Source organism: Mytilus galloprovincialis, chromosome 4 (genome assembly GCF_965363235.1).
Source record: "Mytilus galloprovincialis chromosome 4, xbMytGall1.hap1.1, whole genome shotgun sequence".
NCBI lineage: Eukaryota > Metazoa > Mollusca > Bivalvia > Mytilida > Mytilidae > Mytilus > Mytilus galloprovincialis.
The window spans coordinates 39,503,152-39,564,414 of record NC_134841.1 but is presented as its reverse complement, the minus strand read 5'-3'; the positions used below and the strand labels follow the sequence as shown (position 1 = coordinate 39,564,414).

Sequence of the window (61,263 nt, the reverse complement as noted above, 5' to 3'; positions counted from 1 at the left end):
AGGAGTGGATCCAGGTTTTCCAGTTAGGGGGGCGCAAAGTTTTATTTTCGAGGAGAAACCGCCTTAATCCACACCTGACAACAATCACCGTATTTAACAAGAAATATGTACCGGTAAGCTTCTATTCATTGAGACTACCCCCATATATTTCCCGCTAAACGGGACTGAAGACAATAAGGATAGAGACAGACCTCAATTCAGAGTACACAAGTTGACCCTCCATATATACAAATAATCTAGCAAATGTTATGTCAATGGTTGCTTGGAAAACTGGTGTTGCATTCATATTAGTCAATCGAATACCTTCCGGGGGAATTCAATAATGACGTACAAGTAATAGGTTTGTATGCTTTCTAGTGGATCCTCTGGACAAAATATCAAGTGACTGACTGACGGATGGACGGACAGAGGTAAAACAATATGTCCCTGTTCCACGGAGAACCGCCGAGTTAGGATGGCAAAGCAGTCTCCTATAAATCTACAACTATCTCCTAACTTACACACTAAGGGATTCATATTGCATATATGAGTGAGTTTATAAAGCTACAGTAATAAAGCTGCAGCCTCACAAACAGAAGCTGCAGATCATGCGAACATTTTATTTTAATTCTGTGTTCCTGTGCAAACCAATCTACAATCAAGACACCTTCCTTTGAAATAATTTATAGACCTTTAATAAATCGTAGGTCAGTTGATAAGTAATCATGTTGATTCTGATAAACTGACTGTTTTTTTTAATATTTTGACTGTTAGTTTAGTTTAAACATATTTATTTATAGTGGATTGGGAAACACGTTTTGCAATTTATATTAATTCCTTTCCACTTTGCGGGTGCGAGTGCTGCCTTGTAGCGGCATTGGCCTGCTCTTTTTCGAAATCTACAAAGGTATCTTTCACGTGCAAGAGATATTGCTCTCTCTTAACATGGGTCAGCCATTTATCGTCCCCTTCCGACAGACTATCATCTTTTCCTTAAGACCATAGTCGCAAATGGTGTAAAGGGAGAGCTGAAAATTCAGTCCCTGAAATTTTCATCCCGTAACGGGAATAGAACCAGGAACATTTGTGTTAGTAGTCCGATGCACTAACCACTACACCACGTCTCACAAAAAAGATGAATTGATCTCTTCTGATACTTAAATAAGTTGAAGACAACCCATGCTTTGCAAATTTATGGGGGGGGGGGGGGCGCACGCCCGCCACGCCCCCGCCGAAATCCTCCCCTGAGGTTGACTTGTGCTCCCCCTGACAATCTTCCAACATGGCCGTCATGGTTAGAAACAGAACTTTTAAAAGGTTAAAATTCATTAATTGCCTTATATTTTGAAAACCTATATTGATATAGAAAAACTGATGGTGAAAATGCTAAGAATGTCAATAACTATTGCCCAACTATTTGTAGCAAAATTTTCAAATAACTTCTTATAGAAGTTATTGCCCTTTTATGATAATTTTGATTTTTTTTTTGTGAGTTTTTGTCAAAAATCTTGGAAACTTTAATAGATGAATAGAAATTATCTGGAAAACAAGATCTTCTAAAACACTGAACGGACTGAAACCATCAGAAGATTCCTTATAGTTCTTGTCCTAAAATTCTTATTTTTTTTAGAGCTTTGATCTTATTTCTCTATAATAGATAGGTAGAAACTGTCAACTAAAACTAAAGATTATCAGCTATCCTAGATCTACAAGAATTCCAACATGACTTTAGCTAGTCTTAAGTACATTAGATAACCCCTTAAAGAAATAAGTGCCCTGAAAAGACGATTTTTCACTACTGAGTTTTGCCCCATCTTTTTAAAAATTATTATATATTAGAGAACAACCATTTGACTTTAAAAAGGGTGGGTATGATTTTTTCTTAAAAAAAAATTCTGATCCCCAATTTGATGAACAAAATATTGTGGTTTATATAAAGTTGAAGACAACAATTCCCTATCAATCATTTTTTATCTTCTTCAAAATGTATCACTTCAAGGTATAGGAAATCTGGATTTAGAACATGTTATTTTGTCATCTGCTTGGCAGCCGATTTTTTTTTTAATAAGAATGGAGATAAGAATATTTGTTTTTATCTTTTGGGTGGGGAAATTACCCGGGCCCCCCTTTTTTATGGTCGTTTCCATGAGGCACAAAACGATTTGTTAAAAAATAAATTTGTATGTGTCTGCTCGCCTTTTGAAGACTAAGATTTTGGATTCAATTAAAGTATGACATCACGAGAATTTCAAGATTAGCGTAAAAATTTTACTTGGAAGTGAACTGAAAATGGCGGGAGATGAGTTATCGTTTCTGATTCTAAAAATAGACAGAAAATTTCCATCGATGATAAACAGTCTGCACTCGACAAAATACCTATGCTCATAGTGTAAGACGATTGTGGAACTTTTCATCGAAATGAATTATATAAGTTTGAATTGAAAGACATGGACATATGAAAACCCAAGGTAAAAATATCTAGACTGAAATTAAACATTTGTATCAAGACGCTACTTTCGGTTTTGTTTTTAAACAGGCATACCCAATTTTATAATGAGTATTCAGTAAGTTGAATTTAGCTTGATATTATTGTAATTGTAAGTCGGGGAAGTATTACTGGTTTTATATTAGATAATAAATCAACACCAAGGATTTTTTTTGTATTCAAGATAACTAACTATAATAAGCATAAACAGAGACATGTATATATATAATATATATGTCTCTGGTAAAATTTGGATATGATAATATCCTTGAACAAAATATATTTTTTCTTTCTTTCATGTTCTTTGAATTAGGAATATATATTTAAGTTAACGTAAAATTATTATAGTTATAGTTAAATTTGTCAGTCAAAGTAATTATTTTATCCACAAATGTAAATTAATCGGACAGATATTTGTCAAATCTATTTTAACTCCTTGAACTAATGTAAAAGAGCACAGGCACTTGTCTAAGATCCATTTTAAGAAGTATCCCCCCCCCCCTTATACTTTAAAAGAGCTTGTTGAGGTGAAAAATAATCTGGTAGAATATAAAAAGTCTTCAAAAACGCAGTGACAGGACAAGATATCAATTTTGTCCTAGGGAAGGAATTATTTTAGCCATCTTATCAATAGACCACTTTCAAGTTCAGCCGTGTCTTTATGACGTCATTTACCAGATAGAGGAGATTATTGCCTGTATCCCTGTACTATTAATGTTTATCAAGCGTCTTATCGATCGTCATTGTGCAGGATAAACGATAAATAATATTGTTCTGAAGGTACTTAATCACAATTCCCTAATGACAGTAGTGCTGAAAGACAATTATGAGAATTCAATTTGCCGAATAATTCTTGCATTGTTGCATTATAGTTTTCCAACCACTCACTCAACATTGGAATGGAAGTGACGATGCCCCTAAAAGCAAGAATGATGTTAACTAAAACCAGAGTTTTTGACGGAAATGCATCGAACTCAAAAGTTGTCTATTATATTAATTTTGGAGGTTAAGATTTCATTCGTGCAGTAATTTAAACCTTTCAAGGGCTGACTTGATAGTTATCAATTTCATCACTACTTTACAGATTTAAAAACAAAAATTGCATTCAGCACCACATTCTATCCATTCTATCTATGAACATTTCAAGGAGCCGTGACAAGTGAAAATATACTCGATATCTGTTGAAGCTTCAAAATGATGTTCATGTGTATAACCCTAAATATTTAAAAATTGGTGTTATCTACCTTTCTACAGTTATGGACAACAGAAGATATTTCCAATTTATAGTATTGCTTCTGATGCTTAGATCAATGTTATGTTTAATTTAGTTCCCACTTTGAAATGAATACAATCCCTACCCTTCAGTACAATTAAGCACTATGATAATGAAAACAGGTGTGAAATTTTCCCCATTATAAACAATCCAGAACCATTCATTGACAACCAAATTATCTTGAAAAGGAAAGGCTAAGTAGCCCCATTACCATCCACATCCCTGGTGACCTTGGTCCTTGGATCAGGCAAAAAAAATAAAAAAATCAAGAATACATGTGCAAAATGCAGTAACATATCATGCTAGACATTGTTAAATTTAAAACCAATTCAAACCTACATTTAAAAAGCAGTTGGGAAACAACCATTCTACTCTGAGGGGTTGGGGTATGTGTTGTTTTATTTTGAAAAAAATATATTGATCAAGGAGAATAAAAACAAATTCTTGTTGAGCTTAAAAGAAAACTTTGTGCTTTACCTGGTAAAATAGCATGATTTAAAGCTTCATTATGACTGGTAAGAAAAGAAAATTCAAAATTACTATAAGAAACGAAACCCTTTCTAAGTTAAATAATTGTTCCATTAGATATAATTTGTTACAATTAAATTACTATACAATATCAAACAAAATTCAAACAAATTCTTTTATTATCTAATTTTTTAAGCAATTATCTTTCATTAATACGTTGCATTCCTTCCAGATAAATTTGAGATAGTAATTGGAAGTAATTTGATTGTGATTTAATCAAGAACACCCAATTATGGCTCAGGCCACCGCTAAGAATCAGGAAGACATTAAAAAGCTTCGAAGAGATGTCAAATCTTTACACCAGTCCATGGATTTGGCTAGACAAAGTATTGACGATGTACACCAAACATTAACGAGTGGAATCCAGAAAGTATTGTCTGAAATTGAAAGATTGAAAATAGATAATGTTAAAATTAAATCAAACTTGAAATATTTGATGAACTCCAAGACTAATCCTTCAGCAGATTCCAATATATTCTCGGAGCCTGAAACTAGGACAACTAGCTGGGTCAAAAGTATGAGAAGTGCTTCTGGAAATCAGTTCAACTTATCAAGTAAGATTTAAAGTAGTTGTATAACACGAGAGGCTATGAGTTGGGGATTGGGGAGTGAAAAAGGTTATAAATAGAACATGTAGAAGTAATTGATTTAAGTTTTTTTTTTAAATATTCATCCTGAAATTTTCATTGTCCACACATTAAATTTGAGGTTGACTTGAATGTTTTTTCCAAATGGTAACACATTATTAACAAATAAAATAAAAGATTGGTTTGACTCACATGAAAAGAATCTGAGATCAACTTTAGAATTAGGGTAAATAAAAAAAAACAAATATGTGTGTTTCATATTTCCTTACCTACCCTATATTTCAAGCTTAGAAAGGTGACCTTCTGCTGTTGTCTGTCCTATAGTCGGGTTGTTGTCACTTTGACACATTCCCCATTTCCATTCTCAATTTTAAGTTCAATTTTTTTTTGTCATAGTTCAGGAAGCACTGTTAAATTCTGAATTTCTCCCCCAATATTAGACTCAATGTAAAAGAAATTGTTAAATTAAAAAAAAATCCAAACTGCCTACCAAATTTTTTTAAAGATGTTACAGGAAACACACATATTATTTTATTTAGCCTTTGTACAGGGGTACTATGGAATAAAACATTTCTTTAAATGAATATGGTGCATTGATAACTTAAACTGTAGATATAAACATTAGATGATGTGGTACAGTGTTCTAGCTACAACGTTTGAACAGGGCGCAGCGACCGCCTTTTTTTATTGAAGCCCGTGCCATTTTTATACGACCGCAAAAATTAAAAATGTTTTGGTCGTATATTGGTATCACGTTGGCGTCATCGTCGGTGGCGGTGGCGGCGGCGTCCGAATACTTTTAGTTTTCGCACTCTAACTTTAGTAAAAGTGAACAGAAATCTATGAAATTTTAACACAAGGTTTATGACCACAAAAGGAAGGTTGGGATTGATTTTGGGAGTTTTGGTCCCATCATTTTAGGAATTAGGGGCCAAAAAGGGCCCAAATAAGCATTTTCTTGGTTTTCCCACTATAACTTTAGTATAAGTAAATAGAAATCAATGATATTTAAACACAACGTTTATGACCACAAAAGGAAGGTTGGGATTGATTTTCGGAGTTGAGGTCTGAACAGTTTATAAATTAGGGGCCAAAAAGGGGCCCAAGTGAGTATTATTCTTGGTTTTCGCACCATAACTTTAAAATAAGTAAATAGAAATCTATGAAATTTAAACACAAGGTTTATGACCACTAAAGGAAGGTTGTATTTGATTTTGGAAGTTTTGGTCCCAACAGTTTAGGAATAAGGGGCCCAAAGGGTCCAAAATTTAACTTTGTTTGATTTCATCAAAAATTGAATAATTGGGGTTCTTTGATATGCCGAATCTAACTGTGTATGTAGATTATTAATTTTGGTCCCGTTTTCAAATTGGTCTACATTAAGGTCCAAAGGGTCCAAAATTAAACTTAGTTTGATTTTAACAAAAATTGAATCCTTGGGTTTTTTTGATATGCTGAATCTATATATAAAAAATGTACTTAGATTTTTTATTATTGGCCCAGTTTCCAAGTTGGTCCAAATCGGGGTCCAAAATTTAACTTTGTTTGATTTCATCAAAAATTGAATAATTGGGGTTCTTTGATATGCAAAATCTAACTGTGTATGTAGATTCTTAATTTTAGTCCCGTTTTCAAATTGGTCTACATTAAGGTCCAAAGGGTCCAAAATTAAACTAAGTTTGATTTTAACAAAAATTGAATTCTTGGGCTTTTTTGATCTGCTGAATCTAACTAATCATGTACTTAGATTTTTGATTATGGGCCCAGTTTTCAATTTGGTTCATATCAGGATCCAAAATTATTATATTTAGTAATGTGCAATAGCAAGAAATTTTCAATTGCACAGTATTCAGCAATAGCAAGAAATCTTCAATTGCACAGTAAATTTTTCTCATTTCAGATTTCATAAATAAAAAGAAAATTTCTTCAAACATTTTTTTGAGAGGATTAATATTCAACAGCATAGTGAATTGCTCAAAGGCAAAATAAAATATTTTAAGTTCATTAGACCACATTCATTCTGTGTCCGAAACCTATGCTGTGTCAACTATTTAATCACAGTCCAAATTTAGAGCTGAATCCAGCTTGAATGTTGTGTCCATACTTGCCCCAACCGTTCAGGGTTCAACCTCTGCGGTCGTATAAAGCTGCGCCCTGTGGAGCATTTGGTTCTGTCGTTCCTCGGGCGCCCTGCCATTTTTTTATCACAAAAAAATCGGCATTTTTCTGCCTTTAAATACCGGTAAAATCGTAATTGTTCCATGAACAGGAAGTTCAGCTACCTGTGCAAGCTGTCAAATTAAGTGACCCATTAAGTGTATGGCTTTACCTTACAGCTTTGGTGTCAAAACATTGTTAATTAACACCAATTAACTTACCTTTAGGTCATAAATAATTTGTGAATTTCTAAAAAGTTTTACAAACAATTTGATTACTTCCCCTTATTTATCACCTAAAAGTAAAATTGCCCTTTTTCTGACTAGCACCCTGCCCTTTTTAAATCCTGGCTAGAACACTGTGGTATGACTGTCAGCGAATCAACTCTCCAACAAAAGCCCAATTGACACAGAAAAGAGTCGGCGCTTTTTTTTTTGGGGGGGGGGGGATTGAATTTCTTTCATGTAATCAAAACTATGATGTCGCTTACTTGACGTTATCCCTACTTTTGAGATAAACAAAATAATTATTATTAGTGCATTGAGCACAACCTTCTTCACATCCCATCAATAAATAAGCCTATCTTTTCCTTTATAATTGTATATAATTAATGCAGCACCACTACAAATGTATACTACAGTCATTAAAATGTTAAAGGATGTACCTGCAAACAGGTATTTTTATACATGATCAGAAAATACCCAGCTGAAATTAAGATATCTTGTATTATTTTAAAACAGCTAAGATATCTTTACCAGGAAAGGAAATGATACTTCATCTTTATTATAATTTCCTTATTATTATAAATTTGTCAGAACTTTTGACAAATATATTTTGTTGATTTATATTTAATACACATGTGATAATTTCTTTATGTGGATTGAAACAAGGACATCATTAAGTGAAAAGATTATGATGTATATGGGGTATGTAAAGTGCTTAAGATTTCATTCACAGTATAGAAACAAAATGTAAAAACTGAATTTTATCATGAAACTCAATAGACCATGAAATTTAAGTTAATTTGTGACCTTCAAATAAAGTCACATGGTCATAACCTTATAGTTTCACTTGCACGCAGTGCATTAGAATTAATAGCTGTCATTCTATCATACATTACAAAAATGCTTTAATAACTAAGGTACTGGGACAATTGTCCTGTCCTTTGTTGAACAATCTATAAAACAAATGATTAAAATTATAGATTATTGAAGATTTGACAAAACTAAGAATCCATATCACTTATAAAAGTATAGTAGAAATTATCTCTAGTTTTTTCAAAAGCAGGATAGAATATATTTAAAAAGTTATAAAATGTTTCACTTATTTTGATATCGAATTTCCCTGAAATGTTAAATATAATTATAATAAATGTATTACCAATCTAAGGGAAGTGGGAAGAAAAAACCAAAACTAAAAATAATTTTAAACAAGGAAATATTCATAACATATTAAGTATGTGTAAGAAGCTGTCTTATTCTAAAATAAGAAGTGCATTGTAATTTCTTAAGATACAGTAAGTAGTTTAAAAAAAGAAGGTCAGGTCCTCAAAATAATACAAGGCATTTTCTGTTTTTTTTGGCTCTTGAAATTTAATAAATATATGTTTATTGAATATCTTTTTGTTAATGAATTATAATGCTTTCTCAGAATTGTATAACATGTGTTTCTCTGTGAGGAAGATACAAAGATACTATTTAATATACCGTTAATTTAATGATTTAAGAACAACACCAAAATTGCATTTTCCTCGATCACCCCAAAAATCTCTTTGAACTGCAGAATGGGTAGATAAACCTCAAGAAATATTTCAATATGTATGTCATCAGGGGGTGAATCCAGCCATTTTTTAAAGGGGGATCCCAACCCAGGATAAAGATGAACTTCAAACTATATGTCCCCATTCAAATGCATTGATTATATAACAAAAGGGGGTTCAAACTCCAGAACCCCAACCCTCCCCTGGATCTGCCATTCAGGTCATACCTAAGTTTCACATTGATACATACTTTACGTGAGTCCTGTATATATATATGGCATATTTGTCATTTCCATCTACTGTGGATTCATTTATTTTCGTGGGTACCAATTTTCGTGGATTAAAGAAAACTTGCATGTTCGTGGATATTTAATTTCGTTGTTTTGCCGAAGTCTGCATACAAGCCTTTAGAAAATTTGTTATTCGTTGAACATTTAATTTCGTGGTTAGACTCTACCCACGAAAGCCACGAAAATTGGTATCCAACGAATAATTATGAATCCACAGTACTTTTTGTACTTATTGAAATTCTGTTTGAAACATTTTTTTATTGTTTTGGAATTACTACCATCTAGGTGTTTTTATTCTGATTAGTCAATTTCAAAAAAAATTAACCTTGAAAAACTAGCTCAGTACTTACGGAGATCTTTGACTGATTTGAATTATCTTGACTACCTGTATGACATGAACTATAAATAGTATAAATTTGCTTTAGTTTGATGATTAGAAAATTGTCTGTCTAAAAACCTTAAAAATATTCCAAAGAGACCTAATAAAAAAAAAAACAACTAAAGTTCTATTCAATGGCTTGTTGAAATAACAGTTTGATGAATATTGAAAAACTAGAATAAAAATCATGATAATTTTACCGATTATTGTAGGTTATAGAAAGAGATCACAATCTGATTTGAGCTCAGACGACACAGACATAGATAGAGCAACACTAATTACAGACCATTCTTTGGAGGAAGACACAAGTCCAAGGTAAACAAGATATGGAAAATACCTAAGAGGGTATTGGATACTCATATTAGTTAAAGAAAACTGTTGTGATGGCAAAAGACAAAAAAAATCAGAATCATCACATATAAAACTGAAGATCGAGTAATATGAATTCTGTTAAAAAAAGTGGGTAATCTCAGGTACTCTAGGGAGAAAACTTCTAAAAATATTTTATTTTACATCATACTACAGGTTATTGGTTTTTAGTTTTTTCAATTGCAAAAACTTAAACATTTATGTGTCTATGCAAAACTCTTGTATAGTTCATTGAAATAGAATAACGGTTGGATAGAAAAACTTACTGTTTCATTATCAAGTTGTTTGGCTACTTTGTTAATTTCTTTGTCATTTGGTCTCATGTAGAGAGTAATGTCTCATTGGCAATCTTACCACATCTTCTTTTTTATCTTTTGTTGCACTGTTAGGACAAAATATTCTTTGTCCTCCTTTATTCTATTTATGTAACTGCTGCTTCAACACATCCTGTTGTCTTAATCTACAAAAAAAAAGTAACAGACTTTCATGAGTCTATAACTCATGAATTTGCTTTAGTAAGAATTTTGAGTTTTGGATATAATCTATTAAATACTGAGTAAAAATGCAAATATTGCTTGTTTCACATATTTAATACGACAAGATACTTTAATTTTAGCAAGATCTGAAAGGATACAGCAAATAAATTAATTAAAAATTCATATTTTAACAAGATTGCAATACAAAATATATACATTTGTTTTAGGACAAAAAAGGACAGAAGAAAACAACATCATAACGCATTGCCACCAAAAACTGAAACACCAAATTTGACTTCTGAAATAAGCTCCTCTGAGTCAGATATTCTAAAAGCTAAAACTCTACCAAACCATATGTCAGCAACAGAACCTAAACAAAATAACATCACAGGAAGTTGTGGGAATGGCAGGTCATCACCTGTCCCCAATGTGCAAAGGCAGAACAGTATAGAGACAGATCAACATAGAGTACCTGTCCAAGAATCTTTGTTTAATGCTAATTTATCACAAAAAAATGTGGCAGCAGGATCCAGTAGAGATGAGAGGTTGAACGGAGCCTCAAGTAGTTATGTTTCACAAAATAATGATACGGGAGATCTTGGTGAGGAATCTGAGGAGGACACTGATATAGCTATGACTGTAGAAAGTAAACTTTCAGGTAATGAATTCTTAAAGTCATTTTATGGGAAGGTGTAGAATTGATTCTTTTTAACCTTGTTATTTTAAAAAAAAAGTTGTGGAATGTAATTATTTTGTATATATAAATAGCACCAGAATACAACCATCTTTATTTCTTTCCCTTTTACAATTATCTCAATTTTTTATTTCGAGGTTCTGTGCTTGAGCCTTGCATCGAGCTTGCATCAGACTATCAAACATTTTATTCACTAGGAGGAATTTCGGAAGATTATTAATTTCTTGGGAAATGTAAAATCAAGGTCCCAGCATGTGTTTGTGGATTTATGAATAACAGCATTGAAAAGTTATAGTATTGCTTCAAATTTTTACCAATTATCATTCATTGCTAGACAATTGACAGAGCGTAAACCTCTTACACTTTTAAGGTCAGGAAGCATTCTATAATATATATAATCATGTTTTAAAAGTAGTATATTAGCCTGCATATGGAGTATATATCTCCCAATTGATACAATATTCCTGGGCTTGTATTTCTTATAATGATTTTCTTGATAGAGGATTGTTGCTTTCAAGGAAGCTATTAAACCAAGAGTTCCAAATGGTGAAGTTGAAATCATCCCTTTGTGAAATTTACGGACGCCATCACATTAGGTTGGTTGACCGTTATTAAATAACCATTTCACAGATGATATCAGATATGTTCCTTATGTCCTAACTACAATCCACTTCCATTTTCACTATAGATGTAACATTGAGTTTATCGAATAATACAGGTAGGTACATTAAAAACGTATATCATCATAAAACATGTAGAACTGAAGATGACACGAACAAAACTTTTTGACGACGTAATTTCATGAAAATACATAGCTTTAAAATTAAAGAAATAAGAAGATTCTTTCCATCTTAGACATTGTCATTGTTTATTCAATACAAGTCGTCACACTCTTTTGACTGACTGTCAGTCACAAAGGAAATACACCACTTACATATGCTTCATTACTCATTTTAATGAAAGCACTTTTAATCTAAATTTTGAAATTATAAATTTTGCTAATGAATAAACTAGTGATTCACTTTATCATGATAACAGGCTGACTTTCATTGCCAAATGTTAATCTGAATACGGAGTCTGTCTTAGTATGCTTGTTTTGTAGTTGTTGGTCAAGTTATCCTAAGATTGTTTTGGCTTAGTCGCTTTTTTTCTCTTGTTATAATCTATATTTCATTTGCATCAATAAACTTATGGTCTATGGAGTTTTACCTGTATTTTAGTATAATATTTTGCTTCGTACATTTTTTTTTTTTTGACAAATGATTTGAGATGACACACGTTTTCGCCTGTTTGAGTATTGTACTGTTATCTCAATATTTCTTTTATGTTTTATTTAAATCAATAACGTAAATTGTAACATCTAGTGAACTATCGGTTCCCGATTGTACGAGCTGCCTAGCTGCAAGCGTTTTGATACTGACATTATTAATCAATACATTATTTTTGTAAATTAAAACTTGGGCTAGCACCCTCAGAATATTTTGATTTGTCTTTTCAGTTTTTTTTAGTTTTGATGCCCCGTTGTTGCTTTCCATATATGCATGGTATCAGAAACATTTGAACCTGAGCGTACCTGCTTGAGGCCTCTCAAAAACACTTTTTAATGCTCTCTGATTATGGTTATCATTCAGTACCTACTGGTACTGATGGCTGGTATACCCCCACTGTGCATTTCTTTTAGAAAATAAATGTAAATTAAAAACATCCCACAATAATATTTGTACAGTGTGTTGTACTACTTTTGAGACAAATTATATTAACATTATGGCAAAATTAATCCACTCTAACTCCAAATATGGACAATTTAATGTTAAGGGGGTCTTAAAATATTTTGACAGCTTCCGAAATGCTAATTTTTAACCTTTTTCAGCTGGACCAAATCACTTCTTTACTTTAAAATTCATTACCAAAATTTTTTTACAGTGTACTTTTATCTCAAACTTTTATATATATTAGTGGCTAGGCGGGTTCAAGATTTTCAGAAAAAAAATCAAACATTTATTTTTCATTACAAATTTTATTGATTACCTTTAGTAGTTGTTACCTTATCATAAGGTACAAAAATCATTCAAAAAAATCAATTCGTGTTGGCCTAAGGTGGTATGTAGATATCATTGAAAAAAAGCTCCAAATTATCTCCCTTTGGTGCAAAAATGACTTTCATTTTTTAATTGTTGTTTTCGAATAAGCTGTACATGAACTAAATAATTGTAAAATTTCAGCAATTTCTGTAATTTAGTTCTTTTTTATTTCGATATTGTAAAAATGTATGCTTCTTTCGAAGGCAGATTCTGAGCGTAAATGAACGGTGACCCCATTTTTTTATTTCATTTTTCTATAAAGTATAAGATAAAATTCATTTATAGAAAAATATAGCAAAATCCTATATTAAATAAAAAATTTGATTTAGACCTGTGGGGATCGAGATAGTTTATTATGCTGAATTTGAAAACTTAAAAAAAAAGATAATAATTAACAGGATATTTACTTGCAAATCCTTTTCAATGAATGCAGAACGTTTAAGAAGTGTATTTTCATATTTATTGATGAGACAAATCAATCTTACATACTTGAAAGTTATCTTCCTTTCAAGTCATTCCACAATGGAAAAGAGAGCAAGGGCATTCAAGTTACTCGACAGGATATGCTTTTGGGAAATACAATTGATATTACATTTTGAAAGCAGAATTCAATATGGTTTGGAGATCAAACAACATAATGTTTGTATTAAAACACAAAATTGCCTACCTTGAAGATACATTTTGTTCTAATTAAACTTGTATGAGGATTATAAATGTTTTTTAATAAATCTGAAATGCATGTTATAAACAATTTTTATTCTACTTTCAAATATGCATCTTTATTTTAGTGGACAGTAAAAGAATGAACAGTTACCTAAAGGATTATATACATTACTACTGTTAGATACATCATATAGTACAGGACCTGGTGGCTTGCTAGAAACTAGAAAATTTGTTAATGAATTTTTAGATGGTATGATACCTATATGTAAAAGCTATTAGAAATTAAATGCTGTCACTGTAACAATAAAGATGGTATGCAATATTTTGAAGAAATATTAATAAAAGAAGATGTTGTCAATGAGAAGAAACCCAGCAACATAATTTTTTTTTAAAGACATCTAGAAGTCAGTATATTGCATTGTATGTCTGCCATCAATTTTTTTCTTATAAAAGAATATTATTCAGGGGCGTAGCTACCTAAGGCTCGACTAGGCACGTGCCTATACATAAATTTGTCGATTATACCCCCTTTGGAAAAAAAAAATTAAAAAAATAAAAATTTAATTCTAATGCTTAATATCATGAATATCATTGTCTTTTTCAAATCATCTGAATAGTTAGATTAAAGGGTGTTTGAAATTTCCTAATGTTTGGTCAATGGGGGACACATATTCACCGTTTTTCCACATCTATTTTAAACCAAACAACTGCAGCTTTAACCAGTATTTATCAAATCAATTGCATTATAGATGAATAGCAGACATTTCAAAGATGTAAAGGACTGAAATTAAGGGCAATCAGTCAAAGAATTACTAAGACATATTTCTTTGAAATCCTGTTTTTCATTCAGGAAATTGGCCTTAAATCGTTGTCCATTTTTTTATCCTTTGCGGTAAGTGCCTCATTTTTATACGACCGCAAAATTTGAAAAATTTTTCGTCGTATATTGCTATCACGTTGGCGTCGTCGTCGTCGTCGTCCGAATACTTTTAGTTTTCGCACTCTAACTTTAGTAAAAGTGAATGGAAATCTATGAAATTTTAACACAAGGTTTATGACCACAAAAGGAAGGTTGGTATTGATTTTGGAAGTTTTGGTCCCAACATTTTAGGAATTAGGGGCCAAAAAGGGCCCAAATAAGCATTTTCTTGGTTTTCGCACTATAACTTTAGTTTAAGTTAATAGAAATCTATGAAATTTTGACACAAGGTTTATGACCACAAAAGGAAGGTTGGGATTGATTTTGGGAGTTTTGGTTCCAACAGTTTAGGAATTAAGGGCCAAAAAAGGGCCCAAATAAGCATTATTCTTGGTTTTCGCACAATAACTTAAGTATAAGTAAATAGAAATCAATGAAATTTTAACACAAGGTTTATGACCATAAAAGGAAGGTTGGGTTTGATTTTGGGAGTTTTGGTCCTAACAGTTTAGGAATAAAGGGCCCAAAGGGTCCAAAATTGAACTTTGTGTGTTTTCATCAAAAATTGAATAATTGGGGTTCTTTGATATGCCGAATCTAACTATGTATGTAGATTCTTAATTTTTGGTCCCGTTTTCAAATTGGTCTACATTAAGGTCCAAAGGGTCCAAAATTAAACTTAGTTTGATTTTAACAAAAATTGAATCCTTGGGGTTCTTTGATATGCTGAATTTTAAAATGTACTTAGATTTTTAATTATTGGCCTAGTTTTCAAGTTGGTCCAAATGGGGGTCCAAAATTAAACTTTGTTTGATTTCATCAAAAATTGAATAAATGGGTTCTTTGATATTCCAAATCTAACTGTGTATATGTAGATTCTTAATTTTTGGTCCAGTTTTCAAATTGGTCTACATTAAGGTCCAAAGGGTCCAAAATTAAACTAAGTTTGATTTTAACAAAAATTAAATTCTTGAGCTTATTTGATATGCTTTATCTAAATATGTACTTTGATTTTTGATTATGGGCCCAGTTTTCAAGTTGGTCCAAATCAGGATTCCATATCAAGTATTGTCCAATAGCAAGAAATTTTCAATTGCACAGTATTGCACAATAGCAAGAAATATCTAATTGCACGATATTGTGCAATAGCAATTAATTTTCAATTGGAGTTATCTTTCTTTGTATAGAATAGTAGTTGATAATATATGTTGGAAATTTGCCAGACATGACTATGATGTCATTTTCTATTTTTATTTGCCAATAACTTTATGTAAATAACTTCATTGGAAATTTGCCAATATAAAATGTTGCTGATGAAGCTTTTTTTCCTTATCTTATCTAAAATGTTTTTAGATAATGTATGTTGGACATTTGCCAGACATGACTATGATGTCATTTTCTATTTTTATTTGCCAATAACTTTATGTAAATAACTTCATTGGAAATTTGCCAATATAAAATGTTGCTGATGAAGTTTTTTTTATTGTTTTATACAATAAACAATGTATATATTCACTTTTACTACCAACCAATCTTTACCATTCAGTGATAACAAGCACTTTATTTTACATTTTAATATTTTATGATGTATTTAAAAGAGTAGTTATTGTTGCAAACTCCATTAGAAATTTGAATTGATATCAGTTTTGGAAAAAGGGAAACAGGGATGTGAAAAAAAAAGGGGGGGGTTTAAATTTCAGATTTCATAAATAAAAAGAAAATTTCTTCAAACATTTTTTTGAGAGGATTAATATTCAACAGCATAGTGAATTGCTCAAAGGCAAAAAAAAACTTTTAAGTTCATTAGACCACATTCATTCTGTGTCAGAAACCATGCTGTGTCAACTATTTAATTTTAGATTTAAAAAGTTTGAAGAAGAAATCTTTAATTGATTTGTAAAATCTTGACATTTGTTTTGTGTAAAAAAAAACCCATGTAATGTCAAAAATTTGATCACAATCCAAATTCAGAGCTGTATCACGCTTGAATGTTTTGTCCATACTTGCCCCAACTGTTCAGGGTTCGACCTCTGCGGTCGTATAAAGCTGTGCCCTGCGGAGCACCTGGTTGTCTAAGTGTAAAGAATATTCATATTTGTTATAAAAATACAATTTAACTGCATATTTCTCCAAATTCAGCCATCTTTTGAAGTTTTTACACCTCAAAATCATAAAACGGCGAAATTGTGCGCCCCACTCTACACTACTACGTTAATTCAAGACGTGTTAATGTAAAATTATTCATAATTCTTCGAACTTTTCTTCATGAATATTATCATGATAAAAACCAGTAAATATGATATTTTTGTACACAAAATTATGCAACTAAAATGCTGAAAACCGTTTTCTGTCGGGGAGGGGGGGCTTTGCCTCCCTGAACCCCCGCCCTGGACCTGCAGGGGGCCTTAAGCGGCCCCAGACCCCTGCCAATTTGTGCCTACAGTTGATTTGATACCTATCTACGCCCCTGTTATTCACATTTTTTCTCCATCTTTCTTAAAAATTTTGACAGATAGTGGATGCAGCTACTTGATAATATTAGTTTCATTTTACAGAAATAGAAACAGCGACAGAGTATAATTTAGAAGAGATGGTTGGAGTATTTGAGTTTGGATCACATGCTGGTATATTACATGAGTTTACAAATGATTACTCACTCATTCGAGAATGTTTAGGTTGGTATAGACTTGTGTATTTACTTTTTGTTTTGTATAAAGTGTGAGCAGACAACAGCTGAAGGCCACCAATGGGTCTTCAACACAGCGAGAAAATCCTCAGCTGGCACCTAAATAAAATGGTGTACTAGTTCAGTGAAAATGAACGTCACACTTAACTCCAAAACATATAAATGAACTAAGATTAATAAAAAAATACAAGACTAACAAAGGCCAGAGGCGCCTGACTTGGGACAAGAGCAAAATGTGGTGGTGTTAAACATATTTTGTGAGATCTGAACCTTCCCCCTGTATCTCTAGCCAATGTAGATTTAAGAAATAACTATACTGTCATGTAAAATTAAAAATTGTGGTATGATTGCTAATGAGACAACTCTCCACCAGATGACCAATATTTGGAAGTTAAGTCTGAAATAAATAGTTAAATATTTATGTGTACAATTTTATTATTTTATCTTTGTTTTTTTTTAAGGGGGGGATTTTTGTTATACAGTTAGAGTTAAAAAAATAAATATGCATTATTACTTTCTAGAGTACTTCCTTAACATTTCAAATGTTTCAAAAAACACTTGCAAATAACAAGCAAAAAACTAAAAATATTATTGAAAAATTGTCAAGGGAGATAATATTTGATGGCATAATTGAGCTCATATAAAGTTCAATTGAGCTATATTAGCTAAAATTGTAGATTCATTTCCTGAACTTGTACACATTCTGGTTAATGCCAACAGTTATTGCAGAACAACATTCAAAACAAGCAAATATACTGAAAGCCACTAAATATGTGGTACCTGTATTGGTACAAACATTATAGATTGTGACAGGAATAAACTTACTTTTATGAATGGTCCACCCTCTGTATGTCATAATTTTCATTGGAATAACAAATAGCTTTCTCTTCTCTACCAGTAATTGTATCATAGAAAAACCCTAAGTGAAGTAAAGCTTCAGCAAAAATGCATGCTGTAGGGTTGGGTTGATGAATAAAAAATTATACAGGTAGACTCAATCTCATCTGGTTGAACAATAGGTAAAGGTAAACAGCATCGCTTAGAGATAATTCACAGTAAGAACAGGCAATTAAATAATTTACGTAATATACAGTTAAGTTATCCTAAAATTGTAAAAAAGAAATTCACTCATACTTTGTAACAAATATATAAACAAATGATTGTTATCTCATCTGAATTATTAATCTTTGTGTCCTAATTTTGTTGTTTATTTCATTTCTATTTAAAAATGACTTTTGACAGATAATATAGATGTATGTGCTGGTAGAACAAATCTATGGAGTGCCTTGCTGGGTGTGCTTTGTTACTGTCATAAGAAAGGTATGTTTTGTTTGATACTGAATTTAAAAAAAACACTGTCCTTTCCATAAGGGACATAACTCTTGAAAATATGGTTTTGTTTGTATCCTTCAATCATTTTGTATATATAAAAAAAAGAAAGAACTACCCACCAGAGTTTGAATGATGTAGATGTAAGCAACTATAGGTTACCATACCTTTTTTTAAAACATTTTACTTGTGAATTGCTATATGAAATATACACAACTTCAGTTACTTTTACTTTTCTTTTATATTATTGTGAACCCAATGAATGTTTTCCACAGTGCCATCTCCATCTGACCAAGGTAATTTAAACTTTTGTAAGTTCACCTGTCCTATTGAATGAATACAATAGGTATTGTTCTCTGTGTAGTTTATTTACTGGGACCTTTATAAAAATTTCTTCTGTTTTGCAGCCAAGAAGTGCACAATAAATGGAAGAACGCATGGTGTAAGAGTAGTCATGGTTTCTGATGGCAATGTGACAGATGAGATAAACTTTCTTAGTAATTGTGAAAATGAGGCTGATTTAGAAAGGGTAAATATTCTTTTTTTTCAGATGAATTGCACAGAAATAACAAAAAACATTACAATTTTGTGGTATAAAAAAACAGTGTTAGTAAGCATCTAACTCAGATTTCACTGTGATCTTTACTGATATGAAAATATACTCTAGTTAGGAACCTTGTCACGTTGGGGTTTTTGGGTGTTTACAGAATTTGTTGTATATGGCTTAAATTTGATAGTTTTTGTTTAATTTAATCACAACCTGTCTTATACTATGGCTGTTTTAGAACTGAACATTTTGTAAAGACATCCTTTCATTGTTGAAGACCATTATTATTATAATAATGTTGATCTCTAGATGTGTTTCATATTTTTGTGCCATCAGATTTCTTTTTATACGACCGCAAAAACTTTTTTTGGTCATATATTGGTATGACATTGGCGTCGTCATCATTGTCTTTCGAAGACCTTTTCTTTTCACACAATAACTTTAGTATAAGTAAATAGAAATCTATGATATTTAAACACAAGGTTTATGAAATGAAGGTTGGGATTGATTTTGGGAGTTTTGGTCCAACAGTTTAGGAATTAGGGGCCAAAAAGGGCCCAAATAAGCATTTTTTTTTTGTTTTTGCACAAGAACTTTAGTATAAGTAAATAGAAATCTATGAAATTTTAACTCAAGGTTTATGACCACAAAAGGAAGGTTGGGATTTTTTTTGATTTTGGGAGTTTTGGTCCAAACAGTTTAGGAATTAGGGGCCAAAAGGGGCCAAAATTAAACTTTGTTTGATTCCATCAAAAAATTAATTATTGGGGTTCTTTGATATTCCAAATCTAACTATGTGTATTTAGATTCTTAATTTTTGGTCCTGTTTTCAAATTGGTCTACATTAAAGGTCCAAAGGGTCCACAATTAAATGTTGTTTGATTTTGTCAAAAAATTGAATTCTTGGGGTTCTTCAATATGCTGAATCTAACCATGTATTTAGATTTTTAATATTTGGGCCCTGTTATCAAAATTGGTCCACATTGAGGTCTAAAGGGTCTAAAATTGAATATTATTTGATTTCATCAAAAATTGAATTCTTAGGGTTCTATGATATGCTGAATCTAACCATGTATGTATTGAGATTTTGGATATTGGACCATAATAGGTAAATGTCCAATTTAAAATTTTTAAGTTTAAGTTCATAAAACACATTTATTCTGTGTCAGAAACCTATGTTGTGTCAACTTTTTAATCAAAATCCAAATTCAAAGCTGTTTCAAGCTTAAATGTTGTGTCCATACTTGCCCCAACTGGTCAGGGTTTCGACCTCTGCAGTGGTATAAAGCTGCGCCCTGCGGAGCATCTGGTTTAATATAGGTAAACACACAACTTGTTTTCTTTAAGAGATAGCAAATAAATTAAAAGTGAATTAATTTACATAGAATGAAAAAATATAATGATTATTGCTTTGGTCATTTGAAATATATTGTATAACTTTACAGATTGACATGCTGTTACACTATAAAAAATCTATTTTATACTATTTTTCAGATTGAGGATAGAATAATGAAATTTATGCCATATTTATTAAGGGAGAAATTTATCTTGACAGCTGTAGAAATAGGAATGGACTCAGAGGAGGTAATATATTAAGATAATCATTGGGTGAAAAAAGGATTTTCAACAGAATGTTTTCACAAGTAGTTCCAGAGAAGCAATTGCTTATATGAGGGCAATTGTGGCAATGGAAGGGACAGAAATTTACTTTGTGGATAAAATTATCATTACAAATCTGAATGATAGTTCTGCTTGTCTGATATTTCTCATGCATTTATTTGATAATGTTAGGAAAGGAAAGAGAGAAAATTATTAGGAATATATTTCCAGACATAGTAGTTTTTTAATTGGGAACTTCTTACATTTGCTTTCTTGCATTTTTTCTCTAAAAGTTGTGCTTTGACTCATGGTCATTTTTTTTTTACATTGAAAAATATAATATAGATATCTATTACCTTAGATTAGATATCATAAAAATGTTATCAACAAAATTAAAATTATTCATACTCAATAAGATATGCTGGCTTTTTTACAGAGATTCCTCAAAAAGTTTACCAAGAAAGGAAAAGGACAGTTTGGTCAGGCATTGTGGTCAAAACATGTTGGGAGATATTATTTATACCAGGTAAGTTGGTATAGGTGGCATTGCCATCATTATTTGTTTTTTTACATATTTTACATATTCACTTGTTTTATAAGTATTTGAACTTTGATTGGACAGCAGAAAGTGTTTTTTCATGTTCTTTTATTTAAATCAATGAATTTCTTTATATATTATCAATTCATAGTTTTTCACAAGCATATATATCTTTTTTATCCTCCTTTCTTTAGTATTTGCCAAACTATATATGCCTATTTGGTATTCATGGAGATTCTTGATCATCTATGAGGGGGACAATAGGGGGTCTGTTAACATGTTAACATCACCTTGATTTTGGCAAAAACAGTTAACAACAAATGCAAAAATGCTGATAACAGTTAACACAGTGGGTTAAAAACAGTTAACAGTTTTAATTTATCTCAGATAACAGTTAACAGCACCTTGAAAAAGGCAAAAACAGGTTAACATAAAAATGTATTGCCTCCCCCCATCTATGCCCTTCATTAATTAAGATAAGTACAAGTATTGCATCTCTTTATAAATGATACTTACAGATCTTTTTACATTGTAGCTGTAAAATTGCTACCGATGATATATTTGTTTTGAAAGTGTTCATTTATTTCAAGAAAATATATGAAACTTATTGCAGACAATAATTGGAAAGATGCTACCAGAATTAAGAGATCAGGAAAACCGAGGCAATGTAAAGGAACTAATATACAAACATACAGCTGAGTATGACTACTTCAACAAAACTGATATGGTAATTAATTTTCAAATGAATAAAAAGTGTTTAAAGATATTTTATTCTTCGTTAGTTTTAAGATGATTAAAATTTTAAAACGGTTAAGAGGTCAAAGGATCAAACTACTGCAAAATTTTAATTTCTTGATAATCTATTCGGCAATAACCAATTTTACCTGAAGCATTACACTCTCCACATAAGTTGTCTTCCTTTGCCAAATGAAGCTGTTATTTACTTTGACAAAAATGACTGCTTCCCATGTAAAGCATGATATGTTGAAATGCTTAATTTGTACAAAAGATTTAATGTAATTATATAAGTTAAATATTTGAGTCCCCTCCCCCTTTGAATTGGACTCTGCATATTTTTTGGTGGAAGAAGACTTCAAGTCTTCTGAAGGCCAATGGTGCAGACTTTAAAATCATTAAATCTCCGTATGCCGCATTCGTTTCTGTGTACTACAATTTCATAACAACTTTTGATTCCTGACAACGATTTTAACATAATTAAGCATCTGAATCATTTAATTTGTAAATTAGGATTAATAGACAATCACTATAGTAAATATGTACCCTTTTATTTATATAAATTATTAGATTTCCTCTCATCTACATGAACGACATTTGTTTACTTGTAACCAGATGTTTTTACTGTAGATATTTGTATAACGCATGTGTGAATTGGGTATCGGGACAACTCGCCCTGTTTACATGTTCGTCCTTGGTCTGTTCGTCCTGAGTTCTTTCGCCCGTATAGCCCTGTATTCATTCTCTTTACTCTTTTATCAAGGAGGTTTTATAATAATTCGTTGCATTTATTAAAAATTATTAATATTAAGGGTATCGTTAAAAAGCTATAAAAAAAACATGTTCCTTGTGAGACAATCGTGTTCAGCCAATCAAATTCTGTGTTTCTCATGATCAATTAATAAGCCAATCAAAAATGTTTTCTCTGAAGATTATTCTCACATGATATATTTTGAACTTGTGTTGTTTTCATCTAGTTGTAAAATCGTGAAAATTCATGTTTTGACAATTTAATACTTGATAGATGCATAGTTCTTGGGGAAAAGTTTCATCAAATATTATGAATATAAAGGTGCTCATTTTTTACAGTGGGTTGTAATGTACTTCCAAGGAGGGTTACCCCTCATTTGGAGTGTTGTTCCCAACCTGTTAAAGGTCAATCTTTGTGCATAATTCAAAATTGGAAATTTCAACAAGCATCTAATATTCTTACACAAGAAAATAAACCCTGGTCTGCTAGCTACAAGTTCATCTTTTCTACTGATTAAATAACTAGAATCATGCAAACAGACTTAAGAAAAAGGCATGTAAGTTCATCATACAAATATGACACTTTTTCTAGACAATCCAGATCGTGCACTTAGCTAAAAATTGTAACCTTTAAAATTGTTGTTGCGCATTAAAAGCACCCATTTGAACTTTCAAAAGTTAGCAGGTATGTAACAAGTCTTACTATTTTTATGCCCCATTTATGGGCATTATGTTTTCTGCTCTGTCTGTCTGTCCTGCTTCAGGTTAAAGTTTATTGCTGAGGTAGTTTTTGATGAAGTTGAAATCCAATCAACTTAAAAACTTAATACACATGTGTTCCTTTTGATATGATCTCTCTAATTTTGCTGCCAAATTTTTACCTAATTTTCACAGTCCACTGAACATAAAAAATGATTGTACGGATGGGAAATCCATGTACTTATGACACATTCTTGTTTGAAGAAAAAGAATATGTCATAACGATAATGGAACAAAGCAGGCTGGGTTAGTGGGGTTGCTTTTATGGTAATTCAAGTTACCTTTTATTCACCTTCTTCCACCTCAGAGCTATCAGCTCTTTGATTAACAGAAATCATGCCATTGGGTTTTTTTTAACAGGCAGAGATAAGTACACTGTTACGTGACAGATATAAGTTTGAGGTACCAGAAGAATTGTTTGAACAAGAACCACCACCTGAATATGATGATGACTACAGAGTGACCCTTTATCCAACTGAATTCTTCTCACGTCTTCCACCAATTGGAACAAGAGTGAAACCAGGATCCAAATTTAAAGACACACATAAAGAGCCATATAAAAATGGAACAGTGGTTGCTCATTGCAAGAGAAGTAATATATAGATATATGATAAATAAGGAAAAGTGTTTTTAGCAAATTATTAACAAAATTTACTACATCCATTAATATTCATAATACTCAAAAGCTACTTTTAAACAGAACAGAAAGATTTTCTCATCACTTGGCGTCCGTCATCGGTCGTCGTTAACTTTTACAAAAATTTTCTCCTCTGAAACTACGTGGCCAAATATAACTAAACTTGGCCACAATCATATTTGGGGTATTTAGTTTAAAAAATGTGTCCGGTGACCCGGCAAACCAACCAAGATGGCAGCCATGGCTATAAAATAGAACATAGGGGTTAAATTGTTTATCAAAAGAAGATCTATCTGTTCTAAAAATTTTAGATGAATCGGACAACTGGTTGTTGGGTTGCTGCCCCTGAATTGGTAATTTTTAAAGAAATTTTATTGTTTTTGGTTATTATCTTGAATCCAATCATAGATAAAGATAAACTGTAAACAGCAATCATGTTCAGCAAAGTAAGATCTACAAATAAGTCAACATGACCAAAATGGTCAGTTGACCCCTTAAGGAGTTATTGCCCTTTTTAGTCATTTCATTAATTTGGTAAATTTTTGTAAATATTTACAAAACAATTTCCTCTGTTACTAATGGGCAAAGTTCATTATAGATAGAGATAATTGTAAGTAGCAAGAACGTTCAGTAAAGTAAGAACTTAAAACACATCACCATCACCAAAACACAATTTTGTCATGAATCCATCTGTGTCCTTTGTTTAATATTCACATAGACCAAGGTGAGGGACACAAGCTCTTTAGAGCCTCTAGTTGCCATTAAGATGGCAACCCAACAACAAAGCAAACATAAAAAAAAGTTACCCAACTGTTTACTTATGGCACAAATAAACTTTATGCTGCATGTGTTTCTTATTTCAGATACCATGGTTGTAAAATGGGATGAAAAACCAACCAAGATTCATTTTTACAAGTATGAAACAGAAAACCATGAGGTCGACAAAATGTATATATACAGAAAGATAGACATGACCATCCCAGGTTATATTGATACAGGATGCCGTGTAATCAGAGGTATATATATTGAAATGTAGTGTTGCAGTCTGATGTAATACATGTTGTTTTGTGCTCTGTCTTTTTGTCACATAAGAAAATACATAAGATCTTAAACACTTATATTTTTAATCTGATTTTACTGTTATATAAGCATATTCTTCATTGTCCCGTTTAAATGATTCCTCTGGTTTTCATTTTTGGCTAAACTTTTCTTTCTACTTATTAATAAAACATCTGTACCTTATATCTCTTGAATCAACTATTATGAAACATTGTATATACGAATAAAGAGATAATTGCATATAAAACAACTATTCACCTAAAAAACAAAAAAACAAATAGAGAAGGATTTCACAACTATAGGTCAGCAAAATGGGTATATAGTAAGCTATACAACCTGGTTTGACAAAATGTGGAACAATTCAAAGGAGAAAACCAACAGCCTGATTTAAAGTTGCAGAAAGTGAAGAAACTGACATGAGTGTCAATTTAAGGATCAATTTAAGGATAATATAAAAAAAAAGTAACGATAAGAGTAGAAATACTTGGTTATGCTGCCTGATGATATGTTGTGTATATATTTGTAATTAATTAAATCCTTAAAATATCAGAGTAAATATTTTAAAATTTTATATATGTTGTGTATATATGTAATTCATTAAATCCTTAAAATATCAGAGTAAATATTTTAAAATTTTATATATTTTCAGGTGTGCATTGGAACAAAGGTGATGAAGATGGAGGTAGAAGATCAATAGGCATAGTTGTAAGGAAACATGCAAAACAATGGGTTACAGTAAGTAGATTCAAAACAGTTGGTTATTTGTACAGTAAGTGTTACATTTTTTCAGTTAAGGGGGCTCGCGAATATAAATTTTTTTTTTTTTAATATAGGATTTTTCTAATAGAAAAATAAAATTTTAAAAATGGGTTCACCGTTCATTTAAGCTCACTATCTGCCTTCGAAAGAAGCATACATTTTTGAAAAGGTACTTTTTTTCTGTTGAACTAATAGGAGAAATAGTGAAAATATCAAACTAAATTACAGAAATCATTTAAATTTAACAATAGTTTAGTTTAAGGAGGCAAAATTGTATATACGAAAAAAGACATTACAGAGTACAAAAATTTCAGTGAAAAATTAAACATTTGTTTTTTCATTACAAATTTTATTAATTATACTATTAGTTATTACTTTATGATATGGTACAAAAATCAACCATAGAAATCAATTTCGGGCCCAAGATGACTTTTAAAAGTTTATATCATTGAAAAAGCTCCAAATTATTTCCCTTTGGTGCAAAAAATGCCATTTCAATAGTTTTGAAATATACTGTTTAACTCATTAGTGACCTATATTTTTTTATGCCCCATTTATGGGCATTCTGTTTTCTGGTCTGTGCGTCTGTTGTTCGTCTGTCCTTCTGTTCATTCCTTTGTCCGTCCGTCTGTTCGTTCGTTTGTTCTTCTGTCCGTTCGTCTGTCTGTTCCTTTGCTCGTTCGTACGTCTGTCCCTCTTCAGGTTAAAGTTTTTGGTCAAGGTAGTTTTTGATGAAGTTGAAGTCCAATCAACTTGAAACTTGGTACACATGTTCCTTATGATATGGTCTGTCTAATTTTAATGCCAAATTAGAGATTTTACCCCATTTTCACAGTCCACTGAACATAGAAAATGATAGTGCGGATGGGTCATCCGTGTACTTAGGACACATTCTTGTTATTATTGTATTCAAATAAACTGGACATAAACTAAATAACAGTAAAATTTAAGCGATCTTTGTAATTTAGTTCTTTTTTTATTAAGATATTACCTCTATTTCTTCTATTAGTTCAACAGAAAAAAGGACATTAACAAAAATGTATGCTTCTTTCGGAGGCAGATTGTAAAGTTAAATGAATGGTTAACCCATTTTTTTATTTTATTTTTTAAGTATATGATAAAGTTCATTTATAAAAAATATAGCGAAATCCTATATTATATAAAAAAGATATTTCAAGCCCCCTGAAGTACAGCTTTTTTTTTTAAAAGATAATAAAAAAATATGTGTAACAGATGAGCAAAAGCAGATATTTAAATTTAAATGCAAATAAATGACATTTGGTTTTAACCAAAGGGAGATAATTTTTCAATGATATGTACATTTTAATAGTCATCTGGAGCCAACATGAATTGATTTTTTGGGTTGATTTTTGTACAATAAATACAAAAATAATTAGAATTTGCAATGAAAAAAAATGTTTAAATTTTTGCTGAAATTTTTGTACCCTTGAGCCTCCTTAACATAAATTCTACTGTACATTTATAGATCTGATACCTGTTTTTCCATCACACGTCGCCTGTCATTTGGTGAAATTTACAAAATTGATCATCATGGCAACTCCTATCTAGATGAAAAATTTCTGAAAAATCTGAGGATGCTATATTGAGTTATTGCCCTTGAATTGTAGATTTATACCCATTTTCAGAGTTATTGACTGTTATCATTAAAACTATTGTTCTCCAAGTTTTAGCAATGCTGGCTGTTAATATGAAAACTAAAGGAGCTAGTAAAACATAAAATTATAGAAACAAAAGTATCCACAACAACAAGAAATAGTCAGCCTGTTTTAGAATTATTGCCCCTGAAATATATGTATATTTTTATTTGCAGTTTCAGCGGTTATCTCAAAAACTAGTGAAACTAGGTTTAACAATTTGATTAAATTGCCAAAATTATAACTTCTTATTAGCAAACTGGCTATTGTTTTACTAGGTGAGGGATACAGGCACAAGTGTGCCTCTTGTTTATGTTTTCAGTAGAATTTTAATTACTGATTTATTTTTGGGTTACAAAATACTAAAGGGACATTGTATGTTTTATACAGCATGATAGTTCAAGTTAGAGTAACACTGACTATTTTTTTTAAAGAAATTTTAATCTAATACCTATGTACGTAGTGACATATTATTTTTTTATAAATATATTTTGAACTATTGTGCTTTGTGTGCGTCAAGACTGAATTAAAATTTATATCTTTTTCAATATTCAAAAGGTGAAATGGCCAAATGGTACAAGAGAAAGATACCGATTTGGTGCTGATGACTGCTTTGACTTAGAAATAATGTAAGTTAATTACCCTTCAGGATTACCTCAGTTCCCCCTGTTAACATCACATGGTATTTGAATCCATGGAAAAAGAGATTTTATAAAATTAAAATGGTGTAAATGCTTGACACGGGTTATGTCCTTCTCATATATTTTATGATAGTATGATACTAAACCCCTAACGGGAGGGATTGTACCTGATATTCATATGATGAAGACATAATCTTTCAATCAGTTTAATTGAGGTCTGGAGCTGGCATGTCAGTTAACTGCTAGTAGTCTGTTGTTATTTATGTATTATTGTCATTTTATTTATTTTCTTTTGTTACATCTTTTGACATCAGACTCGGACTTCTCTTGAACTGAATTTTAATGTGCGTATTGTTATTCTTTTACTTTTCTACATTGGCTAGAGGTATAGGGGGAGGGTTGAGATCTCATAAACATGTTTAACCCCGCCGCAATTTTGCGCCTGTCCCAAGTCAGGAGCCTCTGGCCTTTGTTAGTCTTGTATGATTTTAAATTGTAGTTTCTTGTGTATAATTCGGAGTTTAGTATGACGTCCATTATCACTGTACTATTATGCATATTTTAGGGGCCAGCTGAAGGACACCTACGGGTGCGGGAATTCTCGCTACATTGAAGACCCATTGGTTGCCTTCGGCTGTTGTTTGCTCTATGGTCGGGTGGTTGTCGCTTTGACATATTCACCATTTCCTTTCTCAATTTTATTTCATAAAAGTTTGACCTATTAGGGTAGGGGATTTAATTTTCTATTGCAAAAAAGTGTGGGGTTGGGGGATATTTAACCAGTGAATGAACAACACATTAATTCGCGAATTTGCAGAGCCCATAAGTTACTTACCAGTATTGTTATAGCAAGAATGAAAAATTTTATTATATCAATTAAACTTGTACATGTTATAGTTGAATGGTTTTTTTTTTTAAATTTCAGTGATGAAGAAGAAAGAAAAAATAGGGGTATAAGTAAGTACTTTTCTAAAATTATTATGTTTTTTCTGCCAGTCTGACAGATCACCCCCTTAATCATCTTGGTTCCTGATACAATACCTTACAATGTATATTATAATAAATTGTTCAACTTCATATTAGACATATGACATCAATTAATTAAATATGGATTGCCTAGTTTTTCAACCTCTGAAATATTTTAGTCAAATATGCCAAGGTACTAATTGTCATGGATTTGGGGTATACAGTCAAACCTTGTAACCTTGTAACCTTTATACTTATGCATATCTATAATACTAAAATTACGAGGTCCAATTTGTCAGCCGTCATCACGTAAAAACGATGAATCAAAGAATTCACTTTTATATATAATTAATATAGTACAATGGTGTTGATTAAAAATTACACCACTCCAGGCCCATTTATTTTCCACGTAATTAATATTGCCAATAATTAAGAAGTTCCGGATCGAGTCCGACACCGATACCAATAGTATATTCACCTGTTACCTATTACCTTATCTGTACGTTCCGCATCTGACAGGCGCACCACCAAACGGTGTATTTAGAATTTTGCTGTATACGGTTGAGTAAAAAATACTCCATTCCAGGCCCTTTTGTTTTCCAAATTATTAATATTACCAATAATTGATAGGTTCCAGGTCGACGGGTTCACACAATAAGATTTTGAAAGAAAATGATGAAAATTGTGCATTTTATAATCGGCATGACTTTATCAGATGACAATACCAATACTAAAATAAGGCATACGCATAGTTATATACTTTAATTCAGTCATGGACCAGGTTCACCTCCAAACGGTGGATTTATAATTTTGCTGTATACTGTTGAGTAAAAAATACTCCATTCCAGGCCCTTTTGTTTTCCAAATTATTAATATTACCAATAATTGATAGGTTCCAGGTCGACGGGTTCAAACAGTAAGATTTTGAAAGCAGACGACTTTATCAGATGACAATACCAATACTAAAATAAGGCATACGCATAGTTATATACTTTAATTCAGTCATGGACCCGCGATATCACGGGTGTGTTCTAGTTATACTGATAATGCTGCATTTGAATCATAAATTTAAAACATCAATACAATTTTTTTAACAGCAGAAACAGTGATACAGTATCAATTTAAAGACGATAGTCCTACGGAATGGAGGACACTTGATGAAGAGGCAAATAATACAGTGCTCAACCATATAGATACACAGAGAGCTCGCAGAGGCATAGTCATGACCTTGCACCATGGAATAGGGTAAGAGTACACTTTTATTTTTAAAGTAAAAGTAATGTCATCATCTTATAACAAGGAATAGGGTAGGCTAAGATTTTTATGTATAATGATTATGAAGTCGCTAATTTATCACCGTGTATCATCGTACAGGGGGTATAGATACTAACCATCTGGCATGAGTGATTTTGATCTTACACAGTAACAAATATCTTTGTTTTGTTCACATGATATCAATGTGTGCTTCAATCTAAACAAAATTGCTGTTTTAAGAAATGATTTGATCGTAGGTTGATGATTAGAGATGTCTCATTATTTTCCCAAAACAAGAACGATAATAAGATAATTATTTTTAATTATGGAATTTGCATAATTTCTTGTTCTTGAAATTTTTAATAAATTCCATGTTTATTCTGTGCTTTAATGTTCTGTGCTGCGCACAGCAATGTCTATTACAAATAAGATAGTACATTTTCAATAGAATGTACTGTGCCGTGCACAACACCATCTATACAAAATACATTGTATAGAAAGTGTTATGAACCGCTCAAAACATTTTAATTCCAAATACACATAGAATTCATTAAAAATTGCAAGCACAAGAAATTATGTAAATTCCATAATTAAAAATAATTCCAAGTTCAAATGATAGCCTGCTTTATGTTATTTTTTCGATATTTTATCCTGAAAGAAGCATTGTGTACAGTGTTTAGCTGACCACATAAATCCTTATGTACGGTGCATAGTTAAGTTGTTGTAAACCGTACACAAAAACTTGATTTTCATACTCGTTTATTACCCAAAATGTTTCAAGGAATGAGTAATCAGAGGTAGGTTTATGATTGGTAACTATTACTTTTGCCCTGAATTAGGTTTCTTTCAGATAAAACATGTAAATGTCTCAACAACTGTATGGAAATTAAAAGTTGGTGTGGACATTCACAACTATTTGCACATGTACAAGTTAATTGTTCTTATTAGAATGTCAAAGTTTTTTTATGAATAGGAAAAAATCGATGCCAAAATTATTTGGGAGCAGGAATTTCAAATGTTGAGAAATGTACATTGAATATTGATAAAGCAAAACAAAGATTTTCGTTACTGTGTAAGACGAAAATCGCTCATGCCCGCTTGGTTAGTACCTATATCCGCTGTACGATGATAAATGGTGTTTATTATCAGTGGCAGATCTGTATTGAAATTCATACCTGTTGATAGATGAAAATAAGTATTCTAATATGACATGCTTCTTTCGCTTTATGAACAAAGCCATGCTCTAAATCCAATAAAATTTGTTTGCACATGTGTATATTGACTACTGCAGAATAATGAATTTCATTAAATTGGCATGCATTTAATATATTTCATTAACTTAAAACACTTGTATACTTTTAAATGATGCACATTTTGTTTCTAATTCATTTATTATAATTGTAATGTGTTGTATCCGAAAGGAGTAGGTCCAGTAAGACCCCTTTTTGGCCCCAAAATATAGCAGATTTACAAAATTGTAAAAATGTAAACTTTTAGTTATTCATTGGACAGTAGAATGCTTCTGCTACATAAATTTGGGCTGATTTTGACAATACAATGCACAAAAATCGGGTACTAGCACCATTAAGTCATGCTAACTTACTGAAATCTTTACAATTCTAGCATTTTTGTTAAAATTTAGACGGTTTTCGTGTAAAACGAAAGTGGCCGCATTCGTTTTCATCCTTAATATTGAAATGTAAGTTGTATTTTATGATAATACATAATATATATAAAGGTTGAGGATGAACACGGATGCGGCCACTTTCATTTTTGACAAAAACCATCTGAAAAATGACATTTTTCGGCATATTTGGTAGATTTTTCATATTTCAGCTTGAATCGGTGGGTTTTTTATGACTTAATAAGTTAAAATCTTTCACATAAACTAATTGATGCAAATAAAATAGACACTTAAGTGTTTAAAAAGTGATCAAAATCTTTCGTCAGATGAACATGAAATTTGAGGCCAAAATCGGTCCTTACCGGACCTTCTCCTTTACATATTTGAACCAGATATGACACTGTTCGTGTTGGATGTTCAAACTCCTCCCTCTGAAAAATTACAGTGCCAGACATTTGCTTTTTTACAAACAAACGATTGAGGTTCATGGAATAGCCTACACAAACAATATACACTTATACACATCGGACATAGAAATTACTGTAATTTTTCTAATCAGAATCGAAATAATTGATGCAAGTTATACCTTATTATAGTTTTAACATGGGTGGGCATTATATTCGTGTTATTTTAGCCCTTACTATCGCTTGGGCAAAAATAATCACGAATATAATGCCTACCCATGTTAAAACTACAATAAAGTATAGCTTGCATCCATAATTTTTAAATGAATTTGAAGGTCCAAAAATATTTTTTTTCAAAATCTATTTGTATTTTGATTAATAACATGTTTATATAAAATTCTTTTACAGATATAATTTTGACCTTGACAAAATGGAGTATGTTAATGTTAATGATTCATCTATAAGAGGAGAAATACAACTTTTACGTAAGTATTCTGTATAATGTTAATCTCTAACAAGTCGTTATAAGAAAATGATGTTTAACTTTAAAGAATTGGCTCAAATTTAGGATTCATATATGAATTATCATGCTTTCTGAAAAAAGTCTTACAAGCAGCTTCTCCATATCTTTGTCCTGTACAGCTTGTTCCCAACCTTTTTATTTAAGTTTCCATTTTGTTTAGTACCATATGATTTTGCATTATTACTAACTACCACAAAATGCAGTTGAATGTTGACTTCCACAGTTGCAACAATTACAGTCATATAGTTGTGCCCTTCAATTACGTTCAATTAGTATGATGGTTTTTGGATGGTACAATAAAAGTTTAAACTTTGCAACAATAATCCTTTGAATGAAGTACTGGTCAAGTTCAAATACTGCTGATGTCCTAAAAGTTATTGCAAAATATTAAAAAAAATATTGAGCATTCAGAGTTATTTCCCTTGAAGTACTAAACAATAGTAATGGCTCTTTTGTATTACTAATCTAATATTTGATGGTTTGGAATGGGTATATAAGTGCTTACAACAAATTTTCACTCCTTTGTAAGCCTGTTTTGACATATTCACTTTATTTGATGAAGAATTTCAAGATAATTCTGTCAACATCCCTTGCAGGGGAAATCCTACATAAAATATGACAGGGGTGGTTTTGATGTCAAATGTATTACTTACCATGAAATACCTGTGAAAGTTTTAACTGTTCCCTGCTGCAACTACTATTAGAGAGTTGTGCCTTTTAACTTATCTCTGAGTGAGCATAGTTGAATTTGGTTTCAGAAAGATAACTTTAGAATACTATGAGCTATAGCTAGTATATCAATTTGTTTATAACTCTATTAAATCTATCTTTTACTTCAGTTCAAATGATCTTATATATAAAGAATAGAGAGTTTTGAAATTGAAGCAGGAATCCTTACAATAAGAATCCATTATAATTCATCCTTAGGTTAAATTACACCATACTTCTGTTATGCTTTTTATTAACACACCATTTTTGTATTATTTTACTCAATTTTGATTTTCCTTGTAACTTATTCATTGAAGTTGCTTTAACTTATCTAGGTATGTCAGTTCAAGAACAAGAAAAACTAAGAACCAATGAGTGGAATTTATGTAAGTATTTTACTTACTGTTATAAAGTAAGATGGTAATATTTGCATATTATTGATTTTTGTTCCCTCATCATTGTTTGATTTGGTGATTTAGCAAAATTCTCAATCGGTCGATCCTTATGTTTGTTAATCTTTCTGACAAACTTTCATGTTTGCGTACAAACATTTTGGGTAAAGGTTTACAAGATGTATATCTTTGAGCAGTAATTTGTACAGATCAAAATCAACAAAAACAAACAAGCTAGTAAAATTTTGAAAGTCTTTTGACAAAAAAATACATGAAAACTTGTTGATAATTAGTAATTCAATTAGATTTTAAAATTTGTTTGCATTAAAATTCCATGGGAAGGTGATAGTATGTTTAGAGCCATACTTTTACCCTTGAAATTGCAAAATATGTTATTAAGATATTTAGGCCTTGAGTAAAATTTCTGGGTCCTCAATGCTCTTCAACTTTGTACTTATTTGGCTTTATAACTATTTTGAACTGAGCTTCACTGATGAGTCTTATGTAGATGAAACACGTGTCTGGCATACTAAATTATAATTCTGGTACCTTTGATAACTAACTATTCCACCCATTCCAGTCATAATTGCATGATCTCATTATCATTTTAGATAAAGAAAAAAAGATGAGAGCTCAACAGGCACAGGCAGGTGGTGCAGGAGGAATGGATTTCTTAGCTCAGCTTCAACAGGGAGGAGGAAGAGGTGGAATGAATTTACTGAATCAGATGGCACAAGGAGGAGGGGGAGGGCTAGCAGGACTCATGGGTCAGGGAGGGGCAGGTGGACAAGGTCTGGCAGGCATGATGGGCCAAGCTGGAATGGGGGGACAGGGCTTAGCAGGATTAATGGGCCAAGGTGGATTAGGGGGTGGACAAGGAGGTCAGGGTCTGGCAGGAATGATGGGTCAAGGAGGTCAAGGTCTGGCAGGAATGATGGGTCAAGGAGGTCAAGGTCTGGCAGGAATGATGGGACAAGGAGGTCAAGGTCTAGGAGGAATGATGGGGCAAGGTCAAGGACAAGGAGGTCAGGGTATAGGAGGAATGATGGGACAAGGTGGTCAAGGATTTGGAGGAATGATGGGACAGGGAGGTCAAGGATTTGGTGGTATGGGAGGAGGTGGTGGACCAAAGTGGAACTGTGTACAATGTACTTATGAAAATGGAGGCAATTCATTACAATGTGAAATGTGTCAGGCAGCCAAAGCATAGAAATGAATAATGTCTCTTGACTAAATTAACTTGTAATGGTTGAAGTTTGTGAATAGTCCTATATATTATTTTATTGTTATTCTTTATCATCATTGTAAACTTTGTGATGTATTGATATGCAAGTTATTTATTGTTATGGTTTATTTTATTGGTATTAAGTTAAATTGAGAAAAATGTGTCTAGTTATGCAACAACACACTTATATTTACCCATAATTAAAATTCTTATATTGTCATTCCACAAAATAAAAAAATGTCTAGTCTGTTTAAGAGAATTCTAAAAGCTGTCCATGTTCCTCTGTTGCAAACTCTAGTATAACTTTCAGATATTCAGTTTAGTGTGACCAAATTCTCTACATTTTATTCAAGTAACAGCAATGGAATTATATTGGGGGAAAGTCTAACTTCAAAATTGATTCTTTTGATTTCTATCAAGAAACTTCAAAGTTTAAACTGGCTGAAACTCAATCTGACTAAGGACAAGGATAACTTTTGCAAAATAATATGGCCTTGTATTTAAGTTCATAATTTATCATATACTTAGACTAAATAACATATGATTTTTACTGTATGATAATAGCGAATTTTTCCATATTTTTCGAATTGGTGCTTAGCGGGCTGATATGAAAAGTTTATCACATGCTTCGATTGTTATCACATGCCTTTCCGTAACGTTATCACATGGCATTCCGGTGATACTCGGCAAATTCCGGAAAATACACCTCAATGCTACGTTTTCAATGAAAAACATTACAAAGTAGTGTACAAAACAATTATTTGAATACTGGAAAGTATATTGTGTAAAACAATTAAATTTAATTTAAAAAAAAAAAATTAAATAAATGCATTTTTTAAGTTTTTCTGAAACATAATTTAGAAAGTTACTTTTAAAAAGTTTACTTTTCCAAACAATTTTCATTATGTATATTGTTAAATTATTTTTTTGTCGATTCGTTTATATTAAAATCTGGTTTTTTTCTCTGTTGAGGCATATGATGGAAAGATTTCATATTGAACGTATCAAATTTTGGGTCCGACGTCCGTGAACTTTTTACTCTTTCAACTTCTTTTCGGGAACCACGTAGAAGGATCAATATATGAATCTGTTATTTTTCTCTACAGTTGAAGCATATGATAAAAAGATCATAACATGTCATTTTTCATATCGCATGTATTATCAGCCCTCGGTCAATATCAGCCCTCGAGCCATGCGGCTCTTGGGCTGATGTTGAACCTAGGGCTGATAATACATGCGATATGAAAAATGCCATGTAATAATCTGATAATAATATCAAACAGGTCAGAAAATGCTTCTTTAATGGGTCCATTTAAACAAAAATTGCATTAGTGTATTGCTAAGTAGAACAAATCTCTCAATTAAAGAACATTTTGGATATGTTGTTAAAAAACAATCATTTGGTGCATTTTGGACCTGAGAGCTTCCAGAAAACAATATAGCCACATAACCGAAGACCAAAACGGGGCCAATTTAATTTTATGCCCCACCTACGATAGTAGAGGGGCATTATGTTTTCTGGTCTGTGGCTCCGTTTGTTTGTTCGTCCCGCTTTAGGTTAAAAAAATTTGTCATTTTTTTTCTAGTCTGTGGCTCTGTTCGTTCGTTCATCCCGCTTCAGGTTAAAGTTTTTGGTCAAGGTAGTTTTTGATGAAGCTGAAGTCCAATCAACTTGAAACTTAGTACACTTTTTGCTTATGATATGATCTTTCTAATTTTAAAGCCAAATTAGACTTTTGAGCCCAATTTCTCAGTCCATTGAACATAGAAAATGAAAGTGGGAGTTTCAGGTTGAAGTTTTTGGTCAAGGTAGTTTTTGATGAAGCTGAAGTCCTATCAACTTGAAACTTAGTACACTTGTTGCTTATGATATGATCTTTCTAATTTATTTAAGTGCCAAATTAAAGTTTTGACCCCAATTTCACGGTCCACTTAACATAGAAAATGAAAGTGGGAGTTTCAGGTTAAAGTTTTTGGAAAGGGTAGTTTTTGAGGAAATTGAAGTAAAATCAACTTGAAACTTAGTACACATGTTCCCTATAGTATAATCTTTCTAATTTTAATGCCAAATTAGATTTTTACCCTATTTCATGGTCCATGGAACATTGAAAATGATTGAGTGGGGCATCCATGTACTTAGGACACATTCTTGTTTTACACTACCACAATTCCTGGATCAGGGATTGCAGCCAAAAGTAATTTTACCAAAAACTTATAATTTATAAATAATTGAACCATAACTGACGTTTCAACACAAATTGTTCATAGTTTATTAGTCATAACAGTTACTATATGATTTTCATGAATTAATTGAAGTAAATTTCATGAAAATTAATTGAAGTAAATCCCCCCCCCCCGTTCTTGCTTCATGGTTTCAAAAACACAAAATATAAAAGACTTGGTAACACCAGTAGTGGATCCAGATTAGAAAATCAAAGACTTGGCTATTCATTTCTTGACACTAAATCAGTAAAGACCTGTAAAAACACAGCAAAAACACCCAAAAAAGCTAAAGAACAGCATTTTGATTGCTGTTCTTCGTCTTTAGGTTACAGTGAGGCATTCTACAAGGAGCAAAAAAAAAAAGAAAAAAAAAACTCTCACCTCATTGCAAGTTTAAGACAGCCCCATACGGTATATTTCCCTTTTAATCGAAAGTTTTAGTTTATTGAAAGACTTTTTGTCTGATTTTTAAAAATTGCTTATTGTTCAAATGTTGAAAATAGCTCTCCCTGTGGTATAACCTTTCTTTTTTTGTGCAGTAACTGTTGCAGGGTATAGCAAACATAAACAAAACAATCTTGATAAGAGGTTAAAAGGGTGGGACCTTAATAATAGGAAAACAAATATAATCGTAATATTCCTCTCCCCCCCCCCTCCCCCCCAAATTATTTTTTAGGGGGAGGCAACCCTTTGTGTCACCTGCATGACTGCATAAATATAACACAGCATATAGGGAGCATTGTGTCATATTGAATTATCATTTTCTCAATAAATGATAGCAAACTTTAAAGTTTACATCTTTCATACAAATTTATAGTTTGGATCTTCCAGGCATGAATCTTCATAATTTTCAATTTCTGTATAAATTGAGTACTTTGTAAAAGTAAAAAAGAAATGAATATTCAAAAAGCCAACAGAATTGTTATAATTCAGACGAGGGTCTGGTTGGTATTACAGAATAAAGACTAATGAGTAAAATGTGCAGAATAAATAGGAAATAAAATGAAGAATAAAGAAAAATAGTGCAAACAAAAATATAGAATAGAGATTAATGGGCAGAACATAGGGGAAAATAACGTTAAAAAAATGAAGAATACAGAAATGAGGGACCTCGCATAAATTTTTTTTTTTCTTGTTGGTTTGCTGCCATTTATATCTTATGTCATATAGCATATTGTTATTAAAATAAAGGATTGAAGCAGATACAAAATAAATTCTATGCATTTTATTTATTTCTTTAATGTTTTATGTCAGTCACCACAGTTTTCACAATAAACACAATAAACAGTTACTGTTCTTCTTGACAAATGTAGACGTGTTATTTTGTTCATTCTACTCAAATGTATTCTAAATTTGCTACATCTTCGTTCATCATTCATTTCAGACTGAATGCAAAATAAAATTTAGGAAAAATAATGATCATGTTGTTTGCATAATTTTGTTTCATTATGGTATGAATGATTGTGTTATGATTCAACTATATATGGCCTATATTATGTTTGTGAGGTGTATATTAGATCATATTAGTCATCTGGCAGGTCACAGTTGACCTTATAAAAAAGAAGATGTGGTATGATTGCCAATGAGACAACTATCCACAAAAGACCAAAATGATACAGAAATTAACAACTATAGGTCACCGTACGGCCTTCAACACTTGACTTCTTCAAATGATTTCGCACTTTGATTTTACCAGTCAACAGGAGGCATTTCACTCTTGGCTTCATTTTAATGATTCAATTATTAGGCTACGGTTTAGTTCTTTGACGAATTTATTAGCAATAAATATCTAGTAAGGTTTGCCACTGGTATTAAAAGTAAGAAACAATCAATGAATCAATCATTGATTCAGGTAAATTTTCTCAATACATTGACTATATATAAAAAGATGTGACATGAATGCAAATGAGACAACTCTATGCCACTCTTCATCCAAGTCACACTTGATAAAAAGTAAACCATTATAATAACTTTATTAAAGCACAAATAACACCCATAAGAGGGCCAAAGGCATGACAATTACATGTAATAACAACAATATTATGACAACATTAAAATTTACATAAAAATAAAAATAAACCAAAATTATTATACACAACAAATGACCTCAAGTGCCCCCTGTCCTCAGTTCCATAGACTGTTTAATAAAGGAGCCTTAAGATTTCACTTGCTGACTAGTGATTGGATTTAGTATATATTTCATTTTATTATTAGAAAAATCTTTGTATTGAGTTTTTAAATCATGAAAAAAGATATGTCTTAAATCATCATTTATCTTACATATTAGAAAGAAATGGGATTCATCATCCAGAACTTTGCACTTATTACAAAGTCTTTGAGGGCATGGAATATTTTTATATCTTCCAGTTTCAATAGCGAGCGGATGATCACTTATTCTAAATTTGCATATTAGTTTTCTTGTATCAAGATTAGGGTATGTCAAATAAAATTCTTGTTTATATCAGTCAGTTTTTATATTCTTAAACAATAGAAGTTTGCTATTTTGGTCAAGAGATGATATAATTTATTGTCATATATTTCTTTATATCTTTGCTGAAATTCATTTTTATGGCCCTGCAACGAAGTTGTCAGTGCCATATAGTTTTACCCTTGTCCGTAATTCCGAAATTCCGCAACAAACCATTATACAGTTTTTTTTTTAAACGGTTTCAGATACTGGGCTGATTTTGTATGTGGTATGTGGTATGTGGTATGTGGTATGTGAGTTAACCATGATGAGTTACAGATCAAGTTTAAGTTTCGTTCCGCTCCGATAATTTTTGATAAAATTACGGGCTTTGGAGATTCCGTAATTCCGAAATGCCGTCATTCCGCAACAAACCATTATACAGAGTTTTTTTCTAAACGGCTTCAGATAATGGGCTGATTTTTGGTATGTGAGTTAACCATGATGAGTTACAGATCAAGTTTAAGTTTTGTTCCGCTCCGATAATTTTTGTTGAAATTACGGGCTTTGGAGATTCCGTAATCCCGAAATTCCGTCATTCCTTCATTCCGCAACAAACCATTATACGGAGTATTTGCTAAATTTGCTAAACGGCTTCAGATATTGCGCTGATTTTTAGTATGTGAGTTAATCATGATGAGTTACAGATCAAGTCATAGGCGGATCCAAGTAGGGGGTCACCCCTTTCGTGGGAAAAATTTTGTTGATTATATAAGGAATCATTGAAGCATGACTGGAGCGGAACACCCCCCCTCTTTTTTAGGTCAGTCAGCGGGCCCCCACTTAGGAAAAGTTCTAGATCCGCCACTGCAAGTTTAACTTTTGGTCTGCTCCGAAAAAGTTTGGATGAAATTACAGGCTTTAGAGATTGGACGTAATTCCGAAATTCTGTCATTCCCGACAACAAACCATTATACGGAGTTTTTTTCTAAACGCCTTCAGATATTGGGCTGATTCTTGGTATATGAGTTAACCATGATGAGTTACAGATCAAGTTTAAGTTTCGTTTTGCTCCTCTAATTTTTGCCGAAATTACGGGCTTTGAACTTTGATAAATTGTTGAAAATCACAGTTATACGGACTTTTTTTTCTAAACTCTTTCAGATATTGGGCTGATGTTTGGTTTGTGAGTTAACCATGATGAGTGACAGATCAAGTATAAGTTTCGTTCCGCTCCGCTAATTTTTGATCTGATTTTTGATATGTGAGACTACCATCAAAGACATATAATACAATGTCTCTGCTACCATCATGTTTGTGTCCACATATGTTATTGAAATTGCAGATTTTTCAACTTTTTGAGACGGGGCAATTCGTGTAGCTTTGACACATCTAGTTATAGTATTATTTTTTACTGAAACTCTTACAGTCTCCGTTTTTGTTTTTAGTTACATCTTTGGGTTTGCTAATATTATTATCAGACCTTATATGAGTTACATATGAGTACCATGAGTATAGGTCAAAGAACGGTCTTCAACACGGAGTCTTGGCTTACACCAAACAGAGAGCTATAAAGGTCTCCAAAAAGGCTAGTGTAAAAACGGTGTAATCTAAATTTTGAACTAATGGTCTTCGATAATATTGATGTCTCCTGCTAACCAGCTTGCTCAATGATAACATGTTAATCAGTGACACTTAACGCAATCAAGCAGGCAAGACAATTTCAACCTTAAAAAAGGTGTGTTCTCTATGAAAGAGTAGAATTTGTTACGGACGAAAGGATGTATGTGAGGTCCTTGATTTCTGTATTCTTAAATTTGTTAGGCCATTTACTTTATTCTTTATACATTTTGACTGTTATTCTCTTTAAAATATACATAAGCACCTCGATATTATCTCTGACTTCTTTATTTTGAGGTACTTTTTCTCTATTCTTTATATTTTTTGCCCATTATTCGTCATCCATTCCCTAATATAATGTCTATGGTTAATTCAAATCAACATGATCCTAATTCTATAATTATACATTTGTAAAGTCTGCAAAAGCTAGAATCAAACTTGCAATAGACTCTTTATCGTCAAGTTATAGTACACATGTTTTTATTAATTTTAACTTGATATATTCCTTAGGTTTATTGTGGACAAAAAGATTTTAATATGACATTGTGTGGCAAAAATTGGTACCTTGTAAGACACATACGTCTACAATGCCCGGAAGACTTACATTTGAGTAATTGTAGTAGATAAAATCGGAATAATGGGACACCTTTTCGTTTTTTCCAATGAAACAGCAATAAGTTATTAAAAAAAATGAAAGGCATAATAATTACGACGCGATCTTCAACAGATTCTAAAAGGGTTGTGAATAAATTTGACAGACTTTCAAAGATGTACGTACTATGAACAGACAATTCTCAAAAAAAATCCGGCTCGATGTTTCTGTTTAATAAACGACAGTGGAGGTGGGGCTTTGGGGTTTCGGGGGTTGGAAATTCCCCCTTTTTAACGATCAATGCATTTGAATGGGGACATATAGTTGGAACCCCTTTTAAAAATGGCTCGATCCGTCCCTGTAAGCAGTCATCAAGATGTGCCTTTTTTATGTTTCAATGCTAAACCATACGTGATATATTTTTCAATGCTAAACTAGAGACATCTGGCTAAACATATGGGAATTTTATAAAAAAAAAAAAAAAAAAAAAAAAAATGCTGCTGCCGTTCCCCTTGTACTCCTATATTTGACTATTCGGAGTCCAGCAGCGCTAGCAATGATTATCATATAACAAATATGAGCAATTAAAGATACTGGATAAAACAAATATTAAAAAAGCAATTACCGAATTACACCTTTTAGGGTGTACTTGACTTTAGTTTTGGATTATACAAGTTGTTTAGGACATTTTTGCAAACTTTAAAGGCTAGCACATTATGGATCATTATGGACCAACAAGTGAGTGATCTCAAGTAAACTGGGAAGATGTGATATGATTGCCAATTACAATGAGACAACTCTCCACAAGAGACCAACATGGCACAGAAATTAACAACTATAGATCACCGTACGGCCTTCAACAATAAACAAAGCTCATACCGCAAAGTCAGCTTTAAAGGCCCCGAAATGACAATGTAAAACAATTCAAACGAGAAAACTATGTTTAAAATTTTATAATGAAAATCTGTAATCATGACTGTGAGTTTCTAAAAATCTTTGCCGGCTTTATTTCCATCAAATACAGATTGTTTTTTATTACATTTAATAAGTTGAGAGCACCCCCCCCCCTCCTCCCCCCCAAAAAATAAAATAAAATAAATAAAATGAGGGACTTTCTCGCAGACAAGGGATCATTTTGCTGTTGTAGAAAGGAATTTTAGAGAAACACGTCGCTTTTTAACTTATAAGGGGAACTTGAATTCAATATCTTTGGATCAACTTTTCTAAAAGAGGGTCGGTCCACTTATTATGATAATAAGGATATTGCTATGTATTTTGTTATTCTTCATTGGCTAGAGGTATAGAGGGAGGATTGAGATTTCACAAAACATGTTTAATCCCGCTGCATTGTTGCGCCTGTTATAAGTCAGGAGCAGCTGGCCTTTGTTAGTCTTGTATGTTTTTAAGTTTAGTTTAGAGTTACGTCCATTTCACGGAATTAGTAGATAGATATAGGAAGATGTGGTATGGGTGCTAATGAGACAACTCTCCATCCAAGTCACAATTTATAAAAGTTAACCATTATAGTCTCCAACACGGAGCCTAGGTTCACACCGAACAGCAAGCTATAAAGAGCTCCAAAAATTCAGTACTAGTGTTAAACCATTCAAACTGGAAAACCAACGGTCTAATCTATATAAAAAACGAGTAACACTTATGAACCACCTTAACAAACGACAACCACTAAACATTAGATTCCTAGTCTTATTAAAAGGCTAGCTGAGGCCCACCTCCGGATGCCTGATTTTCTCGCTGTGTTGAAAACCCATTGGTGGCCTTCGGTTGTTGTCTGCTCTTTGGTCGAGTTGTTGTCTTTTTGACATATAACCCATTTCCATTCTCAATTTTATAAAGTCCTGGAATATAACAAAATTCTTGGACATGTTTTGACCATAAATACCAAATAGATGTATTGTTCTTTGGGGAAAGTTTCTTCAGATAATATAAGAATGTGCCCTTTTGTACTGAGAAGTGTTTTTTACAAACAAACAAAAAATAGCACTTGAAATGTATCCCTCGTAAAAGGGATAGTCATTACATTGAGGGATTGCTCCTCATTTTAGGAGTTGTTCCCGACTTGTTTAACAAGATTGTTTTAAGCAACGTTTCCCTTTGAAATATGTACAAACTGGCATGTCACTTTTATTCTGTATTTTACTGATTTGATATTGTGGCACTTTGAAAATATACGAATATGTGGTATGATTTCCAATTAGACAACTCCCATGCCACAAGAGACCAAATTAAATAGAACAATGAAAAATATGCCGTTTTAACACCACAAAATCTTATACGAGTACAGACAAACTGATGCCACTAGGAAAGATTTAACAGGACCTAGATATATAAAAGTTATGTGAAGTCTATGTTTCAAAAAATTAAAAACTTTTGATGTGCATTTGTTTTCCATTCATGTCATAACCTCATTATGAATAGTCATGCCATGTTTGGTTTTATTCCATTTCGTGGTTGTCTAAAAGACATTGTTCATAGGGTCCTATGTTAAACTAAGTCCCTCACTGGCCATATTGGACGATGGATCAGCTACAAAGTGACAACACTTGGTCAGCACCTCCAAGGAACATGCATGCCATGTTTCATTCCATTCGTGGTTCTCTAGAAGAAGTTCAAAATGTAAAAATTTAACGACGACGACGAGAAGACGGACAACGATGGACGTCAAGTGATGAGAAAAGCTCAGTTGGCCCTTCGGTATGTGTTGAAGACCAATAGGTGGACTTCGTCTGTGTGTTTTTTTTTTTTTTTTTATTCTTTGGTTGTGTTATCTCTTTGACACATTCTCCATTGCCATTATCTGTCTAATTTAGAGATTATATAAAAAAAAGTTGAAGATGTTATATGATTGCTAATAAGAAAACTCTACACTAGAGTTAACAATGGCTATATAGGTCATAGAACGACATTCAACAATGATCAAAACCAATACCGCATACTACAATTGAGACTGGAAATAATCATAGATGGTTCAAGATGTAATATAAGAAGGCTGACCATGTATCGTATTTCAGATCCCATAAAATAATAAAGAAACTTGAGTTAAAGGCTTAAGGCTTTTAAATGCCCCGAAACGTAGAAAACAAAAATGAAAAAAGCATAGTCAAATCTTCAATTATAAGAAAATTATATCTCAAGAAATATATACCTATGATCTACCATTAAAGAATATTTCTGCAGTAGCTGAGCCTGTATCAACCCGTATGGTAAGCAGTAGGGCGAATGAAAAAATGCACCAGTTGTATACATTTTTAAAAGTCATTAATAAATTAAGATAAAACAAATCCGGCTTTCAAGCCAAAACCGAGGGAAACACATCAACTACATATGGAAAACAACGGAATATATGAAACACAGAAGTGAAACAAGAAAAAAACGTTAACATACAAACATAATTATTCAAGCTGATTTATTAATACTATAGTTGTTAAGCTCCAAAATGAATGTGCATACACCGCAGCGTTTGGACGCAAATTAACTCCGCGCCTAATTCTGGTGCAAACAATTTAGGGCATGCATTTTGTAGCTGGACACACGAACACTGTGATATAATAAATAAGATATCAACACTCAAATAATTCAGTATAAAGGCTAAATTCAATATAATTGATCGTGTTTTTTAAAAATTAAATGTCAATGATATAATTTTTTTTATTGATTGATATTTTCCACTTGTATTACATGAAAAAAATCACGAAAGAGATTTCAACGAGACTGAAACATCAGAGGAATGCGTCCTTAAGTTGTATCTCTGACCCCCTCCACTACAGCTTTTTTTTTAAATCGTAAAAAATAGGCAATAATTTCATTATAAAGGTAAAGTAGAGTGCACTTTAAATGTTTTCGGGTGTGTTTGAGTTGACTTTTTTGCCTTGAAAACTTATAAAGCAAAAATGTTTGATACATCATCTCGCTTCAGATTCTATTACTTTTACATATTTTGGCTACAGGTTGATTTAATATCATTAAAAATTTAAAGTTCCAAAAATAGAAATACGTCGGTCAAGTGAAATACCTTTCCGATTAGTCATAACAACATAGTAAGTGTGCTCGAATAACAATTTTTTACTGAAATTACTTGACGACAGAGTTTTCAAGACTTATTTGTATGCGTTATCCAGGGTTATAAGTCTTCAACCTCTGAAAATGTTTAGTCTGCCATTCCACGAAATATTTAATTGATTTTTTTTTTTAATGTTTTTGAACTTTCGAAAATTACTTCCAGGGCCGGCGAAAAATTTTGGCGAGGGGTCTGGGGGCCGCTAAAGGCAAAAACATAGATTCATTGTAATTTAAGACTTTTAGGTTTTTACGGGGACAACATTAAAAGTAGACCGATATGTAGGATAAAGCAAAAACCGAAATTCTCATAATCATTATGTCTGTCTGTTCTTGTCTTGTATTGTGCTTACTTCAGACTTTGGTGATTTTTTATGACTAGATTTAAATATAGTGACAGTGCAGTATTATACATTAAATACTAGTACTGCTTAAGTCGACACTAAGGACCATCTTGACCTTGTTTTACGGTATTAATGATTCTTTTATTGTTGAAGACCCTCCATCAACTATCAAGATGAAGAACAGGAAAAAAAAACTTTGGCCATTGAGCATTTGTATTTTTTCTATACATTGACTTTGTGTGAGATAAGGTCATGTGCACGTTTACTTCATATTTTTTTATTTTCTGTTTAAGGGTCTGAAAACGACTTCATGCAAGTTAAACCCTTCAATGTAAAAGGAAATATGGCAATACATTGACGTTTTTTTAAAGATGATTTGATACCGGGAAATTGGTGGTCTTACTTTGATTTAAACCATGTCAGCTATCTAGATTTATCTACAAAAAAGGGCCAGTTTTGTATTCTTTGATATCAAGTTCAATTCTCCATGCAGAAACGACAATTTTTTTCTATGTCCAGTAGCATTGTATATTCTTAAAATATTTTCTCGCACAATGTCTGGACATCGGTGGACATGCAACATTGCAAAACCACACTTTACAAATGAAAATCAACACTCTGCAGACTATAGTTATAAAGTAGGACAATGAATGAACAAAAGACAAACCCGGGACACAGAAGTACAATCAATAGACCATCAACTCTGAAAACTAAAAGTCAAATAGAAACATGGATGACTCATGGATCACGAAAAACATGCAGGGGCGACATCAGAGAGTGAAGAGAACTCGCTTCTTGCAAGACACTTTCCGTAAAAACAATTCAGGTTGATATGAATTAAGACAATCTTGTTTCAGTTTTTTTTTTTTTGAAATTTCCAACATGAGGCATTTGCCTCAATGTAGTTACGGCCCGGACTTCAGACAACGGATTAGAAAAAAATTCAAGTTGACTTAAGACAGAAAAGTACATTAAATGCTGCTCAAAAATTAGTAGATACATATGTCTTTTGAAATACAACTTGTATGTAAGGATCGTTATAGCGTAATGTGCATGATTTTGTCGTTTTCAAGATCTAAATTGGTAGTGCGTCGTCCGTATATAATACCTTCCAATTTTTACAATTGTACAAATTGGCTGGCGCAATTGGGAGAAATGTTTGACGAAGTCGGATCCTGACTGATAAAATGATTTATGCACAACTGTTAACGTGAAAAAATAAAAACATAAGAATTTATAAAAAAAATTCCATTGTTAACATAAATAAATAATCTCTCTAATTTCACATTTTTCTGAATAAAAAGCACATGGAGCATTTGTTTCTTTTGAAACAACCCTGTGATTAAATATCAAAGTCCAAACAAACGCTATAACTGTTTTATTTTTATGAAACTTTTTATCATGACATTTTTGGTGTTGCTGTAGACAAATTAATTGAGGTCTGGAGCTGGCACGTCAGTAACTACTAGTAGTCCTTTGTTAATTTATGTATTGTTTCATTTTGTTTAGTTTCTTTCGTTACCTATTCTGACATCGAACTAGGACTTCATTTAAACTGTGTTTTACTGTGCGCATTGCTGTTTTTTTCTGTATTCTACATTGGCTAGAGGTATAGGAGAAGGGTTGAGATCTTACAAAAAATGTTTAACCCCGCCGCATTTTGAGCATGTCCCAAGTCAAGAGCCTCTGGCCTTTCACGTTTTTTTTTTTTATTTAGTTCATTTATATGTTTTGAAGTTGAGCATAACGTCCATTTTCACTGAACCAGAGGCGGATTTAGGGGGCAGGGGACCGACCTCCTTTCCTGGGTAAAATTTGGTTGGTTATATAGGGAATCACTGAAGCATGACCGGAGCGGGCCCCTCTTAGGCAGTCAGTGGGAACCAACTTATGAAAATTTCTGGCATAATCCGCCAGTGAACCATTGCACATTTTTATTTAAGCTCTCGACAGGTGCCAGCTTTTTTTCGCTGCGTTGGCCTTTGGTTTATCTGTTCTTTGGTCTGGTTCTCTCTTTTACATATTCCCCATTTCCATTCTCAATTTCAAAATGATTATATTCTTTCCCCTTGCCTTATTAAAAGTTTAACTATACGGTTTATTTATCAGAAGACTTCAAGTTTCAGTATAATAGCTCATAATAGGTTAGTAAAGTAAACTAATCGCAGGATGGAGCAACTTATAATATAAAAGTGCATATGTGCTTCATTCGATTCTTTATGATTCTGAATTTGATCGAAATCTAATGAATAGTGGTAGTGAAAGAAAAAAAATATAACCTTTTCAAGTTTAAGGTACTTCCACCTTTAAAAACTCGCACAAAAACAAAAACTGGTGTATTTATAGGATCTATATTGTGAAGCACTGCTCTAATATTAATCTCGTGTTTTTATTCATTTTGGTTTTTCTGTAAAAAGTAGACTTATAGGAGGACTCGGAATCCCGCGGCACCTCCTTTTGTGGGAAGAAATAAGGAAATCACTGATGCATGACTGGAGGGCTCCCTCTTAGCCAGTCAGTGGACTTCCCTTATGAAAATTTCCCAATCCGCCACTTAATAAGCCGGGTCTTTCATTCTGTATTCTCCACTCATTTTTTTAATCATTTGCTCATTATTTTTTATCTTTAAAACTATCATTAATTGATAACTGTATTTTGGACATTGCTCTTTTCTCAGTATATTTTTTGTTTAAATCTTCCATTATTGCAGTTTTTCTGTACAAAAGGTATATCTTTATCCAATTCCTTAATTTTTTCCCAATTTTCCAATTCTTTAATTTTCTCATATTTCCAATTCAGTTTATCCTCTATTTTTTATTATTTTGGCTAATTCATTAGATTAAATTAGTGATTAAAATTATTCTGTATTCGGGAAACCCCCGTTTTTCACGGTTCATGGCACCACGTGCATTCTGTGTATTGTTGGCTACTATTGGCGGGATTTTCTATTTATAAGTGACAGTTCTCAACTCTTGCCGGCGTATCCATTTTGAACTGAAGGACTGTTCATACATATGTTTTGAAAGTTTCGTCTAAAAGGTAGGTTTTATTCTTTCTTTAAATTTATAGATAAGATATGGCCTAGTTTTGTTACCAGTATAGAATCAGTATAAATATCAATATAGTTTTAAATATTACACAATATCGTATGTCAATTTCATTTTGGTGACCGACTGTCGAAAACTTTTTGTTATCACTTTAAAAAATACATTTGTGAATAAAGATAAGACGAGAAAATGTCATCATTCAATATGCATAATGTTAGCGACTGTGATGTTATTATATTTATAGTCTCTGGTTTAACCAAAGAATTGCTGAATTCTGTGGATTTCTCGTTCGAGTAGACCGAGTATGCTCGTGTAAATAGATATTGAATGAAATAACGTGGCATTGAAAAGAAAATTGTTTTATTTAATAGGGTTAATTTGGGTTTTATCCTATAAAATAGGATTTTTTGTTGTCGAAATTGTCTTTTAATTTATTATGGCTGGCAATGTCATAAAACAGTGACTGGGAAATAGAAAGATGGTCGCTACAGGGCTTTTTCCATATGTCTGTAAAACACTTGCCAAAGAGGGGTATCGGTTTGGCTGTTCAAGATATACAAGTACCCAACCATTCAGTCAGAATGTCAACATTACATTTTATGCCTCATGTATATGTATATAGAGAGCTTGTCAGTGCTCTGCACATGGACCCTTCTTGCTTCCTTACTTAGATATCCAGTTATCCATCAGAGTTTTGAACCACCCCATTTTTTGGGACGATCAATGCATTTAAATGAGAATATATGGTTGGACCCCCCTTTTCTCCATGGGAAGACCCCCTTTTAAAAAAAGATCCACTCGACTGGATTCTCCCCTGAACTGATGTGCATGCATAGGATAATTATACATAAATATTAACAAACCAATAGGGCCAAAAATATTATAAATACTAACATGAAATGTGGTCAAAAATATTTACATAACTACTAAGGTTTACAACCAAGATGGGGAGGGTTACTTCAATATTTTTTTGGAAGTGGTGTGCCAGACTGCAACTTTTGTTGCACAAAGCTAGACAAAGAGATTTAGTGAGTGAGATAGTGATCCGGCAGCAACTGTGGCGTTAACTAACTTCTTAAAAGCTTATAATGCTTCATACTTTGTATATAGATGCCTTATGTTGGGAAGTTTCGGTCTGTCACATGTCCAATATCCTTGACCTCATTTTAATGGTTCAATAACTACTTGAAGAAAAAGTTAAGATTTTTTGTAATGTTAAGGTTCATTATAACAAACGGACAAATATGGCTGTGTTTACATGCCAAAAATTACTCAGAGTACAGACTTACCTGTGAAGTTGGAAAAGTTTTAATGCCTGGCATCCACTAGATATAATAAAGTTAAATGCATTTTGTATTTTAGAAAGATAAAATCTCTTTTGGATTTTGATGGGCATTTTTTTTTCCTTCATGCAAAAGGTGTGAAAATTAACTAAGTTGTGGTTCAACTATGAGATGCTCAGTCCCTCAGGTAAAAAAACGGTTTGTATTGTTTTGATTGTCCTTAATGGACATGGACAACAGGTATCTTCACAACTATAGGTGAGTTAAAGAGTTTATCTGAGTCAGTGAGTGGACAGTATCAAAGTAATTTAGGTGTTTGTTTATTTTTACACCTTCTGCAGAAAGGAAAAAAAATGCCCATCAAAAACCAAGAAAGATTTTATCTTCCTTAAACCCAAAATGCATATAACTTTTATATATCTAGTGGATGCTAGGCATTAAAACTTTCCAAACAGCACAGGTAGGTCTGTACACAGAGTAGTTTTTGATGTGAAAATACGGCCATATTTGTCCATTTGTTATGATGAACCTTAATTTTTCTCTTATTATGAGTAATAGGAAAACTATTTGATATGTGTGTACCTTACAAGGTCCTTGTGACAGTTTTCAATTGACCTTGACCTCAACTCATGGAACGGTGAACAAGGTTTCAAGTTTTGGTGGTTAAAGCCCATATTTCCAATTCTATGAACAAAAGGTCTAGTATATTTGGTATATGGAAGGACTGTTAGGTGTAAATGTCCAACTTACAGGTGTCATCTGACCTTGACCTAATTTCAATGGTTATATTTAAGTGTTTGTCTGATTTTTATACGACCGCAAAAAAATTTTGCATCGTAATCGTATAATGCTATCATGTTGTCTGCATTGTCGTCGTCCGAAGACACATTTAGTTTCCGGACAATAACTTTAGGTTTAGTTGATGGATCTCTGAAATTTTACCAGAAGGTTCAATACCACTATAAGGAAGGTTGGGATTGATCATATCGGGGTTATCATATGGCTCAAAATGTTAAGAATTAGGGGCACAAATGGGGACAAACTGTTTTTTATGGTCAATGGACAATTAAAACAATTTAATTTATATTGTATAATTATATTTTGTGCACTTTTTAAAATAAAATATTGTTTAAACTAAGACAATTTTAAAACAGTGAAAGGGAGGTAACTCAAAAACATTAAACATATAATGTTTGGTATGTTCGGATTTACCTCCCTGACACTACTTGTAAATTATATATAAATAAATGTCAGGTTTTGTACTAATTGCCAAATAAAGGGGGGTGCTAGTAGTTTTCAATTTTTTTTTCCAAATTTCTCAAATTCCAAATGTTTGAAAAGTTTGAAGAAGAAATCTTTAATTGCACAATATTGCGTAATAGATTTGTAAGATCTTGACATCTGTTTTATGTCAGAAACCCATAGTATGTCAAAAATTTAATCACAATCCAAATTCAGAGCTGTATCAAGCTTGAATTTTGTCCATACTTGCCCCAACTGTTCAGGGTTCGACTTCTGCGGTCGTATAAAGCTGCGCCCTGCGGAGCACCTGGTCTTATACTGGTATGCAATAGGTCTACTATATTTGGTGTATGGAAGGATTGTAAGGTGTACATCTCTAGTCTGACCTTGACCTTATTTTCATGGTTCCGTGGTCAAACTTTATGAGTTTTGGTCTATATTTCTTATACAATAAGTCAATTTTATTTGATGTATTGAAATATTTCATTATGTAAATTGCGCTGGTTAATTTCGCTGTGACCTCATTTTCACAGTTCATTGCTCAGTGTTAAGTTTTTGCGTTTGGTCCGAGAACAGTAATAATTATTTTGTAGTGCATTTCTTTTAGACAATAAATTCAAATTAAAAAAATCGCACCTGCTCTATATCAAAAAGACTTGCAGTGTTGTGTACTACTAATGGGACAAATAATATCAAAACTATAGAAACTTATACCAGCTCTAACTCAAAATATTGACAATTCTGTGTTTAGGGGGTGTACAATTCATTTCGACAGCTTCAGACGTACTAAAATTTGACCTTTTTTAACTGGATCAAAGAGTGGCATGGACAAAACTAAAACAACATGAATGCCAAACTGTTGCCAAGTCAATCAAGGCAAAAATTTTATGGCACCTTTTTGGGATACGATTGCTTTTAAGCAATCTGTAGACTTATACCATTGACTGAGGGCCATGCCCTCACGTCAACAGTTTTATTCTAAACATCAGGGAACATCTTAGATTCTTGAGATTGTCTTGCTTTAAATGGTATAAAAAAACAAAAGGATTGAATTTAAACAACTGTCCTATATTGTTCTTCTCATAATCTTCATGTTTCGATATTTCCCTTGACTTGTATGCATGTTTTTAACAACACGGAAAATCAGAATTTATTATAAGCAGTATTTATATTTAGTCTTTTTATAAATTTAGAAACACGTCAGAGGGAATTCCCCAGTTTTGATAACAATTAACATGCCAGAGTTCTCTGAATTCCGATCGATAAATCTATTTCTGTTATATAAGAACTGAAGTGGAGTTTTCTTATTGTCTCCATTATGAAACTGATATTTGATATTGTACTTCCAGAAAGAAATGGAGGTCGTTTAATTTACATTTAATATACGTCCTTGCTACAAATCATAAGTCTAGGGTTTGTTTAGGTTATTATGCGCATGCATATAGTTTTCTTGACTTGAAGGGGTATCAGATTGAATGGTTGCTCTGGATTCCCCACTCCATTGATTAATTTGAAACTCATGAGATCCTTTCTATGTCTGTCTGCTATTAAGGGTTATTGTTGTTCCATAATTCTAAATCATATGCATCATTTAAATTAAAATAAATGCAGTCCACAACGTAAAGGTGTAACTAGAACACCCCTTCAGCCAAAATGGAGTCTTCCATGTTATCGCTTCGAGTTGTCTCCCTTCCATAAGTAACTTTTGTCAAACGAAGATATGTCGAGAAAAATTAACTCGTTCTGTCGATAGACGTCGTATTATATTAAAACCGATCGCAATTTAAACAGGAATGTGAACAGAAAGGAGTCGTGCCCACTGACCCAAAGGAAATTAAATATTTAAAGAGTTAGGAATGGGGTTCCACCTAGAATTCACGTAGGAAAATAGGTGATAAAGTACGAAGTGAAATACCTTCTCTCGCTCTCAGTGACTGCTGTGGAAAGTAAACTTAGAAATTTTGATAGTAAAAAAATTAAAACACAATAAGTACATTGTTCATACACTTGTATCAAGGATTGGCTATTTTTAAAGTTGAATAACTATTCAGATTACGTAAATTACATTAATCTATACGAGTATTTTACACGTGCAGTTGAATTATTTTTGAAAATAATACTAATACATGTATCAATGAAAACAATGGCAATCGTATCCCTCAGAGCAATCTGCTCTTTGATTTATGTAGAAAGGAGTAGGGCCGATTTTGGCCTCAAAATTCAGGTTCCTCTAACAAAAGTTTTTGGACACTTTTTAAACACTTAAGTGTCTATTTCAAATGATTCGATTAGTTTTTCTGAAAGATTTTAACTGATTCAGTCATTAAAAACGCTCTGATTCAAGCTTAAATATGAAAAATCTATCAAATATGCCAAAAAACGTCACTTTTCAGATGGTTTTTGTCAAAAATGAAAGTGGCCGCATCCGTGTTCATCCTCAACCTTTATATATGTTTTGTATTATCATCAAATGCAACTTACATTTCAATATTATGAATGAACACGAATGCGGCCACTTTCATTTTAGACGAAAACCGTCTAAAAATTAACCAAAATGCTTAAATTTTGAAGATTTCAGTAATTTAGCATGACTTAATGATGCTAGTACGCGATATGTGTGCATTGTAATGTCAAAAATAGCTCATATTTATGTAGCAGAAGCATTTTACTTTCCAAAATATAGCTTAAAGATTACATTTTCACAATTTTGTAAAACTGCTATATTTTGGGCCAAAAAGGGGTCTTACTGAACCTACTCCTTTCATTACTTTGGTTATTTTTGGACATTTATATTGTATGCATGTGTACTCTAGAATCTGACACTGGTTAAATTTTGTTTAATTTCAAAATACCAACCAATTCATATACTAGTATTTCCAACAGAATTTTATATTCTTCTCTAAACTACCATCATTCAATTCATCAATATTAAATGAAAAAATACAACCCAATCTTATATTCAATATTGCAAACACATTAAAGTCGCACTTCTGTATAAGGATCTTCGAAATATAGGAACCAAAGTAACCCACCTTTCCCAGAATTACAGCTTCTCATATATAGATATAGGAAGATGTGGTATGAGTGCCAATGAGACAACTCTCCATCCAAATAAAAATTTAGAAAGTAAACCATTATAGTTCAAGGTACAGACTTCAACACGGAGCCTTGGCTCACACCGAACAAGCTATAAAGGGCCTATGTTTTCTTTCATTACTTTGCAGGGAGATAAAAATATCGTCTGTCCGTGTATGATTATGTCCGTTCGTTCTTGTTAACACTCATGTGTATATGATTCTTGCCAGATTTTTATGAAACTCCTATCATCAGCAATGTCTTTCACACTTTCTAAGATAAGTTCTGATCAAATATCTTTAACCAGTTATACCCCCTGTAAATATAAATTATAACGGAAATCCCGTTTCTTTTGCACTGAAACTGTTATTTCTTATTATAAAGGTATAAAACCACTAATTCATAGCCCCATTGCTTTCTATGTTAAATTCATCAATTTCAAGCATTAATGGCTACTTTGTCTTAAGTTCAAATAAAGTGGCAGTTATTTCATGTTAAAACTGTACCTTATCTTGACTTGTGCTGAAAAAATCAACATACCTTTAATTGCATATTAGAGTGTACTGGTTTCCCAGAAGTTTGATAGTACAAAAACAGGAACGTCTGATCTGAACAACAGGCCAATTTTCCCAAATGAGCCCTTTTATTAGAATTGCATATACTTTCTTACAATTTGAATAAAACTTTCAACAAGGGTTCTAAAGTGATCCCAAGTCCCCAATCTTTCATGTGATACTAAAACTACCCTAATATTCCCGTTATTGACAAAGATACAGCTATGCGTAGGACCTATTTTGTTTAAAATATGTACTAGTTTCTTGTATGTTCTTTCTGACCGGGCCGGAATTAGTGGTTCTATACCTATAGATATTAATAAAAAAATGTTAGAGGAAAAAAGTGCTTTTTATACGACTGCAAAAAAATTATGCGTTCGCATATTGGTGTTGTATCGTTGTCCGAAGACACTTAGTTTCTGGACAATAACTTTAGTTTAAGTGAATGAATCTGAAATTTAAATACAAGGTTGGGATTGATTTTGGGGAATTTGGTCCAAACGGTTTAGGAACAAGGGGCCCAAAAGGAGTCAAAATAAGTATTTTTCTAGTTTTCAGACAATAACTTGTAAGTGTATGGATCTTTCTGAAATTGTATCAGATGGCTCCATTCCAAAAAAGAAAGGTTGGGATTCGGGGTTATGGCTCATACTGTTTAGGAAAAAGGGGCCAAAAACCATACTTTTCTAATACTTTGTATGAATTGCTTATTTCTTGACCAATTTCAATAGGGTTTTATTCTTGAATTCTTGGGGTTCTTATATATGCTGACTCTAACCGTGTATTAAGTTTTTGGAATTTGGTCCCCGTTTTTAAAGAAGTCCACACAAGGTCCAAAGGGCCAAAAATTAAACTTGGTTTTATTTCATCAAAAATTGAATTAGTGAGGTTCTTTGATATGCTGAATCTAGCTGTGTATTTAGATTTTTGTCTCGCCTTGACAGAGTCAAAAAGCGAGCCATAGGTATGCTGTTTCCGTCAACAATGTATTAGTTTGTGATTAGGTCTAGTTTATGGTGAATCACAAGTTGTAGGTCAATCATATTTGGTATGCAGTTGTATAAGCATTGGCATATCTCATTTCCATGGAGATTATTTGGCCCTGCCCCCACAGTCATGGTCTATTGACTGAAACTTTTGCTTATTAAGTCTCCCAAACAAAGTTTGGAGACTTATTGTTTTTGCTCAGTTCTTATTATTTTTATTATTCTTCTTCTTTTTCTTTTTCTTTTTCTTCCGCCACATTAAAAATGAACTTGTCCGCAGCGTTTCTCCAAAACCCCTGGTCAGATTAACTTAGGGTTTCATAGAATGTTAGACTAATATGTCTAGGTGAGCCATCGATCTTTCGTTTGTGGATTGGGGTCTATTAAGGGGTATTTTGGGGGGCAGAAAGAAGGGAGGGGTTTACTATAGAACCCTATGGGATTTTTTTTTCTAAAATTTTCAAATGAATATAACTTGAAAACTATAAGTGATAGATACATGTAGTCTTCAGAAATGATTAAAGGACAATAAAACAAATCACATGAAATATAGGGGGAGTCCCTGGGGGGTCATCCCCACCCCCTTCAATTTGAGAATATGCTTTTATCTTGTAAACGGTCCAGATCCCCACCCCTAAACCTCATATATTCTTGAATGGGACAATAAAACAAATCAAATGAAATTAAAGGGAAGTCCACCGGGGGTCCTCCCCACCCCGTTCAATTTGAAAATGTGCTATTATCTTGTAAACGGTCCAGATCCCCACCCCTTAACCATATATATTCTTGTAGGGGACAATACAACAATTGAAATGAAATAAAAGGGAAGTCCCTAGGGGGTCACCCCACCCCCTCAAGTTTGAAAACTTGTAAACGGTCCAGATCCCCACCCCTAAGCCTCATATATTCTTGAATGGGACAATAAAACAAATCAAATGAAATTAAAGGGAAGTCCCCGGGGGTCCTCCCCACCCCGTTCAATTTGAAAATGTGCTATTATCTTGTAAACGGTCCAGATCCCCACCCCTAAACCATATATATTCTTGTAGGGGACAATAAAACAAATGAAATGAAATAAAAGGGAAGTCCCTAGGGGGTCACCCCACCCCCTCTTGTTTGAAAACGTGTAAACGGTCAACATCCCCACCCCTTAACCATATATATTCTTGTATGGGACAATAAAACTAATCAAATGAAATTAAATGGAAGTTCCTTGGGGTCACCCCCACCCCGTTCAATTTGAGAATGTACTATTATCTTGTAAACGGTCCAGATCCCCACCCCTAAACCAAATATATTCTTGTAGGGGACAATAAAACAAATGAAAATGAAATAAAAGGGAAGTCCTGAGGGGGTCACCCCACCCCCTCTTGTTTGAAAACTTGTAAACGGTCAACATCCCCACCCCTAAACCATATATATTCTTGTAGGGGACAATAAAACAAATGAAATGATATAAAAGAGAAGTCCCGAGGGGGTCATCCCACCCCCTCTTGTTTGAAAACTTGTAAACGGTCAACATCCCCACCCCTAAACCATATATATTCTTGTATGGGACAACAAGGCTAATCAAATGAAATTAAAGGGAAGTTCCTGGGGGTCGCCCCCATCCTGTTCAATTTTAGAATGTGCTATTATCTTGTAAACGGTCCAGATCCCCACCCCTAAACCATATATATTCTTGTAGGGGACAATAAAACAAATGAAATGATATAAAAGGAAAGTCCCGAGGGGGTCACCCCACCCCCTCTTGTTTGAAAACTTGTAAACGGTCAACATCCCCACCCCTAAACCATATATATTCTTGTATGGGACAATAAAACAAATCAAATCAAATGTAGGTAAAGTTTCCTGGGGGTCATTACCACCCCCTCCTGGTTGAATACTTGTAAATGGTGGAGATCCCCACTCGTAAGCCACATATATTTTTTTATGAGACAAAAATTCAAATCAAATGAACATGGGACCATATGAATGGTGAGTTATGGGAGCTTTGTTTGGGAGACTTCGTAACAGCATCCTGTTACAATTACTTCTTGTTTTATATGTATTAGTTTGTGATTAGGTCAGTTTATGGGGAACCACAAGTGGTAGGTCAATGATATTTGCTATGCAGTTTATAAGCATTGGCATATTTCATTTCCATGGAGATAATTTGATTCCGCCCCCTTAGTCATGGTCTATTGACTTTGAAAATTTTTGTAAGTTATCTATGGAACGCCACAGCTGTCTTATATTACTTTATGTTGTTTTATTATTACTTAATGATATTTTGTCTTTACTTAGGGAGCTACCATTTGATTTTTATGGGGAGGCTAGGATGAAAAATTTTGTCCTGCATTTTTTTTTAGTTGTAATCTCTGTCCTGCCTTTTTACTTTTCACTCTATTCGGTCCTGCCTTTTTTTTTTTATTAGTTTATCCTGACTTTTTTTACCTAAATTGTCATCCTGCCTTTTTTTTTGCAAAGTGTCTCATCCTGTCTTTTTTTTTTTACTCAAAACTCCTGTCCTGCCTATTTTTTTCAAATTTCATCCTAGCCCCCCCCATAAAAATCAAATGGTAGCTCCCTTAATATGGTTTTGACATTACCTAATGATTTTTTAATATAACTCAATATGGAATAGTCATGACTTAATGATATTTCGATATTACATGATATGGTTTCGTATTGACTTGATATGGTTTTGTCATTACTCAATATGGTTTTGTCATTACTCAATATGGTTTTTGTCGAGCCTGCAACTTTTGTTGCAGAAAGCTCGACATAGGGATAGTGATCCGGCGGCGGCGGCGGCTACGGCGGCGGCGTTAGCTCACTTCTTAAAAGCTTTATATTTTAGAAGGTGGAAGACCTGGATGCTTCATACTTTGTATATAGATGCTTCATGTTACGAAGTTTCCGTCAGTCACATGTCCATTGTCCTTGACCTCATTTTCATGGTTCAGTGACCACTTGAAAAAAAAGTTCAAATTTTTTGTAATGTTGAATTCTCTCTTATTATAAGTAATAAGATAACTATATTTGATATGTGCGTACCTTGCAAGGTCCTCGTGTCTGTCAGACAGTTTTCACTTGACCTCGACCTCATTTCATGGATCAGTGAACAAGGTTAAGTTTTGGTGGTCAAGTCCATATCTCAGATACTATAAGCAATAGGGCTAGTATATTCGGTGTATGGAAGGACTGTAAGGTGTACATGTCCAACTGGCAGGTGTCATCTGACCTTGACCTCATTTTCATGGTTCAGTGGTTATAGTTAAATTTTTGTGTTTTGGTCTGTTTTTCTCATACCATATGCAATAGGTCTACTATATTTGTTGTATGGAATGATTGTTAAGTGTACATGTCTAGCGGGCAGATGTCATGTGACCTTGACCTCATTTTTTTCATGGTTCAGTGGTCAAAGTTAAGTTTTAGAGTTTTGATCTTTTTATCTAATGCTATATGCCATAGGTCATCTATATTTGGTGTATGGAAATATTTTATGATCTTTATGTCAGTCGAGCAGGTTTTATTTAACCGTGACCTCATTTTCACGGTTCATTGCACAGTGTTAAGTTTTTGTGTTTTGGTCTATTTTTCTTAAACTATAAGTAATGTGTCAACTATATATGTTGTATAGAAGCATTGTTAGCTGTACCTGTCTGCCTGGCATGGTTCATCTGACCTGGACCTCTTTTTCAAGGTTCATTGGTCTTTGTTTAGTTATCTTGGTTAATGTTAAGTTTATGTGACAGTTGTAATAAAGCTTAGCTTTATACTTAGGACTATCAACATTATATCAATGATTAGTATAGAAGGCGAGACATTTCAGCGTGTGCACTCTTGTGTCATTACTTGATGTGGTTTCACCATTATTTAATATGGTTGTGTCATTAGTCAATGTGGTTTTAACATTACTTGATAACATGGTTAACGTAATGTAGTTGTTTCATTACATGATGTGGTTTTGTTATTTCGTAATGATGATTTGTCTATTCTTATAAATATGGTTTTAACATTACGTAATGATGTTTCAAAAGGAGTAGGTCCGGTAAGGACCGCTTTTGGCCTCAAATTTCAGGTCTATTTGACGAAAGATTTTGGACACTTTTTGTCGAGCCTGCAACTTTTGTTGCAGAAAGCTCGACATAGGGATAGTGATCCGGCGGCTACGGCGGCGGTGGCGGCGTTAGCGGCGTTAGCTAACTTCTTAAAAGCTTTATATTTTAGAAGGTGGAAAACCTGGATGCTTCATACTTTGTATATAGATGCCTCATGTTACGAAGTTTCCGTCAGTCACATGTCCAATGTCCTTGACCTCATTTTCATGGTTCAGTGACCACTTGAAAAAAAAGTTCAGATTTTTTGTAATGTTGAATTCTCTCTTATTATAAGTAATAGG

The 61,263-nt window shown here is 32.7% G+C and overlaps 2 protein-coding genes across 2 annotated transcripts; both read left to right on the top strand.

Annotated features, from left to right (window-relative positions):
* The first annotated feature begins 2,311 nt into the window (after nucleotides 1-2,311).
* Nucleotides 2,312-11,008, top strand: LOC143072116 (uncharacterized). Its single transcript, XM_076246919.1, has 4 exons — nucleotides 2,312-2,447; nucleotides 4,438-4,819; nucleotides 9,650-9,752; nucleotides 10,510-11,008. Exons 2-4 carry the CDS (start codon nucleotides 4,498-4,500, stop codon nucleotides 10,976-10,978), a joined length of 894 nt encoding a protein of 297 aa, XP_076103034.1. The 5' UTR covers nucleotides 2,312-2,447; nucleotides 4,438-4,497; the 3' UTR covers nucleotides 10,979-11,008.
* A 2,837-nt stretch (nucleotides 11,009-13,845) lies between these two features.
* LOC143072115 (uncharacterized) lies at nucleotides 13,846-36,310 on the top strand. The gene is made up of 16 exons (XM_076246917.1): nucleotides 13,846-13,970; nucleotides 17,195-17,314; nucleotides 18,568-18,645; nucleotides 19,062-19,183; nucleotides 20,696-20,785; nucleotides 21,237-21,326; nucleotides 21,952-22,065; nucleotides 23,943-24,174; nucleotides 25,083-25,235; nucleotides 25,928-26,013; nucleotides 28,251-28,321; nucleotides 29,259-29,290; nucleotides 30,397-30,544; nucleotides 32,990-33,066; nucleotides 34,148-34,198; nucleotides 34,816-36,310. The coding sequence occupies exons 2-16, from the start codon at nucleotides 17,230-17,232 to the stop codon at nucleotides 35,412-35,414; spliced, it is 2,028 nt and encodes a 675-aa protein (XP_076103032.1). The 5' UTR covers nucleotides 13,846-13,970; nucleotides 17,195-17,229; the 3' UTR covers nucleotides 35,415-36,310.
* Nucleotides 36,311-61,263: the final 24,953 nt, after the last annotated feature.

Bases quoted from the DNA above. Each gene is read 5' to 3' on its own strand.
- LOC143072115 (XM_076246917.1), top strand. From the start codon at position 17,230: ATGGTTGGAGTATTTGAGTTTGGATCACATGCTGGTATATTACATGAG. The intron at 25,236-25,927 runs GTATATATATTG...ATATATTTTCAG, and splicing joins AGGATGCCGTGTAATCAGAG to GTGTGCATTGGAACAAAGGT. The intron at 29,291-30,396 runs GTAAGTACTTTT...TTTTTTTAACAG, and splicing joins AAGAAAAAATAGGGGTATAA to CAGAAACAGTGATACAGTAT.
- LOC143072116 (XM_076246919.1), top strand. From the start codon at position 4,498: ATGGCTCAGGCCACCGCTAAGAATCAGGAAGACATTAAAAAGCTTCGA. The intron at 4,820-9,649 runs GTAAGATTTAAA...CGATTATTGTAG, and splicing joins AAATCAGTTCAACTTATCAA to GTTATAGAAAGAGATCACAA. The intron at 9,753-10,509 runs GTAAACAAGATA...CATTTGTTTTAG, and splicing joins GAGGAAGACACAAGTCCAAG to GACAAAAAAGGACAGAAGAA.